Genomic DNA, 71596 nt, shown 5'->3' with positions numbered 1-71596 from the left:
CAAGGTATCGGGATACCGACGATCGAATCTCGGGCAAGTATCGTACCGATAGAGAAAGGGAATTGTATACGGGATTGATTAAGTCCTTGACATCGTGGTTCGTCCGATGAGATCATCGTGGAACATGTGGGAGCCAACATGGGTATCCAGATCCCGCTGTTGGTTATTGACCGGAGAACGTCTCGGTCATGTCTGCATGTCTCCCGAACCCGTAGGGTCTACACACTTAAGGTTCGATGACGCTAGGGTTGTAAAGGAAGTTTGTATGTGGTTACCAAATGTTGTTCGGAGTCCCGGATGAGATCCCGGACGTCACGAGGAGTTCCGGAATGGTCCGGAGGTAAAGATTTATATATGGGAAGTCCTGTTTTGGTCACCGGAAGAGTTTCGGGGTTTATCGGTAACGTACCGGGACCACCGGGAGGGTCCCGGGGGTCCACCAAGTGGGGCCACCAACCCCAGAAGGTTGCGTGGGCCAAGAGTGGTGAGGGACCAGCCCCTTAGTGGGCTGGTGCGCCTCCCACCAAGGACCAAGGCGCAGGGAGAGTGGGAGGGGGCAAACCCTAGGTCCAGATGGGCCTTAAGGCCCACCCTAGGGGCGCCTCCCCCTCTCCCCTCTCTTGGCTGCCACCCAAGACCCATCTAGGGCTGCCGCCCCTCTAGGGGTGGGAACCCTAGAGGGGGCGCAGCCTCCTCCCCTTCCCCTATATATATGAGGCCTAGGGGGCTGCCCATAACACACGCGATTCGATCTCTCATTGGTGCAGCCCTGCATCTCTCTCTCCCTCCTCTTCTGTGGTGCTTGGCGAAGCCCTGCAGGATTGCCACGCTCCTCCATCACCACCACACCGTTGTGCTGCTGCTGGATGGAGTCTTCCTCAACCTCTCCCTCTCTCCTTGCTGGATCAAGGCGTGGGAGACGTCACCGGGCTGTACGTGTGTTGAACGCGGAGGTGCCGTGCGTTCGGCACTTGGTCATCGGTGATTTGAATCACGACGAGTACGACTCCATCAACCCCGTTCACTTGAACGCTTCCGCATAGCGATCTACAAGGGTATGTAGATGCACTCTCCTTCCCCTCATTGCTGGTCTCTCCATAGATAGATCTTGGTGACACGTAGGAAAATTTTGAATTTCTGCTACGTTCCCCAACAGTGGCATCATGAGCTAGGTCTATTGCGTAGATTCTATGCACGAGTAGAACACAAAGTAGTTGTGGGCGTTGATCTTGTTCAATATGCTTGCCGTTACTAGTCTTATCTTGATTCGGCGGCATTGTGGGATGAAGCGGCCCGGACCGACCTTACACGTACTCTTACGTGAGACAGGTTCCACCGACTGACATGCACTAGTTGCATAAGGTGGCTAGCGGGTGTCTGTCTCTCCTACTTTAGTCGGATCGGATTCGATGAAAAGGGTCCTTATGAAGGGTAAATAGAAATTGGCATATCACGTTGTGGTCTTTGCGTAGGTAAGAAACGTTCTTGCTAGAAACCCATAGCAGCCACGTAAAACATGCAAACAACAATTAGAGGACGTCTAACTTGTTTTTGCAGGGTATGCTTTGTGATGTGATATGGCCAAAGGATGTGATGAATGATATATGTGATGTATGAGATTGATCATGTTCTTGTAATAGGAATCACGACTTGCATGTCGATGAGTATGACAACCGGCAGGAGCCATAGGAGTTGTCTTTATTTATTTATGACCTGCGTGTCAACATAAACGTCATGTAATTACTTTACTTTATTGCTAACCGTTAGCTATAGTAGTAGAAGTAATAGATGACGTGACAACTTCAAGAAGACACGATGATGGAGATCATGGTGTCATGCCGGTGACAAGATGATCATGGAGCCCCAAGATGGAGATCAAAGGAGCTATATGATATTGGCCATATCATGTCACTATTATTTGATTGCATGTGATGTTTATCATGTTTATACATCTTATTTGCTTAGAACGACGGTAGTAAATAAGATGATCCCTCATTAAAATTTCAAGAAGTGTTCTCCCCTAACTGTGCACTGTTGCTAAAGTTCGTCGTTTCGAAGCACCACGTGATGATCGGGTGTGATAGATCCTTACGTTCACATACAACGGGTGTAAGACAGTTTTACACATGCAAAACACTTAGGGTTAACTTGACGAGCCTAGCATGTGTATAGACATGGCCTCGGAACACAGAAGACTGAAAGGTCGAGCATGAGTCGTATAGAAGATACGATCAACATGAAGATGTTCACCGACGTTGACTAGTCCGTCTCACGTGATGATCGGACACGGCCTAGTTGACTCGGATCATGTAATCACTTAGATGACTAGAGGGATGTCTATCTGAGTGGGAGTTCATAAGATGAACTTAATTATCCTGAACATAGTCAAAAGATCTTTGCAAATTATGTCGTAGCTCACGCTTCAGTTCTACTGTTTAGATATGTTCCTAGAGAAAAATTAGTTGAAAGTTGATAGTAGCAATTATGCGGACTAGGTCCGTAAACTGAGGATTGTCCTCATTGCTTCTTAGAAGTCTTATGTCCTTAATGCACCGCTCAGTGTGCTGAACCTCGAACGTTGTCTGAGGATGTTGCGAACATCTGGCATACACACTTTGATAACTACGTGATAGTTCAGTTAAACGGTTTAGAATTGAGGCAACAAAGACGTTTTGAAACGTCGCGAAACATATGAGATGTTTCGAGGGCTGGAATTGGGATTTCAGGCTCGTGCCCACGTCAAGAGGTATAAGACCTCCGATGATTTTCTTAGCCTACAAACTAAGGAGAAAAGCTCAATTGTTGTGCTTGTGCTCAGATTGTCTGAGTACAACAATCGCTTGAATCGAGTGGGAGTTGATCTTCCAGATGAAATAGTGATGGTTCTCTGAAGTCATTACCACCAAGCTGCTAGAGCTTCATGATGAACTATAATATATCAGGGACATATATGATGATCCTTGAGATATTCGCGATGTTTGACACCACAAAAGTAGAAATCAAGAAGGAGCATCAATTGTTGATGGTTGGTGAAACCACTAGTTTCAAGAAGGGCAAGGGCAAAAAGGGATGCTTCATGAAACGGCAAATCAGCTGCTGCTCTAGTGAAGAAACCCAAGGTTGAACCCAAACCCGAGACTAAGTGCTTCTGTAATAAGAGGAACAGCCACTGGAGCAGAATTACCCTAGATACTTGGTAGATGAGAAGGCTGGCAAAGTCGGTAGAAGTATATTGGATATACATTGTGTTAATGTGTACTTTACTAGTACTCCTAGTAGCACCAGGGTATTAGATACCGGTTCGGTTGCTAAGTGTTAGTAACTCGAAATAAAAGCTACTGAATAAACGGAGACTAGCTAAAGGTGAGATGACGATATGTGTTGGAAGTATTTCCAAGGTTGATTAAATATCGTCCGCTCCCTCTACCATCAAGATTGGTGTTTGCGTTGAGCATAGACATGATTGGATTATGTCTATCGCAATGCGGTTATTCATTTAAGGAGAATAATGGTTACTCTGTTTATTTTGAATAATACCTTCAAATGGTCTTACACCTAAAATGAATGGTTTATTGAATCTCGATCGTAGTGATACACATGTTCATGCCAAAAGATAGTAATGATAGTACCACCTACTTGTGGCACTGCCACGTAAGTCATATCGGTATAAAACGCATGAAGAAGCTCCATGTTGATGGATCTTTGGGCTCACTCATTTTTGAAAAGTTTGGGACATGCGAACCATGTCTATTGGTGTATATGCATGAAGAAACTCCATGCAAATGGACCATTTGAACTCACTTGATTTTGAATCACTTGAGACATGCAAATCATACCACATGGGCAAGATGACTGAAAGCCTCGGTTTCAGTAAAATGGAACTAGAAAGCAACTTGTTGGAAGTAATACATTTTGATGTGTGCAGTCCAATGAGTGCTGAGGCGTGTAGTGGATATCATTATGTTCTTACTTCACAGATGATTTGAGTAGATGTTGAGTATATTTACTTGACAAATCACGAGTCTGAATTATTGAAAGGTTCAAGTAATTTCAGGGTGAAGTTGAAAGATCGTCGTGACAAGAGGATAAAATATCTATGATATGATCATAGAGATGAATATCTGAATTACGAGTTTGGCACAGAATTAAGACATTGTGGAAATTGTTTCACAATTAATACAGCCTGGAACACCATAGTGTGATGGTGTGTCCGAACATCATAACTGCACCCTATTGGATATGATGCATACCATGATGTCTCTTATCGAATTACCACGATAGTTTATGGGTTAGGCATTAGAGACAACCACATTCACTTTAAATAGGGCACCACGTAATTCCGATGAGATGACACCATATGAACTATGGTTTAGAGAAACCTAAGCTGTCATTTCTTAAAAGTTTGGGGCTGCGATGCTTATGTGAAAAAGTTTCAGGCTGATAAGCTCGAACCCAAAGCGGATAAATGCATCTTCATAGGACACCCAAAACAGTTGGGTATACCTCCTGTCTCAGATTCAAAAGCAATAAAGGATTGTTTCTAGAATCGGGTCCTTTCTCGAGGAAAAGTTTCTCTCGAAAGAATGGAGTGGGAGGATGGTGGAGACTTGATGAGGTTATTGAACCGTCTCTTCAACTAGTGTGTGACAGGGCACAGGGAGTTGTTCCTGTGGCACCTACACCAATTGAAGTGGAAGCTTATGATAGTGATCATGAAACTTCAGATCAAGTCACTACCAAACCTTGTAGGATGACAAGGATGCGTACTACTTCAGAGTGGTACGTAATCATGTCTTGGAAGTCATGTTGCTAGACAACAATGAACCTACGAGCTATGGAGAAGCGATGGTGGGCCCGGATTCCAAAATGGCTCGAGGCCATATAATCCGAGAGAGGATCCATATATGAAAACAAAGTGTAGACTTTGGCAGAACAGCTCGATGGTCGTAAGGCTGTTGAGTGCAGATGGATTTTAAAAAGGAAGACGGACAATGATGGTAGGTATTACCATTAAGAAAGCTCGACTTGTCGTTAAGATGTTTTCCGACAAGTTCAAGGAGTTGACTACGATGAGACTTTCTCACTCGTAGCGATGCTAAGAGTCTGTTGGAATTATATTAGCGATTACTGCATTATTTATGAAATATTGCAGATAGGATGTCAAACATTGTTTCCTTGACGATTTTCTTGAGGAAAGGTTGTATGTGATACAACCGGAAGGTTTTGTCAATCCTGAAAGATGCTAATAAGTATGCAAAGCTCCAGCAATCCTTCTGAGGACTGGAGTAAGCATCTCGGAGTTGGAATGTATGCTTTGATGAGATGATCAAAGATTTTGGGTGTATACAAAGTTTATGAGAAACTTGTATGTCCAAGGAAGTGAGTGGGAGCACTATAGAATTTCTGATAAGTATATGTTGACATATTGTTGATCAGAAATGACGTAGAATTTCTGGAAAGCATATAGGGTTATTTGGAAAGTGTTTTCAATGGAAAGCCTGGATTAAGCTACTTGAACATTGAGCATCAAGATCTATATGGATAGATCAAAATGCTTAATGGTACTTTCAAATGAGCACATACCTTGACATGATCTTGAAGGTGTTCAAGATGGACCAGTCAAAGAAGGAGTTCTTGCCTGAGTTGTAAGGTATGAAGTTAAGACTTAAAGCTCGACCACGGCAGAATAGAGAGAAAGGACGAAGGTCGTCCCCTATGCTTAAGACATAGGCTCTACAGTATGCTATGCTGTGTACCGCACCTGAAGTGTGCCTTGCCATGAGTCAGTCAAGGGATACAAGAGTGATCCAAGAATGGATCACAGTACAGCGGTCAAAGTTATCCTTAGTAACTAGTGGACTAAGGAATTTTCTCGGTTATGGAGGTGATAAAGAGTTCGACGTAAAGAGTTACGACGATGCAAGCTTAACACCTATCCGGATAGCTCTGAGTAGAGATACCGGATACGTATAATGGAGCAACAATTTAGAATAGCTCCAGGTAGAACAGTTATTTGGAATAGCTCCAAATAGAACGTGGTAGCTACATCTAGGAGATGACATAGAGATTTGTAAAGCACACACGGATCTGAAAGGTTCAGACCCGTTGACTAAAACCTCTCTCACAAGCAACATGATCAAACCCAGAACTCATTGAGTGTTAATCACATGGTAAAGGTGAACTAGATTATTGACTCTAGTAAACTCTTTGGGTGTTAGTCACATGGGGATGTGACCTTGAGTGTTAATCACATATCGATGTGAACTAGATTATTGACTCTAGTGCAAGTGGGAGACTGTTGGAAATATGCCCTAGAGGCAATAATCGTTTATTATCCATGCTAGAATTGTATTGATAGGAAACTCAGATACATGTGTGGATACATAGACAACACCATGTCCCTAGTAAGCCTCTAGTTGACTAGCTCGTTGATCAATAGATGGTTACGGTTTCCTGACCATGGACATTGGATGTCGTTGATAACGGGATCACATCATTAGGAGAATGATGTGATGGACAAGACCCAATCCTAAGCATAGCACTAGATCGTGTAGTTCGTATGCTAAAGCTTTTCTAATGTCAAGTATCATTTCCTTAGACCATGAGATTGTGCAACTCCCGGATACCGTAGGAGTGCTTTGGGTGTGCCAAACGTCACAACTTAACTGGGTGGCTATAAAGGTACACTACGGGTATCTCCAAAAGTGTCTGTTGGGTTGGCACGAATCGAGACTGGGATTTGTCACTCCGTGTGACGGAGAGGTATCTCTGGGCCCACTCGGTAGGACATCATCATAATGTGCACAATGTGATCAAGGAGTTGATCACGGGATGATGTGTTACGGAACGAGTAAAGAGACTTGCCGGTAACGAGATTGAACAAGGTATCGGGATACCGACGATCGAATCTCGGGCAAGTATCATACCGATAGAGAAAGGGAATTGTATACGGGATTGATTAAGTCCTTGACATCGTGGTTCGTCCGATGAGATCATCGTGGAACATGTGGGAGACAACATGGGTATCCAGATCCCGCTGTTGGTTATTGACCGGAGAACGTCTCGGTCATGTCTGCATGTCTCCCGAACCCGTAGGGTCTACACACTTAAGGTTCGATGACGCTAGGGTTGTAAAGGAAGTTTGTATGTGGTTACCAAATGTTGTTCGGAGTCCCGGATGAGATCCCGGACGTCACGAGGAGTTCCGGAATGGTCCGGAGGTAAAGATTTATATATGGGAAGTCCTGTTTTGGTCACCGGAAGAGTTTCGGGGTTTATCGGTAACGTACCGGGACCACCGGGAGGGTCCCGGGGGTCCACCAAGTGGGGCCACCAACCCCAGAAGGTTGTGTGGGCCAAGAGTGGTGAGGGACCAGCCCCTTAGTGGGCTGGTGCGCCTCCCACCAAGTCCCAAGGCGCAGGGAGAGTGGGAGGGGGCAAACCCTAGGTCCAGATGGGCCTTAAGGCCCACCCTAGGGGCGCCTCCCCCTCTCCCCTCTCTTGGCCGCCACCCAAGACCCATCTAGGGCTGCCGCCCCTCTAGGGGTGGGAACCCTAGAGGGGGCGCAGCCTCCTCCCCTTCCCCTATATATATGAGGCCTAGGGGGCTGCCCATAACACACGCGATTCGATCTCTCGTTGGTGCAGCCCTGCATCTCTCTCTCCCTCCTCTTTTGTGGTGCTTGGCGAAGCCCTGCAGGATTGCCACGCTCCTCCATCACCACCACACCGTTGTGCTGCTGCTGGATGGAGTCTTCCTCAACCTCTCCCTCTCTCCTTGCTGGACCAAGGCGTGGGAGACGTCACCGGGCTGTACGTGTGTTGAACGCGGAGGTGCCGTGCGTTCGGCACTTGGTCATCGGTGATTTGAATCACGACGAGTACGACTCCATCAACCCCGTTCACTTGAATGCTTCCGCATAGCGATCTACAAGGGTATGTAGATGCACTCTCCTTCCCCTCATTGCTGGTCTCTCCATAGATAGATCTTGGTGACACGTAGGAAAATTTTGAATTTCTGCTACGTTCCCCAACAGTGGCATCATGAGCTAGGTCTATTGCGTAGATTCTATGCACGAGTAGAACACAAAGTAGTTGTGGGCGTTGATCTTGTTCAATATGCTTGCCGTTACTAGTCTTATCTTGATTCGGCGGCATCGTGGGATGAAGCGGCCCGGACCGACCTTACACGTACTCTTACGTGAGACAGGTTCCACCGACTGACATGCACTAGTTGCATAAGGTGGCTAGCGGGTGTCTGTCTCTCCTACTTTAGTCGGATCGGATTCGATGAAAAGGGTCCTTATGAAGGGTAAATAGAAATTGGCATATCACGTTGTGGTCTTTGCGTAGGTAAGAAACGTTCTTGCTAGAAACCCATAGCAGCCACGTAAAACATGCAAACAACAATTAGAGGACGTCTAACTTGTTTTTGCAGGGTATGCTTTGTGATGTGATATGGCCAAATGATGTGATGAATGATATATGTGATGTATGAGATTGATCATGTTCTTGTAATAGGAATCACGACTTGCATGTCGATGAGTATGACAACCGGCAGGAGCCATAGGAGTTGTCTTTATTTATTTATGACCTGCGTGTCAACATAAACGTCATGTAATTACTTTACTTTATTGCTAACCGTTAGCTATAGTAGTAGAAGTAATAGATGACGTGACAACTTCAAGAAGACACGATGATGGAGATCATGATGATGGAGATCATGGTGTCATGCCGGTGACAAGATGATCATGGAGCCCCAAGATGGAGATCAAAGGAGCTATATGATATTGGCCATATCATGTCACTATTATTTGATTGCATGTGATGTTTATCATGTTTATACATCTTATTTGCTTAGAACGACGGTAGTAAATAAGATGATCCCTCATTAAAATTTCAAGAAGTGTTCTCCCCTAACTGTGCACCGTTGCTAAAGTTCGTCGTTTCGAAGCACCACGTGATGATCGGGTGTGATAGATCCTTACGTTCACATACAACGGGTGTAAGACAGTTTTACACATGCAAAACACTTAGGGTTAACTTGACGAGCCTAGCATGTGTATAGACATGGCCTCGGAACACAGAAGACTGAAAGGTCGAGCATGAGTCGTATAGAAGATACGATCAACATGAATATGTTCACCGACGTTGACTAGTCCGTCTCACGTGATGATCGGACACGGCCTAGTTGACTCGGATCATGTAATCACTTAGATGACTAGAGGGATGTCTATCTGAGTGGGAGTTCATAAGATGAACTTAATTATCCTGAACATAGTCAAAAGATCTTTGCAAATTATGTCGTAGCTCACGCTTCAGTTCTACTGTTTAGATATGTTCCTAGAGAAAAATTAGTTGAAAGTTGATAGTAGCAATTATGCGGACTAGGTCCGTAAACTGAGGATTGTCCTCATTGCTTCTTAGAAGTCTTATGTCCTTAATGCACCTCTCAGTGTGCTGAACCTCGAACGTTGTCTGAGGATGTTGCGAACATCTGACATACACACTTTGATAACTACGTGATAGTTCAGTTAAACGGTTTAGAATTGAGGCACCAAAGACGTTTTGAAACGTCGCGAAACATATGAGATGTTTCGAGGGCTGAAATTGGGATTTCAGGCTCGTGCCCACGTCAAGAGGTATAAGACCTCTGATGATTTTCTTAGCCTACAAACTAAGGAGAAAAGCTCAATTGTTGTGCTTGTGCTCAGATTATCTGAGTACAACAATCGCTTGAATCGAGTGGGAGTTGATCTTCCAGATGAAATAGTGATGGTTCTCTGAAGTCATTACCACCAAGCTGCTAGAGCTTCGTGATGAACTATAATATATCAGGGACATATATGATGATCCTTGAGATATTCGCGATGTTTGACACCACAAAAGTAGAAATCAAGAAGGAGCATCAATTGTTGATGGTTGGTGAAACCACTAGTTTCAAGAAGGGCAAGGGCAAAAAGGGATGCTTCATGAAACGACAAATCAGCTGCTGCTCTAGTGAAGAAACCCAAGGTTGAACCCAAACCCGAGACTAAGTGCTTCTGTAATAAGGGGAACAGCCACTGGAGCAGAATTACCCTAGATACTTGGTAGATGAGAAGGCTGGCAAAGTCGGTAGAAGTATATTGGATATACATTGTGTTAATGTGTACTTTACTAGTACTCCTAGTAGCACCAGGGTATTAGATACCGGTTCGGTTGCTAAGTGTTAGTAACTCGAAATAAAAGCTACTGAATAAACGGAGACTAGCTAAAGGTGAGATGACGATATGTGTTGGAAGTATTTCCAAGGTTGATCAAATATCGTCCGCTCCCTCTACCATCAAGATTGGTGTTTGCGTTGAGCATAGACATGATTGGATTATGTCTATCGCAATGCGGTTATTCATTTAAGGAGAATAATGGTTACTCTGTTTATTTTGAATAATACCTTCAAATGGTCTTACACCTAAAATGAATGGTTTATTGAATCTCGATCATAGTGATACACATGTTCATGCCAAAAGATAGTAATGATAGTACCACCTACTTGTGGCACTGCCACGTAAGTCATATCGGTATAAAACGCATGAAGAAGCTCCATGTTGATGGATCTTTGGGCTCACTCATTTTTGAAAAGTTTGGGACATGCGAACCATGTCTATTGGTGTATATGCATGAAGAAACTCCATGCAAATGGACCATTTGAACTCACTTGATTTTGAATCACTTGAGACATGCAAATCATACCACATGGGCAAGATGACTGAAAGCCTCGGTTTCAGTAAAATGGAACTAGAAAGCAACTTGTTGGAAGTAATACATTTTGATGTGTGCAGTCCAATGAGTGCTGAGGCGTGTAGTGGATATCATTATGTTCTTACTTCACAGATGATTTGAGTAGATGTTGAGTATATTTACTTGACAAATCACGAGTCTGAATTATTGAAAGGTTCAAGTAATTTCAGGGTGAAGTTGAAAGATCGTCGTGACAAGAGGATAAAATATCTATGATATGATCATAGAGATGAATATCTGAATTACGAGTTTGGCACAGAATTAAGACATTGTGGAAATTGTTTCACAATTAATACAGCCTGGAACACCATAGTGTGATGGTGTGTCCGAACATCATAACTGCACCCTATTGGATATGATGCATACCATGATGTCTCTTATCGAATTACCACGATAGTTTATGGGTTAGGCATTAGAGACAACCACATTCACTTTAAATAGGGCACCACGTAATTCCGATGAGATGACACCATATGAACTATGGTTTAGAGAAACCTAAGCTGTCATTTCTTAAAAGTTTGGGGCTGCGATGCTTATGTGAAAAAGTTTCAGGCTGATAAGCTCGAACCCAAAGCGGATAAATGCATCTTCATAGGACACCCAAAACAGTTGGGTATACCTCCTGTCTCAGATTCAAAAGCAATAAAGGATTGTTTCTAGAATCGGGTCCTTTCTCGAGGAAAAGTTTCTCTCGAAAGAATGGAGTGGGAGGATGGTGGAGACTTGATGAGGTTATTGAACCGTCTCTTCAACTAGTGTGTGACAGGGCACAGGGAGTTGTTCCTGTGGCACCTACACCAATTGAAGTGGAAGCTTATGATAGTGATCATGAAACTTCAGATCAAGTCACTACCAAACCTTGTAGGATGACAAGGATGCGTACTACTTCAGAGTGGTACGTAATCATGTCTTGGAAGTCATGTTGCTAGACAACAATGAACCTACGAGCTATGGAGAAGCGATGGTGGGCCCGGATTCCAAAATGGCTCGAGGCCATATAATCCGAGAGAGGATCCATATATGAAAACAAAGTGTAGACTTTGGCAGAACAGCTCGATGGTCGTAAGGCTGTTGAGTGCAGATGGATTTTAAAAAGGAAGACGGACAATGATGGTAGGTATTACCATTAAGAAAGCTCGACTTGTCGTTAAGATGTTTTCCGACAAGTTCAAGGAGTTGACTACGATGAGACTTTCTCACTCGTAGCGATGCTAAGAGTCTGTTGGAATTATATTAGCGATTACTGCATTATTTATGAAATATTGCAGATAGGATGTCAAACATTGTTTCCTTGACGATTTTCTTGAGGAAAGGTTGTATGTGATACAACCGGAAGGTTTTGTCAATCCTGAAAGATGCTAATAAGTATGCAAAGCTCCAGCAATCCTTCTGAGGACTGGAGTAAGCATCTCGGAGTTGGAATGTATGCTTTGATGAGATGATCAAAGATTTTGGGTGTATACAAAGTTTATGAGAAACTTGTATGTCCAAGGAAGTGAGTGGGAGCACTATAGAATTTCTGATAAGTATATGTTGACATATTGTTGATCAGAAATGACGTAGAATTTCTGGAAAGCATATAGGGTTATTTGGAAAGTGTTTTCAATGGAAAGCCTGGATTAAGCTACTTGAACATTGAGCATCAAGATCTATATGGATAGATCAAAATTCTTAATGGTACTTTCAAATGAGCACATACCTTGACATGATCTTGAAGGTGTTCAAGATGGACCAGTCAAAGAAGGAGTTCTTGCCTGAGTTGTAAGGTATGAAGTTAAGACTTAAAGCTCGACCACGGCAGAATAGAGAGAAAGGACGAAGGTCGTCCCCTATGCTTAAGACATAGGCTCTACAGTATGCTATGCTGTGTACCGCACCTGAAGTGTGCCTTGCCATGAGTCAGTCAAGGGATACAAGAGTGATCCAAGAATGGATCACAGTACAGCGGTCAAAGTTATCCTTAGTAACTAGTGGACTAAGGAATTTTCTCGGTTATGGAGGTGATAAAGAGTTCGACGTAAAGAGTTACGACGATGCAAGCTTAACACCTATCCGGATAGCTCTGAGTAGAGATACCGGATACGTATAATGGAGCAACAATTTAGAATAGCTCCAGGTAGAACAGTTATTTGGAATAGCTCCAAATAGAACGTGGTAGCTACATCTAGGAGATGACATAGAGATTTGTAAAGCACACACGGATCTGAAAGGTTCAGACCCGTTGACTAAAACCTCTCTCACAAGCAACATGATCAAACCCAGAACTCATTGAGTGTTAATCACATGGTAAAGGTGAACTAGATTATTGACTCTAGTAAACTCTTTGGGTGTTAGTCACATGGGGATGTGACCTTGAGTGTTAATCACATATCGATGTGAACTAGATTATTGACTCTAGTGCAAGTGGGAGACTGTTGGAAATATGCCCTAGAGGCAATAATCGTTTATTATCCATGCTAGAATTGTATTGATAGGAAACTCAGATACATGTGTGGATACATAGACAACACCATGTCCCTAGTAAGCCTCTAGTTGACTAGCTCGTTGATCAATAGATGGTTACGGTTTCCTGACCATGGACATTGGATGTCGTTGATAACGGGATCACATCATTAGGAGAATGATGTGATGGACAAGACCCAATCCTAAGCATAGCACTAGATCGTGTAGTTCGTATGCTAAAGCTTTTCTAATGTCAAGTATCATTTCCTTAGACCATGAGATTGTGCAACTCCCGGATACCGTAGGAGTGCTTTGGGTGTGCCAAACGTCACAACTTAACTGGGTGGCTATAAAGGTACACTACGGGTATCTCCGAAAGTGTCTGTTGGGTTGGCACGAATCGAGACTGGGATTTGTCACTCCGTGTGACGGAGAGGTATCTCTGGGCCCACTCGGTAGGACATCATCATAATGTGCACAATGTGATCAAGGAGTTGATCACGGGATGATGTGTTACGGAACGAGTAAAGAGACTTGCCGGTAACGAGATTGAACAAGGTATCGGGATACCGACGATCGAATCTCGGGCAAGTATCGTACCGATAGAGAAAGGGAATTGTATACGGGATTGATTAAGTCCTTGACATCGTGGTTCGTCCGATGAGATCATCGTGGAACATGTGGGAGCCAACATGGGTATCCAGATCCCGCTGTTGGTTATTGACCGTAGAACGTCTCGGTCATGTCTGCATGTCTCCCGAACCCGTAGGGTCTACACACTTAAGGTTCGATGACGCTAGGGTTGTAAAGGAAGTTTGTATGTGGTTACCAAATGTTGTTCGGAGTCCCGGATGAGATCCCGGACGTCACGAGGAGTTCCGGAATGGTCCGGAGGTAAAGATTTATATATGGGAAGTCCTGTTTTGGTCACCGGAAGAGTTTCGGGGTTTATCGGTAACGTACCGGGACCACCGGGAGGGTCCCGGGGGTCCACCAAGTGGGGCCACCAACCCCAGAAGGTTGCGTGGGCCAAGAGTGGTGAGGGACCAGCCCCTTAGTGGGCTGGTGCGCCTCCCACCAAGGCCCAAGGCGCAGGGAGAGTGGGAGGGGGCAAACCCTAGGTCCAGATGGGCCTTAAGGCCCACCCTAGGGGCGCCTCCCCCTCTCCCCTCTCTTGGCTGCCACCCAAGACCCATCTAGGGCTGCCGCCCCTCTAGGGGTGGGAACCCTAGAGGGGGCGCAGCCTCCTCCCCTTCCCCTATATATATGAGGCCTAGGGGGATGCCCATAACACACGCGATTCGATCTCTCGTTGGTGCAGCCCTGCATCTCTCTCTCCCTCCTCTTCTGTGGTGCTTGGCAAAGCCCTGCAGGATTGCCACGCTCCTCCATCACCACCACGCCGTTGTGCTGCTGCTGGATAGAGTCTTCCTCAACCTCTCCCTCTCTCCTTGCTGGATCAAGGCGTGGGAGACGTCACCGGGCTGTACGTGTGTTGAACGCGGAGGTGCCGTGCGTTCGGCACTTGGTCATCGGTGATTTGAATCACGACGAGTACGACTCCATCAACCCCATTCACTTGAACGCTTCCGCATAGCGATCTACAAGGGTATGTAGATGCACTCTCCTTCCCCTCGTTGCTGGTCTCTCCATAGATAGATCTTGGTGACACGTAGGAAAATTTTGAATTTCTGCTACGTTCCCCAACATTTATAACCTAAGTACTAGCACTAGTACTAATACCTGCATAGTGGGAACACATTCAGGTTTGGTACGTACTACTAGTAGGTGTGAGCAGGCTTTCGAATGTGATGGGAACAAGGTAAAGATTAATTGATGGTTTTGGTTTCGAGGCCCGAAACGGCTCCCGATGAGTTTAGCAGAACATAAATTTCAAGTACTACACTGCTCAAATGCGTAAATATTGAGTAGTATGTTACTGTCAAAAATTGGCACAAAATACGAAGGAGACCAATGGAAGTACTACTAGCAACCCCCGATTTAACTACTCGCATGCGCACAGTGGAGTAATAATGTCTTTCTTCCGCCCTCACGTCCACTCAATTTGCATGCGCTGTATTAATCGACCATCAATGAAGTGAACGACTTTACACGCGTCAAATTATCACATGGGGTGGATCTTGGTACAAAATTGCGTCCGCCCGTGTACCCACGTGTGCGTGCGAGGAATGAGTGCGTGCATGGCGTGCGTGCACATCTTCGCTTCGTGCATGTACCGCCAGTATGGCTTAGGGAGGACGAGTACATTCTTCTGGAACCAGCAGCACGCCACTGTGATCAATCCATGCAAGGAGGTCGCGACAACGCCTACACATGTGCCACGTGGCTTCATGAACTGTAAGAGAGACATTGTGTAGCGTGCCATTGGTATTCTAGTTTACGTGTTTTGCACAAACTCGAAATACTAGTAAGGTACACGTGCATTGCACGCATCAGATTTTGCAACCAAATTATGAATAAATACCACACTATAGCATGTAAGCTCTAAGTCATATATGCCTGATGTAGCCCTTCGTTTAATTCTTATAGTTCATCTCATTCAAAATCAATTAGTTTTTATAAAAAAGCTAAGAACGCGGGAATAGGAAAAACATGGGATTATAGTGGAATGTCGTCTTGAATCCTATAGGATTGTACAAGTGTTTGATTGTGCATAGAAAAAATGCAGAATTCTTTCAAAGAGGTTTGAGTGGATGGGATGTTTCCTATGAAATCTAGTGCAAATGAATCATATGGAAAAATTCCTATGGTTTACAATCCTACGAATCAAACAACCAAGATAGGAAAAATTCCTAATGATTAGAATCCTCCAAAATTCCTTTGAGAATCCTTTGAATCAAAGAAGCCCTTAATATATTTTATGATTCATGGAATTGTGCATTGTAAAGCATAAAGTAAAAACAAATAATGGCAATTCAACTAGAAAAAAAGTTTGGGCAGTTATGATACGGAAGAATCTAGAACAAAAGAGAACCACTGTTGTTTTGAGGTTTGTGCATTATGCTTAAGTTCAACCATGGAGTCTGCTAGATTGTACATGTGGCAAAATCCGGTGGGTGGGCTAGAAGATGGTGCGAGGGGACGAGTGGAGGGAGACTATGAAGGAATGCGTAAGTGGAGATTGATATTTAGAGAGAGGGGGCGAACACGTGCGCTGATGCGCGCAGTGGTGGAGCCATGAAAAATAAATGAGCTAGGGGGCCAAGCATTGCTAATCCTTTACCAGGAGGGTCAATTCATGAACTTAAACCATTTTTAGCAGCAATTGTCTAATGATCACATTCATATTAGCCTTGATATATAGTGGTGTTAGGGGTGGAGGGGGGCAGGCCCTTACTGCCCCTGTCTTCGCCATTGTGCACGCGTCTGAGAGATGAAGAGGAAGGCATGGATGATGAGAGGGGGACGTCAGATACATAATTAATGTGGGTGTATTAGCTATATATGTTAATCCTATATAGAGAGATATAGATTGATCGATGTGGACGTGGGAAAGAGGGTGAGACCTCACTGGATATATAGATTGATCGATTTGTGTGGAAAACTATGAAAGACCTAGCTATATACACACATACATAGAGGAACATCGATTGTTACGCATGCACGCATGAGAGATAAAGAATGCCCGATATGATGGAGAGGGGGATGTGTGTTGGTGTGTGCCTTCATGGGAGACCGACCTGAAGAAAAAGATTGCATGCGTGCGATGGATAATGCCGACTGGTAGTGTGTGTGCATGCATGCACGAGAGAAAGTTAGTGGTACAATTATAAAGAGAAGACTACTGTGTGGGTGTAAAAGAATAGCTGAATAGGTGAGGTCACAATCAATGTAAAGTTGAATTCAAATATTTGAATAAGAGATCCTGATGTTTGAAACCTATGCATGCATGAATATAACGGAGATCTGCGCGGTGTGGTTTGGAAACGAGCATGTTGTAATGTATACACATTGAACAAGGTCAGACTGGTTTGAATTTGAGATACCGATGGCACACATCATTTGGCCACGTCGCATCCGTGCATGGACACACTATTCTAATTGGAGATGATGGGCGGCTTTTGCATCACATATCTATATCTATACCCCTATATATATATATATATTTTATATTGTGTGCGGGTAACTTTAACTTTGAAAGATGGTCGTTGGATGAGGCGAATCCAATGGTCCAAAGATGGCAAATTTGAGCACTACTGGCCATTGGATATCATCTAGATTCCACCGGATTTCGCCACATGTATAATCTAGAAGACTCCATGGTTGAACTTAAGCATAATGCACAAACATCAAAACACAAGCACTTCTTATTTGTTCTAGAATCTTCTGTATCAGAATTGCCCAAATGTTTTTCTACATGATTTGCCATTATTTGTTTTTACTTTATGTCTTACGACGCACAATTCCATGAATCTTAAAATAGATTAGCTTTCTTATAAAAACTAGATGATTTTGAATGAAATGAACTATAAGAATTAAACGAACATCTACATCATGCATATATGACTCAAAGCTTGCATGCTATAATGTGGTATTTATTCATAATTTGGTTGCCAAATCTCATGCGTGGAATGCACGTGTACCTTACTCTAGTCTAAATGGTGTTTGTGTGTGTTGTGCGTGTTGAGGTGCAAATTGTCTTTTTTTGGGTACACGTTAAGCTTGTTCTTTCGAAATTTCAAGCCGCGCCTTATTATGCCGAAAATTCAAGCTAGCGTCTCTATCTATCGTGCTGCGAAACTCCTGCCTCTTCAACCCACGCCTTGTTAGCCCCAAATATTTAAGATGTATCTTTGTCTCGTTGTGCTCCGACAACTCCCTCCATCTCAACCCGCGCCTTACTATTCCGAAATTACAACGCGCGCGAAAACTCCCACCTCCTGTGAAATCCAGACATGCGAAATGCCCGTGGTACCCCTGAACCGAAAGAACCGCCTCAAATCGGTGGGGGTACTTTCGTAACTTACCCCACATTTCGGACAAGCGCGTCTCTAAGCCATGGTTCCCCACTGCCATCCCATCCGCCCACCCATTCGTACACCGAGGCCACGAAAACCCGCGACGAAACCCCACACCCTGCTCCGTCCGCCACCCAGCCGGAGCCTCTTCCCCGACGACGTCATCCACAGCAACACCTCGACGTCCCTCATCCACCGTACTGGATGAGGATTCGTCGTCGATCTCATCGTCCCGCCGGTTCAGCCACCCCGTCCTCCACCTCCAAGGAGTTGCCCCAATGTTCCCCTCGTCTTTCGCGCCACCTCCATTCCCACACCGTCGTCTTCACCTGCACCACCGGAAGAGCATCATCATCACCGTTTCCTCGGATGAAGCTGCGGCCTAATCGGCGCCACCAAAGAGGTTGTACACTAATCGCCACATTTTCTTCTTGATTCGATCTCACGGTGCTGCCGGCGCCCGGTCCCGAGCCGACACGGCGCGGCTCCATCCACGGCGGCGTCGCCGGCCACTTCCTCCACAGCGTTGCTCCCTCGACGGCGACGTCCACATCAGTAGGACCTGTTGTTGCTTTAGCTCTCGCTTGCACTGCTACTCTGCTCTTGCTCTTGGTTCCCTGCCTGGTCTGCTCTTGCTATTGCTCTTGCTTGCACTGTTGCTCTCGCTCTTGCTCTTGCTTGCGATGCTGCTCCGATTTAGCTACACTTCAGTCGACTGAATCGACTTTTGGGTCAGTCGATTTTCAGGTGGTGTGGGGGCTCGCCGGGGTGAAGGAAGAACCAGCCGCAGCGGGGAAGGGGGCTCACCGGAGAGATACTCCACTATCTATCTTAGGGTTCAGGATGGGGACGGTGGTCGCCGGCGGTGGCGGGGCATTGGCGGGGCGGTGGTGTGGGGATCATCGGAGAAAAAGCTCGGCACAGGGTGGCCTAGAGGGATGGCCGGGGCGGCGGCGGACCGGCGGTGGGGAGTGTTTTCGGGGCGGGCGGGGCGGCGCACCGCCGGCCGCGGGCGGCGGGGGGCTGCTGTTTGGCCGGCTCAGGGGGGTGGAGGTTGAAGATGAACCGCAGGCCCTTGATTTCGTATCCAACGGCTGCAAAATTGACTGACCAGAGATGAAAAAGTCAGTCGACCGACGTGTAGCCTCACCTTGCTAGTGCGTTCAGTTTCGACGGCAAAATTCAGTTTCGACAGCAAAATTCAGTTTCGACACTTAAGTTCAGTTTCGACAGTTAAGTTCAGTTTCGACAGTAAAGTTCAGTTTCGACAGTTAAGTTCAGAGATGAGCGGCTGATGTATTTTACATCTAGCACTTTGTGGTTATGTATTTTATGTCATGTATTGGAGATGCTATTAGAATTCCACTCAAGTTAACGTTGTTCATTGTCTCTCTTGTCCTGCTTCAGCCTCGGCGTCGTACAACTCACCGGAGCTGCTCCAACGATGAAACCCTCCATCACAGCGGAGCGGTACCTCAGGCTCCATCTCCAGATGCCTAAGATCTTCTTCCCCTCCTCCGACAGCCAAGTCAGCCGGAGCATCCTCACCGGCCAACCCAATCATGCTGAGATCGACATGGCTTCGCCAAAGAGGTTCTACGCTTGTTGCATCTCTTTTTTACTCTACATATTATATATATTGTCCACTAAGCACTCGTAGTAACGGGAAATACGATTATTTTATCCTACTATATGACAAGCAGTGAGGTACCAGGCAACTTAGCTATCCGTGATGGACTCTCTTGAACGCCATCATTATTTATCTCTGCGCATTTCAGCTGTGCATTTGTCGATGGGCCTGGGAGTTGAGCTAGTATGGCAGTGGCCTGGGTCCAAAGTGATAGAAGTAGCACAAAAACATTTTTTTAGTGTAGGATTTTCCTTGCTCAAGCCTGCCTACTAGAATTGCCAGTGCTTGAAAGGAAAAGTGAATGAAAAACATCGGAATTGGAAAGTTTCCTATGGTACTACTTTTCATGAATTTGGTGCGAAGGAATGGAGAAAAGGAAAACTGCAGGATTTGTTCCTTTAGTGTCTCCTTGAAAGAAAAACCGTAGGAATTCTAATTTCCACTTCTCCTCCTTTTCATATTCCTATTCATCAAGCACAAGACTAAGAGATAGTAGCATAATAGCATTATAATCGTACATTTTCTTGTGGTTTGACTTAACCTCACCATGCTTTTTTGCATCCCGTGATCTTCCAATTGTTGTGAATCAAACACCCAGATTGGCAAAAATTCTGTGTTTTTAAATTCTCTGTTTTGCACGTGCATTCCTATCCTATTCCTGTCTATTTCCTATCCCTGCATTGTTAGAATCCTCAAATTCAAACAAGCCCTTACTCAATTACTTCTGTTACAGATATGTGTCAAAGAAAACCTTGTGTGGTTTGTCCTGCTCCTGCGGCACTGTGTTCCACCCCAGCTCAGCTGCTCCAATGACGGAAGGGTTCACCACAGCAGGGATCCGCTCTCCAGACTGTCTTTCGCCGCCTCAGATCTTCTTCCCCGCCGCTGGCAGCCACGGCAACTGCATTACCATCATCAACTGAGCAGATGACCTTGAGGACTACACGGGTCCGCAAGAGAGGTCGCACTCTTCCGTGTCTGCTTACGTTATGCGTCGCTTAATATGATGACATGCTACATTATCGTCATGTTCACCTATTAGACTCCGAGTCAGTTCCAAACTAATGTTGAAACTTGAGTTTTTAAATGGTTGTGGGGTACATATTGGGGCAGCAATCAGTACTATCTGGTTAATCTCCGGTGTCTACTATGAATTTCATGTTGGGTGCAAACAAACATTAAAGGACCCATTATCTGTATTTTTTAACTAAAGCTATTATCTGCCTGCTATCATTGGTTTTGGGTCTATCCACAGTTTGCTACCATCACTCTGGATTTGTGCATGCACTCCTTACATAATCTCACTATGTTTTATTCCTATGCATGCCAGTTATTGTACACAATGGAACTGGATCATGTAGAGCAAAAGATACGAGCCTTGCGTGGCAATAAAATTTCATGCAGACGTCGTTCCATGGTGGGCGCAAAGGCAGCCCCCCTCCACCCATTTCGGATCGTAATCAAGAGGAAGATAACTGTTATGAGGGGGATTCAGAAGGAGAAGACCACTCCTATTTACCCCATGAGGTCTTCGCTCTAACTTGGCATGCTGATGTTGGTAATATCATGCATATGGTGCCTTGCATTGCTTATTGCATACATTAAAGATGTCATCTGCTTAGTTTAGACATGCTTTGTGTCAATGCCATCTGTTTAGTTTCTTTATCGTATATGTGAATCATGCAATGCCATCTTGTCTAGCCAGGCATCACATATGTGAATTTTGCAATGCCACCCTGGTTAGCTAGTCATCTTATATGTGAATTATATCATGTCATCATTTTTTATTACGTGTTAAATTTTTCAACAATTTTAGTACATTCAATTACTCTTCCTGTGCATTAGCCATTTGGCACGGTCATGGAAAAATATGGAGTGGAAACAAGGTATTCAGAGCAAACAATTCTATCTGACGAAGCGCATGTCTTGCTGGTTACAGATAGCTCCTCAGACGAGGATTCAGAGACAGATGACCAGTCATATCCCCCCCCCCCCCCGAGGTGCATGCCCTAACTTGGCAGGGTTATGTTGCTCATATTGTGTGTATGGTATCTTTCATTGCTATGTCATTTGCTTAGTTTAGACATGCTTTGTGTGAATGCCACCTGTTTAGTGTCTAATTACCATATATGTGAATTATGCAATGACATCTTGCTGCAAGACATTATATATGTGAATTATGCAATGTTATCTTGTTGCAAGGCATTATGTATGTGAATTATGCAATGCCATGCTGTTTAGGCAAGCGTCATATATGTGAATTATATCATGCCGTCCTTTTTTGTATTTCTCATTGCTTTTGTCGACAATGTTTGTATATTCAACTGATCTTCCTGTGCATCAGCCATTTGAATTGGTGATGGAGAAATCTGGAGTGAAAACAAGGTCTTCAGAGCAGACAATGCTACCTGCTGAAGCAGATATCTTGCTGTTTACAGATAGCTCTTCAGAGGAGGATTCAGAGGCAGATGACCAGTCCTATTATCCCCCTGAGGTGTATGCTCAAACTTGGCAGGGTTATATTACTCATATAATGCATATGTTGTATTGCAATGCTTAGTTTTACATCATATACACAATATTGAATGCCATCTCCTTAGTTGACACATCATATATGCGATTGCCCTTTGCTCACTTCCTTAGTATATAAATCATATATTTGAATTATGTCATGCTATGATGTTTACATAGACAGCATGTATCTGAATTATGGCATGCCAACCCATTTTCTAAAGACATAATATAGTTATATCATCTCATCTTGTTTACATAGTCATCATATTTAAATTATGTCATTCTATCCGTGAATTATATCATGCCATCATGTTTCCATCGACGGCATGTTTGTGATTTATGGCATGCCAACCACTTTAATAGACACATCGTATAGTTATATCATGTCATCATGTTTACATAGTCATCATATTTTGAAGTATGTCATTCTATCATGTTTAGTTAGCCATCATACATGTGAAATTGTGTCATGCTATCCTGTTTAATTAGCCATCATATATGTGAAATTATGTCCTGCTATTCTGTTTGCTTAGACAACATAAATGTGAATTATTTCATGCCCTGTTTTCTTCCCTACTATCCATTGCACCTGTCTATCTTACAATGTCTGTACATTCAATTACTTTTCTTGTTTATCAGCCATTTCAATTGGAGGGAGTGATGGCAGTATCTGTGGGAGTAAAAACACGGTCTTCAGAAAAGATCGTGCTACCTGTCGATGTAGGTAGAACCACGGTTGTACTTGCCCAAGAACCAGCCCCACCACACATAACCCACACTCATGCAGATTGTACCCCTACCCAGTTGGACAGAGAACCAGCTACACCCCTTCTAACCCCAAGCCCAGCAGATAGACACCCAGTTCCCGTTGTCACAGCACCGTCTCCACCACAGAGCACCCAAACACGAGCAGTTAGTAAGGCAACTGTAGTGCCCAAATCACGAGGACCACCACTCCGAACCCGAAGTCAATGCTTAAAGCAGAAGAAGAATTGTTCTCAGGTCAGGTTCCGTAGCTATGGTTCATACTACTTTGCTCTTGCATCACTGTATTTACTGATACCAACTAATTTCAAATTTGAAGGATGCAATTGAAACTCCAAAGGCGCAACAGGTATGTTTTAAACCTGTTTCTTCAACGTGTTTGGCTGTTTGCTGTTGTAACTTGCTCTATGTTGATTTCAGTTTCAATTGAATAAACAGTTATGTTCTCATGCCATGCACATTACAAGTGTTGTTATTGTTGTGTAGTTTCCCACACTTATATTCTGTCTATGCTGCTTTGTCTTAAATAGATATGATTCGAACTGTATCTATCTTGATTTGGCAACATAAACTAGAATGATATAGACCATACAGTGACCATACTACATAGATATATGTTTGTTTCATGTTGTTGTCCTGTCCACCTTACTACTGAACTGGTAAACCTGAGATGTGTTTGTTTGTTTCTCTTTTAGAACGCGGATAAAATATTGGAGAAGAGTACCCTGTTATGCAATGGTAAAGGAAGTAATGCAGATAAGGTTCAAGATAGTGAGACATCCCTGTTGGTCTCCAAGAAAACTGATAAAAACTATATTGAAGACACTGAGACAACCCCGAAGTCCTGTCTTGATGTAGTGTTCGAGTTACTGGCTACCACTGCTGGCACCAGCTCTTCGAACTCGTTGCTTGAATCAGTTCGGCTTCTTGAGTCTCAACTTCAAGTTGAAAGACATCGATCAGATGTTATGCGACAGGAAGCCGAAGGACTGAGGAAGTCCCTGCAGAATTCAGATGCATACTTTCTGGTGCAACAGCAAGCGCTGGAGGACTTAAGCGCCAAACAAGAGAAAGTTAATAAGATTGCTAAGCATCTTGCCAGCATTATGGGTACCCAGGATATTGTTTCTTGAGCTCTTCTGAAGTGGTTTCAGTTCTGGACTTGTTTTGCTGCGGCGTTTATATGCTGCTGTGTTCCCTATATTTGCACTGGTGGCGAACTTTGATGCCCAGTGGATGTAATATGTGTAATAGCCGTCATAGCCTAGTGTAAGTTGCTTGCTTATTTATTTCCTTGTTGTCTTGTTTATTTGTTTGCTTGTAGTCAGTGCAGTTCTTTTTCTGTGGTTTGCTAGTGGCTGCAATAACCTATTTTTTAAAACTAGGCCACAATAACCATGGGCTAATATTTACTGTAGTGACACTGGGCCTCCTACGGGTCGTAGAAACAGTGGGCCTTCTACGGGCCGTATAAACAGTGGGCCTTCTACGGGCCGTAGAAACAACGGGCCTTCTACGGGTCGTGTCATCAATGGGCCTTCTACGGACCGTATCATCAATGGGCCTTATACGGGCCGTATGATCGATTGGTCAAACATGGGCAGAACAGACCGCATTCTGGCCATAAACGGGCTAGAGTTGGAATCGTCCGTTCATGGGCCGACCATAACGGGCCATCGTTAATAGGCCATATTTGATGACGCTATGAAAACGGCCCAACATATTAACGGACCACAAACGGGCCGACTGTAACCACGGGCTGAATTTGGCCCACAAGCAGAAAATGACAGTAACGGGCCGTAAGTAAACGAATGCTGGAAATGAGCCCAAGAATAAATGGGCTCTGAAGAAGGCCGGAAGATAACATGGGCTGGAAACGGCCCAACGGTATAACGGGCCGTTAATGGGTATAAAGTGATACACTGTTCATCACGGGCCAGTTTCACCACGGGCCGTTAACGGGTGTAAAGTGATACATTGTTCATTATGGGCCAGTTTCACCACGGGCCGTTAATAGGCCAAGAGTTACATAGGGCCTCATATGGGCCGAAAGACGTCATGGGCCATACATGGGCCAGAAGTGAAAACGGGCTGGAATCATATTGGATGGCCCAGATGACGCTACTGGGCCTAATTCAGATAGGGCGTAACGGGCCTTGGGTTAGCGGGCTGTAAATGGGCTATATTCGAACAGGCCGTTAACAGGCTTTCCATGGGCCGGCCCGCCAGCTTTTGACCAAGTCAAACGGGCCAGCCTTTACACAGGAATGGGCCTCTGTTGGGCCGTGCCACGTGTCGACGTATCATAGGCGCCTATCTGACCCACTAACGAGCTGACACGTGTTTCGTCCGGCCAATAAGAATTTTACACGTGGAAATTTCCCATTGGTCGGGGCTGTTAACGGGTTATCGGATCCAAAACCCGACCCGATAGCTTAACAGCGTTCTGTTACGGTGGATGCCATGTGTCGGTCACCCTTGACGAAAGCACTTCTGTGACGGGCGATTTATCGTCATGGAAGTGGACACTTCCGTGATGATAATTTTGGTAATGTCATGGAACACTTCTACGACAGCACAGGTATGACTATCTTGATTCTGTCATAAATTTGTCATGGATGTACATGCATGACAAAAAAGCGACCTACTGTGACAAACACGTATCATCACAGAAGTGTATTTTTTTGTAGTGACCCTTTACTTGCATAGTCAAGAAAGATGTCTAAACTTCCCTATTTGTTTTTTCAGGGCTGGACAAAGAAGGCGGAGCGGATTCAATGTCCTGCTGCGCTGCCCGAAGAACCAGCTATCCCGCATCTGACAAAGATGCTGGTTTCGGCGCTCTATCAAGCGTCGGAGAAGAAGGCCAAGAAGAAGTCCAAAGGGACCAGGGGTGGTCTCCGCCATAAGGGCACTTTGGACGTGACGTCCGAAGACGCCGACACCCACTCCCCTCCCGCCACCGATGACGAGGAAGAGAAGGAAAGCGATTCTTCCCCTGAGGGGGCATGGAAGAAAAGGGCGGCCTCCACGCATCTGGAGGCAGAGGCGTCCAAGAAGGGGAAGGCCTCCGCCGCGGACAACCCCACGTGGGATATTGACAGCAGCTTTGAGTGGAGCCCCAGGATAAGCCCCTGGCCGAATCGTAAGTACTCAAAGACACACTCAAATATCCAGCTCCTTTACTTTATAGTTTTAACATGTTGAATCACGCACTTGCAGTCCGGCTCGTTCCGACCTCGAGCGATCCTCATCTTCGGGAAACTCGCTGGATCCGAAGGTGATGGACAGCGGGTCCCTTCCGGCGGCCTCTTCTCCCAAGATGGTGGAAGACGCTGAAGTGTTGTCCCGAAGGACATCTCCAGCTCAGGGGGAGGCACAGGAGGCCGTCACGGTGGCACCAGAGGATAACACCTCGGCCGCCGGACACATGGGGGAGCAGATCCCATGGAGACTGGCGATGGGGGCCATCTCCAATTCGTCCCCCAGCCGAATACGATCCCGGAGACCTATACAGCTCCGGAATCCGGCAGGCAACCTCCTTCGAAGGAAGGAGGTGCGCCAATTCCACCGGTGACCTCTGTCCATCCAGAGGCACCGGATACTCTAATGGAAGCGTTGCGAAGTGCTTCCATTGTTGAGGAACACTGTACCCTCATGGGTACGGTGATTGAGAGGATTCAGTCCGCAAAGAGCGGACTAACCGAAGCCTGCACAAGCCTTCTAAGAAGTTTTGAGGTAAGGGACGCAATTGTATAAAAAGAATGTCATAGTATAGACAGTAGCCCCTGAGACACTGTCCGGTGTTCGAAAAGAAAAGCCGAACAGAGGATCAAGTAATTTTCGCACGAGACTAACTAAATATGTTTTATGTGAATAAGCAGGCGTCGTTGCTAGTCGCAACCTCTCATGCTGCTGAGGTCTTCGGACTAAAGCAGAGTCTGGTGCTGGCCGAGGAAGAACTCGGCCATGTAAAAACACAGCTAGAAGACAATCAAGGTATGTAGTGACCTTGTATATATCCAGAAAGAATGAATGATTTATGCTGACCATAGTGCCATGATATATGTTAAAGGCGGTGACCGAGGTGGAGGCCCTCAAGGAGGCGCTGGCCGAACTAGAGGAGAGAGCGGCAAGGGAACAAGTCGCCCGTGAAAAGCATGAGGCCAGGGTCGGTGAGGTCCAGCAGGAGCTCCAGGACGTCGTGAAGAAATACGAGTCCTTGGAGCGCCACGTTGCGGATCAAGATTCTGAACTCGCCAAGGCCCGCCAAAGAGCACAAGATGCCCGGGCCGAAGCCCAAGGCGCCCTCTAGGAGATCCAAGAGGCCAGAAAAATAGCGGCTGGTAAGGCCTTCATTATGCAGAGCAAATATGTGAAGAAGAGGTATCTCTTACTAACCCGGATTTGGAGTTTTCCAGGAGCGTTTACGGATCTGCCGTGCAGTGTTGCCGATGCTGCAGAGTTCTTCCGAGCCGAAGAGGGGAGCTCGACGAAGAAGCTGTTCTGGTCGCAGTACCTTGCGCCAGAACATCCGGTGCCCTTTAGCGATCAGCTAAAACAGCTGGTCGAGCTGCATAGGGTGGCCGAACTAGCCATGAAGGATTTAATAATCCGGCTATGGCCTGCCAAAGTCATACCTAGCAGCTACTTCAGACTCGTGAAGCGGCTGGTCAATGCCTGCCCCCGGCTTGACGTCATCAAGCGGTCGGTCTACATCGAAGGTGTGCGGATGGCCTTTGCCCGTGTCAAAATACAGTGGGCGAAGATGGACGCCATCAAGCTCGCAACCGAGGGACCGCCCGCTGGCAAGGAGCACCGCACTCCGGAGCGGTATTTTGATGATGTCCTCAAGGGATCCCGCATTGTAGAGGGCCAGTGCTCAAAATACATTATCTTTGAATAAGTACCTTCATGTTATCCCGCCCTGTATGATAAAAATAAGACTAATGTGTAATATAGTGATTGCTGTTTATTTTGAAATTTTACCTCATGTGCGGCCGTTTTTATTAAATCTGAGAGTTGGCCAGTCGTCGGCTTCAGCCCCCACGTAGGTAGTATGGGAGTGTTCGGGATGGAATCTAAACACTCTTGATCCAAGAAATTGGTCCTTGAAGGAGGTGTTTAGCACAACGAACCAGGCAATCGGACTATGTGGCTTTATCACCCCCACTTAGCCATAGGAGTTTGACAATAGAAATGTAGGTGCAGCCCCTAGTATTCGTTAGTCCAAACTAGGGTGTTGTAGACACCTGATCAGGTGAAGGCCGACCAGTCGCATAATGCGGAAAAATCGCAAGAGATTTAACCTTCGAAGAGCTGACCGGCTCACGCCGCATCATGACAGTCAGTTTTCGGCTTTCTCTACTGAGGTGCTCATCCGGATAAACCATGACACAATCGCAATAGTTCTCCCTTTACTACCCTAGCCGGTAGAGCGGAATGTAAGGTAGTAAGCACAGGAGCCGGGCAACCCAACTATTGACCAAAGACATGATTCGGAGCCAATGCATATAATGCTAAATTCGGGGGCCAAACTATACTGTAAAAGTATTTGGACTTGTTGCCATAGTATGGGGCGCAATAAAGCCCCTGGCGAATTATGGCGTACCAAAGTGTACGGGTGCGAATAAGAATTGCGAAACAAAAATGAAGTAGTAAGCTAGTGCCGCATAAGTTGGGCCGCAAACTGTTTCCATTATAATTTTGATTAATACGTCAAAGCATATTTGTACAAATAGTGTGATAAGCAACAGTGGCTATTTAACATGCTGCTACCTCTTGAGCACTGCATTGGTTTTCCCTTGAAGGGGAAAGGGTGATGCAGCAAAGTAGCGTAAGTATTTACCTCAGTTTTTGAGAACCAAGGTATCAATCCAGTAGGAGACTACACGCAAGTCCCTCATACCTACACAAACAAATAAGAACCTCGCAACCAACGCGATAAAGGGGTTGTCAATCCCTTCGCGGTCACTTACGAGAGTGAGATCTGATAGAGATAATAATAATAAGATAAATATTTTTGGTATTTTTATGATATAGATTGAAAGTAAAGATTGCGAAACAAAATAGATTGGAAACTTATATGATAAAAGATAGACCCGTGGGCCATAGGTTTCACTAGTGGCTTCTCTCAAGATAGCATAAGTATTACGGTGGGTGAACAAATTATTGTCGAGCAATTTGATAGAAAAGTGCATAATTATGAGAATATCTAGGCATGATCATGTATATAGGCATCACATCCGAGACAAGTAGACCGAAATGATTCTACATCTACTACTATTACTCCACACATTGACCGCTATCCAGCATGCATCTAGAGTATTAAGTTCATAAGAACGGAGTAACGCATTAAGCAAGATGACATGATGTAGAGGGATAAACTCAAGCAATATGATATAAACCCCATCTTTTTATCCTCGATGGCAACAATACAATACGTGCCTTGTTGCCCCTGCTGTCATTGGGAAAGGACACCACAAGTTTGAACCCAAAGCTAAGCACTTCTCCCATTGCAAGAAAGATCAATCTAGTAGGCCAAACCAAACTGATAATTTGAAGAGACTTGCAAAGATAATTAAATCATACATATAATAATTCAAAGAAGAACTAAATATTGTTCATAGATAATCTTGATCATAAACCCACAATTCATCGGATCTTGACAAACAGACCGCAAAAAGAGTTACATCGAATAGATCTCCAAGAAGATTGAGGAGAACTTTGTATTGAGAGCCAAAGAGAGAGAAGAAGCCATCTAGCTAATAACTATGGACCCGAAGGTCTGAGGTAAACTACTCACACATCATCGGAGAGGCTATGGTGTTGATGTAGAAGCCCTCCGTAATTTATTCCCCCTCCGGCGGAGCTCCGAAAAAGGCCCCAAGATGGGATCTCTTGGGTACAGAAGGTTGCGGAGGTGGAAATAGGGTTTCGTGGTGCTCCTGGATGTTTTCGGGGTATATGGATATATATAGGAGGAAGAAGTAGGTCTGTGGAACTACGAGGGGCCCACGAGGGTGGGGGGCGCGCCCAGGGGGGCAGGCGCGCCTCCCTGCCTCGTGGCTCCCTCGTTTCTTTCTTGACTCCACTCCAAGTCCCCTGGATCACGTTTGTTCCAAAAAATAACTCTCCCAAAGGTTTCATTCCGTTTGGATTCCGTTTGATATTCCTTTTCTGCGAAACACTAAAATAGGCAAAAAAACAGCAATTTGCACTGGGCCTTGGGTTAGTAGGTTAGTCCCAAAAATAATATAAAAGTGTATAAATAAGCCCATTAACATCCAAAACATATAATATAATAGCATGGAACAATAAAAAATTATAGATACATTGGAGACGTATCACATGCCATGACCAAGGGGGAGCTGTGTACTGTTCCTGAAAACAGGTAGAATGATCGTTAAGAAGAACATCTAGAGATTCCCCCATGCGTCTGTGCTACTTGCCACCTTGGTATGTCCATCCTTCGAAAGGACCGATTATCAGGCTGTCGAGAGGGACCTGCGAAAAGAAACCTGAAAAAGAAAAGTAAAAGTATGTGTGTCCCGGGAAGGTCGAGCCGTATTGTGGACCACAGTATGGTTATGCCTCTATCTCTGCCCATGGTATTTTTAGTGCGTAGTTATGTACGCGCGGTACGTATGCCGCCACTTGGTCGGGGCTGAGACGGAGGTCGAATTGTTAGTCTAACTCCTGACGAGCCGGACTGTCATGCAGTGGAGTAGTCCGGACTCGTTTGACACTGTCCGGGAGCTTGGCCGCTGAATTAAAGTTCTGCCTTAAAATGCCGCTCTGTACTTCCGCTGCTAAGGCCGCGGTGTGTTCCTCGGTATGGAGGGAGCGCTCAGTGTTTCCATTGACTGTTATGACACCGCGTGGTCCGGGCATCTTGAGCTTGAGATAAGCATAGTGTGGCACCGCATTGAATCGAGCAAACACGATTCGTTTGAGCAGTGCGTGATAGCCGTTGCGGAAGGGGATGATATCGAAGATTAACTCTTCGCTTCGGAAGTTGTCCGGAGATCCGAAGACGACCTCCAATGTGATTGAGCCCGAGCAATGGGCCTCTACACCTGGTATAACTCCTTTAAAGGTAGTTTTAGTGGGCTTGATCCTTGATGGATCAATGCCCATTTTGCGCACTGTATCCTGATAGAGCAGGTTGAGGCTGCTGCCACCGTCCATGAGGACTCGTGTGAGGTGGAATCCATCAATTATTGGGTCGAGAACCAGTGCGGCAGAACCGCCATGCCGAGTACTGGTCAGATGGTCCCTGCGATCAAAGGTGATCGGGCATGACGACCATGGGTTGAATTTTGGGGCGACTGGCTCTATCGCATAGACGTCCCTGAGCGCATGCTTGCGCTCGATATGGGTAGCATATATCATGTTCACAGTTTTGACCTGAGGGGGAAACTTCTTATGTCCCCTTGTGTTCGGTGGACGGGGCTCCTCATCGTCATTCTCGCTTTGCGACCCCTTCTCCTTGTCTTCGGCATTTAACTTACCGGCCTGTTTGAAGACCCAACAACTCCGGTGGGTATGATTGGCTGGTTTATCAGGGGTGCTATGGATCTGACATGGACGATCGAGTATGCGGTCCAGGCTGGAAGGGCCCTGATTATTCCTTTTATATGGCTTTTTCCGCTGACCGGACTTGGAGCCACTGAATCCGGTGTTGACCGCCGTGTCATCAGTATTGTCACCATTGTTTCGATGCTTGTGCCTGTTGCATCGGGGCTTGCCGTTGCTATTTCTGGCTTCCAAGGTGTCAGGTTCGCTTGCATTGTTATTGCTACGGGCTAGCCAGCTATCTTCGCCCGCGCAAAAGCGGGTCATGAGTGTCTTAAGGTCCGCCATGGAATTCAGCTTTTCTTGGCCGAGGTGTCGGGCGAGCCATTCGTCGCGGATGCTATGTTTGAAGGCTGCTAGGGCTTCGGCATCCGGACAGTCGATGATTTGGTTCTTTTTAGTTAAGAACCTAGTCCAGAATTTCCTTGCTGACTCTCCGGGCTATTGGACTATGTGACTTAAGTCATTGACATCCGGAGGTCTGACGTATGTGCCTTGGAAGTTGTCGTGAAAGGCGCCTTCCAGGTCTTCCCAGCTGCCAATAGAGTTTTTAGGCAGGCTGTTCAGCCAGTGCCGGGCTGGCCCTTTGATTTTTAGGGGGAGGTATTTGATGGCATGAAGATTATCGTCGCGGGCCATATGAATATGGAGAATAAAGTCTTCAATCCATACCGCGGGATATGTGGTTCCATCATATGATTCGATATTCACGAGTTTGAACCCTTCTGGGAATTCATGTTCCATTACTTCATCCGTGAAACAGAGGGGGTGTGCGGCGCCTCTATATCGGGCCAGATCGTGACGTAGTTCGGATGGAGTCCGTCTGCGGCTTTCGGCCCGGCCGTGATTGTGCTTGCCATGTTCGGCTTGATAGCCGTCGTCGCGCGTCGGGACACGCCCCCGCGATCCGTAGATCGATCTGGCCAGACCTGCTTTATTTTTCAGGTCCTGCCGCAGGTCATACGTGTATCCCTGAGCTGTTTTGTCTCTGCCTTTACGGCGAGGTAGGACGGGCCGTTGTTCGGCTTGAGTTGCCGTTTTGTCCCGGCCACGTGGTGGTCGATCAGCCGCATTACGCGTTGATGGTACAGGCTCAAGTGCGTCGTCATCGAATTGAGGTAGCAGTTTACGCTTCGGGTAGCTTTTGGTTGGGCGCTCGAAGCCGTATTCCTTTGCTGCCAGGACATTAGTCCATCTATCGTTGAGCAGATCTTGATCAGCTTGAAGCTGTGATACGTCACCAACGTATCTATAATTTTTGATTGCTCCATGCTATTATATTATCTATTTTGGATGTTATTGGGCTTATTTTTACACTTTTATATTATTTTTGGGACTAACCTATTAACCGGAGGCCCAGCCCAAATTCTTGTACTTTTGCCTATTTCAGTGTTTCGCAGAAAAGAAATATCAAACGGAATCCAAACGGAATGAAACCTTAGGGAGAGTTATTTTTGGAACAAACGTGATCCAGGGGACTTGGAGTGGATGTCAAGAAAGAAACGAGGGAGCCACGAGGCAGGGAGGCACGCCTGCCCCCCTGGGCGCGCCCCCACCCTCGTGGGCCCCTCGTAGCTCCACCGACCTACTTCTTCCTCCTATATATATCCATATACCCCGAAAACATCCAGGACTACCACGAAACCCAATTTCCACCGCTGCAACCTTCTGTACCCAAGAGATCTCATCTTTGGGCCTTTTCCGGAGCTCCGCCGGAGGGGGCATTGATCACGGAGAGCCTCTACATCAACTCCATGGCCTCTCCGATGATGTGCGAGTAGTTTACTTCAGGCCTTCAGGTCCATAGCTAGTAGATAGATGGCTTCTTTTCTCTCTTTGGATCTCAATACAAAGTTCTCCTCTATTCTCTTGGAGATCTATTCGATGTAATCTTCCTTTGCGGTGTGTTTGTCGAGATCCGATGAATTGTGGGTTTATGATCAAGTTTATCTATGAACAATATTTGAATCTTCTCTAAATTCTTTTATGTATAATTGGTTTATCTTTGCAAGTCTCTTCAAATTATCAGTTTAGTTTGGCCTACTAGATTGATCTTTCTTGCAATGGGAGAAGTGCTTAGCTTTGGGTTCAATCTTGCGGTGCTTGATCCCAGTGACAGAAAGGGAAACGACACGCATTGTATTGTTGCCATCGAGGATAAAAAGATGGGGTTTATATCATATTGCATGAGTTTATCCCTCTACATCATGTCATCTTGCCTAAGGCGTTACTCTGTTCTTATGAACTTAATACTCTAGATGCATGCTGGATAGCGGTCGATGTCTGGAGTAATAGTAGTAGATGCAGAATCATTTCGGTCTACTTGTCTCGGACGTGATGCCTATATACATGATCATACCTAGAGATTCTCATAATTATTCGCTTTTCTATCAATTGCTCGACAGTAATTTGTTCACCCACCGTAATACTTATGCTATCTTGAGAGAAGCCACTAGTGAAACCTATGGCCCCCGGGTCTATTATCCATCATATTAATCTCCCGTCAACAAGCTATTTCTGGCGCCGTTTATTTTGCTTTATTTACTTTCAATCTATATCATAAAAATACCAAAAATATTTATCTTATTATTATCATCTCTATCAGATCTCACTCTTGCAAGTGGTCGTGAAGGGATTGACAACCCCTTTATCGCGTTGGTTGCGAGGTTCTTATTTGTTTGTGTAGGTACAAGGTGACTCGTCGTGGTCTCCTACTGGATTGATACCTTGGTTCTCAAAAACTGAGGGAAATACTTACGCTGCTTTACTGCTCCACCCTTTCCTCTTCAAGGGAAAACCAACGCAGTGCTCAAGAGGTAGCAAGCTGTTGTTGCTTCTTTTTCAGGCTCCTTGCAGTGGCTATTAGCCGTTGCTTAAAGCGCTCTTGCTCGAGAGGTTCCTCAGGCACGATAAAGTCTTTGTCGCCAAGGCTCACCTCATCCTCGAAGGGTGGAAGGTAATTACTGTCCTCCGAGTCTTCGTTTGGAGCCTATTCGTCAGGGCTAACTTTCCCATCCTCCCGATCGTCTTGTTCAGAGTTTTGCTCGACGGGGTTTTCTTGGTCTTCGGCATCATCCGGAGTGTTGTTGTCTCTTGTGCCAGTATTGCCGTCTTTGCTACGGCGTGATTTAGAGCAGCGTCGTCGGCGCTTTGGTTGTATCTCGGGAGGTTTATCCCCTACTGTATTTTCCCATTATCGCTGTCACCCTCCTTGGGTGTATCCACTATGTACACATCGTACGAAGAGGTGGTCGTCCAGCGTCCGGTAAACAGCGGGTTTTCGGCTTGCTCCTCTCCGGCATCGTCGTCCATACCGTCGATGTCTTCGGAGCCGTAATCAAGCATGTCAGTTAAGTCCTCTACTGTGGCGATGAAGTGGGTGGTGGGTGGGACGTAAAATTCCCTGCTCTCAGCCCCTAGTCCGGGCTGGGCATAGTTCGGACGTTGCTCCTCCGTAATCACGAGAGATGCATCAAGTCGAGAGCCTCGCTTAAAGGCAAGGTTTGTTGAGGGAGGAAAGAATCCGTGGAGTATGGCGGGAAGGGAATTCCTCGGCCGAGCTCACACGATGCAGACTCCAAGGGTTCGGAGCCAGCGTCCGAGGAAGAGTCCGGCTTGGTGATGTATGCCTGCGACACTGCTTCCTTCGGCTCTCCCGTACTGGGCTTAGTGGCCACAGATAGTCCGGCGGGTTTAGAAATCCCGTTTTCGGTACTGGCGAGGGGCTCCGGATCTAAGGCCGGAGCGGAGGTTGTGGTCGTGAATCCTTGGAAGATCAAGTCTCCTCGGATGTCGGTGACATAATCCAGGTTTCCAAAACTAATCTGGTGACCTGGGGCGTAGCTGTCGATCTGCTCCAGATGGCCAAGCGAGTTGGCCCGCAGTGCAAAGCCGCCGAATACGAAGATCTGGCCGGGGAGAAAAACCTCCCCTAGGGAAGTATCGTTGCATCTTTATGTCAATATTAAACTTTTGTCTTGAATCTTTCAGATCTGAACATTCATGCCACAATAAAGAAAATTACATTGAGAATTATGCTAGGTAGCATTCCACATCAAAAAATTTGTTTTTATCATTTACCTACTCGAGGACGAGCAGGAATTAAGCTTGGGGATGCTTGATACGTCTCCAACGTATCTATAATTTTTTATTGTTCCATGCTATTACATTATATGTTTTGGATGTTTAATGGGCTTTAATATACCTTTATTATTATTTTTGGAACTAACCTACTAACCAAAGGCCCAATGCAAATTGGTGTTTTTTTGCCCATTCCAGTGTTTTGCAGAAAAGGAATATCAAACAGAATGAAACCTTCGGGAGAGTTATTTTTGGAACAAACGTGATCCAGGAGACTTGGAGTCTACGTCAAGAAAGAAGCGAGGAGGCCACGAGGCAGGAAGGCCCGCCCCCACCCTCATGGGGCCCTCGCAGCTCCACCGACGTACTTCTTCCTCCTATATATACCCATATACCCCGAAAACATCAAGGAGCACCACGAAACCCTATTTCCACCGCCGCAACCTTCTGTACCCGTGAGATCCCTTCTTAGGGCCTTTTCCGACGCTCCGCCGGAGGGGGAATCGATCACGGAGGGCTTCTACATCAACACCATAGCCTCTCCGATGATGTGTGAGTAGTTTACCACAGACCTTCGGGTCCATAGTTATTAGTTAGATGGCTTCTTTTCTCTCTTTGGATCTCAATACAAAGTTCTCCTCGATCTTCTTGGAGATCTATTCGATGTAATTCTTTTTGCGGTGTGTTTGTCGAGATCCGATGAATTGTGGGTTTATGATCAAGATTATATATGAACAATATTTGATTCTTCTCTGAAATCTTTTATGTATGATTTTTTATCTTTGCAAGTCTCTTCGAATTATCAGTTTGGTTTGGCCTACTAGATTGATCTTTCTTGCAATGGGAGAAGTGCTTAGCTTTGGGTTCAATCTTGCGGTGTCCTTTCCCAGTGACAGCAGGGGCAGCAAGGCACGTATTGTATTGTTGCCATCGAGGATAAAAAGATGGGGTTTATATCATATTGCTTGAGCTTATCCCTCTACATCATGTCATCTTACCTAATGCATTACTCTGTTCTTATGAACTTAATACTCTAGATGCATGCTGGATAGCGGTCAATGTGTGGAGTAATAGTAGTAGATGCAGAATCGTTTCGGACTACTTGTCACGGACGTGATGCCTATATACATGATCATGCCTAGATATTCTCATAATTATGCACTTTTCTATCAATTGCTCGACAGTAATTTGTTCACCCACCGTAATACTTATGCTATCTTGAGAGAAGCCACTAGTGAAACCTACGGCCCCGGGGTCTATCTTTTATCATATAAGTTTCCAATCTATTTTACTTTGCAACCTTTACTTTCAATCTATATCATAAAAATACCAAAAATATTTATCTTATTATTGATACGTCCATTTTGCATCATGCTTTTATATCGATATTTATTGCATTATGAGCTGTTATTACACATTATGTCACAATACTTATGCCTATTCTCTCTTATTTTACAAGGTTTACATAAAGAGGGAGAATGACGGCAGCTGGGATTCTGGGCTGGAAAAGGAGCAAATATTAGAGACCTATTCTGCACAACTCCAAAAGTCCTGAAACTTCACGGAAGTCATTTTCAGAATATATATATATATATATATATAAAATACTGAGCGCAAGAAGTTCCGGAGGGGGGGCACACCCTGCCCACGAGGGTGGGGGCGCGCCCTACCCCCTGGGCGCGCCTCCCCTGCCTCGTGGTCCCCCTGGTGGCCCTCCGATGCCCATCTTCTGCTATATGGGGTCTTTCGATGAGGAAAAAATCATAAGCAAGCTTTCGGGATGAGACTCCGCCGCCACGAGGCGGAACCTTGGCAGAATCAATCTAGGGCTCCGGCGGAGCTGTTCTGCCGGGGAAACTTCCCTCCGGGAGGGGGAAATCATCGCCATCATCATCACCAACGATCCTCTCATCGGGAGGGGGTCAATCTCCATCAACATCTTCACCAACACCATCTCCTCTCAAACCCTAGTTCATCTCTTGTATCCAATTCTTGTCTCCAAGTTTGGGATTGGTACCTGTGGGTTGCTAGTAGTGTTAATTACTCCTTGTAGTTGATGCTAGTTGGTTTATTTAGTGGAAGATCATATGTTCAAATCTTATATGCATATTAATACCCCTCTGATTATGAACATGAATATGCTTTGTGAGTAGTTACGTTTGTTCCTGGGGACATGGGAGAAGTCTTGCTATTAGTAGTCATGTGAATTTGGTGTTCGTTCGATATTTTGATGAGACGTATGTTGTCTCTCCTCTAGTGGCGTTATGTGAACGTCCACTACATGACACTTCACCATTATTTGGGCCTAGAGGAAGGCATTGGGAAGTAATAAGTAGATGATGGGTTGCTAGAGTGACAGAAGCTTAAACCCTAGTTTATGCGTTGCTTCGTAAGGGGCTGATTTGGATCCATATGTTTCATGCTATGGTTAGGTTTACCTTAATACTTTTGTTGTAGTTGCGAATGCTTGCAATAGAGGTTAATCATAAGTGGGATGCTTGTCCAAGTAAGGACAGCACCCAAGCACCGGTCCACCCACATATCAGATTATCAAAGTACCGAACGCGAATCATATGATCGTGATGAAACCTAGCTTGACGATAATTCCCATGTGTCCTCGGGAGCGCTTTTCTCTATATAAGAATTTGTCCAGGCTTGTCCTTTGCTACAAAAGGGATTGGGCCATCTTGCTGCACTTTATTTACTTTTGTTACTTGTTGCTCGTTACCAATTATCTTATCACAAAACTATCTGTTACCTACAATTTCAGTGCTTGCAGAGAATACCTTGCTAAAAACCGCTTATCATTTTCTTCTACTCCTCGTTGGGTTCGACACTCTTACTTATCGAAAGGACTATGATAGATCCCCTATACTTGTGGGTCATCAATTATCTCTATCAGATCTCACTCTCATAAGTGACCGTGAAGGGATTGACAACCCCTTTATCACGTTGGTTGCGATGTTCTTATTTGTTTGTGCAGGTGCGAGGTAACTTGGGTGTAGTCTCCTACTGGATTGATACCTTGGTTCTGAAAAACCGAGGGAAATACTTACGCTACTTTGCTACATCACCCTTTCCTCTTCAAGGGAAAACCAACTCAGTGCTCAAGAGGTAGCAGTATTTCAAAAAATTTACCTACGATCACGCAAGATCTATCTAGGAGATACATAGCAACAAGCGGGGAGAGTGTGTCCACGTACCCTCGTAGACCGAAAGCGGAAGCGTTTAGTAACACGGTTGATGTATTCGAACGTCTTCGCGATCCAACCGATGCAAGCACCGAACGTACGGCACCTCCGCGTTCAGCACACGTTCAACTCGATGATGTCCCTCGAACTCTTGATCCAATTGAGGCCGGGGGAGAGTTCCGTCGGCACGACGGCGTGGCGACGATGATGATGAAGTTACCGGCGCAGGGCTTCACCTAAGCACTACGATGATATGACCGAGGTGTGTAACTATGGAGGGGGGGCACTGCACACGGCTAAGAGAAGACTTGATGTGCCTTTGGGGTGCCCCCCTCCCACGTATATAAAGGGGGGAGGAGAGGTGGCCGTCCCAAGGGGGGCGCCATGGGGGGAGTCCTACTTGGACTCCCGGTCCAAGTAGGATTCGCCCCCCCCCTTCCTATTCCCACTAGGAGAAGGAGGGAAGGAGGAGGAGAAGAGAAGGAAAGGGGGGGCCAACCCTAGTCCAATTCGGATTGGGCTTGGGGGGGGCGTCGCCTATGCTCTCAATGACAACCATGGAGCTCCTGCCCGGCCTCGTTTTCTACCTTTCCTCTCTCCACATGTCGGCTCAACTCCAATCTCCCCTGCTAAACGACGACATGGTTGTTGCGCGCCGGCAGGCCACCGGTGTTGACGACGGCGACCAGCGTGCTGCAACCACAGTCGCTCTTTCACTGCTTCCGACAATGGTTTTTGTTTCCTGGACCCGACGAGGGTGCAGATGGTTGGAACCAACTACAATGTATGTTGGAACCACGGTGGAAGATATTGCATCCGGCGACGAATTTTGGAATTTTGCTGCCACCGGAGCTGCAATCGGCGATCCGATCATCGTCTGTTTCTTGTAACCATACCCCGTAGAAGCTACATTCGCGCAGAGCTGCAACCCTTCACACAGGAGCTGCAACCGGGGACGCAATCGTCGCGAATGCTATAACCGCACACTACAGAAGCTTCATCCATGTTCGCCAAGCCGAAACCAGCGGCGCCATCATCGGCGAATGCTACAAACGTACACTGCAAAAGCCACATCCACGTTCGCCGGAGCTGCAACCGTTTCGGCGATGTTACAACCATGTATGTCGGTGCTGCAAGCGACTCGACGCCGGCGAGGCTGCAAGCATGAGCATGCGAGAGTTGCAACCGACGCCCTTGCTGCAACCAGCGACGAGCACCCGCGCTAGGGGACGACGACGAGCGAGACTGCAACCGGTGGCGGGGGTGGATGCATCATCCAGCGCCGATGGGGACTTCGGCCTTCCATGCTACATCCATGGCTGGCGGCGATCTAGTCGTGTGTTGCAGCAAGGGAGGCGAGAGATGCATGCGTAGTTGGGGATTTTGTTTTCCCTGTGCGTTGACCGAGAGGGTCGGCGTGAGAGATGGTTCAGTTTGGGCCAGTCGATCGGCGCCTAATAGTGGCCATTTTTGTTTGAACTTGAATCCTCGGACTTTCAATGGTTTCAGTGGTGCTACATTTTTTTTATTGAGAAGATTCAATGGTGTTGCATGGATGGCTCACTCGGCACTTGACGAGCCAGCGGCTGTTCTTGCTGGCGTTTGGGCTCTGGGCTCTGAATGCCCGTGGGCCCCACGACGCGTCCCGGCCCAGGCGTCCATCCGTTGCTTGCTTCCCGTCGACTCTTTCTCGGGGCGAGGGGAGGGCAACGGTACACTCCAAAACAGAAGATCGCTTCGCCAGCTGCTGCCGCCGCCCGCCGCGGCTCTCCCGAACGTTCGAATCCAACGGCTACTTTGACCACCCACCCGCCGCCTACTTAAGCCCCGCCCCTCCGCCTCACCCATCCTCCCCACAACCCCGCACGGCACCTCCCAGCTCCCCTCTCCTCGCCTCCTCAACCCGTCGATCCATCCCGAGCTCGTCCCGTCTCTTCCGATGGCGTCCAGCGCGCTCCTCCTCTGCTCCCTCGTCGCCCTCGCCCTCGCGGCCGGCTCCGACGCCAGGGACCACGTCGTCGGCGGCGGCAAGGACGGCGCGTGGAGGGTGCCGCCCCCGGCGCAGCCCGACGCGCTCAACGACTGGGCCGGGAAGGCCCGCTTCCACGTCGGTGACAACCTCGGTAACAAACCGCTCCGACTTGTATACATATCCTTTCAGTTTGTGTGTAATTATCGCCTTCCTCGATCGATCTGTTCCTTGATTTCTTACGCTTTCTTTGGATCCCCGCGCGCGAGCGCAGTGTTCAAGTTCGACGCGGCGACGGACTCGGTGCTGGAGGTGACGCGGGCGGACTACGACCGGTGCAACACGGCCAGCCCCATCGCCACCTACAAGGCCAGCGGCGCGGTCGTGCCGCTGCCGCCCAAGGGCGCCCGCTTCCGCTACTTCATCAGCGGCGCCCCCGGGAACTGCCAGAAGGGCGAGCGCGTCATCGTCCTCGTCATGTCGGAGAAGCACGGCAGCCGGGTCCCGCCTGCCGCGCCGGCCCCCGCGCACTCCCCCTCCTCCTCTGCGGGGCTCGTGGAGGCGCCCGCCCACGCGCCCGCGCCCGCGCCGGCCACTGGCGCCGCATGGAGGACGGCGTCCGGCAGCGGCTCCGTGGTCCTCGGCGCTCTCCTCGGAGCGCTGCTCGTCGTTGGGTTCTGAGTTCCTGTCGTTGCTTAGGATCGATCTTAGGGAGGATTATTTGATTAGGCTCAAGTTATTATGGGCATTGTTAAGATTAGTGGACAGATGTGCTTCTTCTGTCTGTAGAAGAAGAGAAGATGATTTCTTTCTGGCGCAAAATCATCGATCATAAATGGCAATATCTTCGATCTGATAAAGCAATCTTTGAGATTTCAAGATTTCTTAACTTGGGCGTGCTGTTTTATTTTCGTGATAAATAAGGTGATCGCGAGTATGGATCCAGCAAGTTATTTGGCTGCACCTGTACTGTACAAGTCTGTAACTGATCAATTGATACAAGTAAACGACGCAGACACGCTGGCGCTACCACAGAGCACCAGCAGCAGCAGTGATGGAGAAGAGGGTCGCCGGTGTGGTACAAATTTGAGTACTCCACCATTCCATCCAGTTGGCAATTTTATCACCCAAAGATTTATTTGCAGAAACATCCCAAATGTAATTGCAGAAACAACCGAATTTAATCAGAGTTCAGAGATATCCTGCTCCAATTTCAAGAATTTTTACCACACACTTTTTGTACTTTTAATACAAAAGTTGTTCTGGTAGCTTTTGGGTGGACTTTTAATTGTCTGATGATGCAGTTATATTCACACTGGGAGTACATATATCATGTTTCCTTCCTTCCGATTGTAGCAGCATCATGCTAAAAAGGGACTTTTCGGTTTCAATTTACGAGCACCCTGTAAGTATACCTAACTCACAATGAAGCTGACAATTTCACCACCAAATGGCATTGCACCCAAACAAGGGTTTTTCAAATATGCTTTTGCTTTTCCTATCCTCTTGCTTATCTACGCAGAAAGTTTGTTTGCAGAGAAGGCACAACCCGTTATTAAAAGAGATACCACAAGTAGTTCAATATGAGTGCATCTAAAATGTTTTGCATTGATTGGTAGCAAGCAAAACCTCCTCAAAAATTGCAGTCAATAAGCATCTAACAGCAAGAGTGAAACACATCAGGTGCACCAGATTGAAATACATGAATGTCTGATCACGGATCAGAATTGCCTTTTTCGTTCCTTACAGTTACAGCACCGGATCAATCAGTGCGCATACATCAGCTCTCCTGCCGGAGTACTCCGCTTCACGGTCAAGACGGTTCAGGGCGTCGAAGGATCGTCGGGCAGCTTTGTCTTCCTCTTCCTTCCAAGAATGGACGCCTTCTGCAGCCTCGCACCCCCGACGCGCCACTTCCTGAAGGCGGACATCGATTCCCTAGCAGATTCAAACACTTAACACGGCAGAAAAAGAAAAAAGTTAACCCAAGTTAGAGTAGTTGATATGGTAGGGGGAAACAAAGGGGGGAATGAGTAAGTGCAGAGGAGATGTGTCTGTACCTTGAGCCTCTTCTTTTGTAAGGCGTGTTGCAAACTTGGGCACTGTCATCGTCGAAGAGCTGTGTGCCTTGCTTAGTACCTCCTTGTACCTACTGGTGAACGCGTAGCGCAAGAACTGGCCGATGCTCTTGTCACCCACCCTGTCAATTCAAACATAATAAATCAGTGAGCGGTATAATTTAGACTGACCATTATAGATAGTAACTCAAATAAAAGATTGTGCAGCAGTCGTGATTCAACCTCAAATTTTTATTAGTCATTCGGTTATCTGAAATGTTCCAATACATCAACTATGTGTGCCAATATTCTGGTTAAGCGTCTAGACACCTAAGGTGCATTCGCCCCTGTTCGGACATTCCTACTCATTACTGGATCCATTCCTGTACACATGCACCATGTCTCATCCCAATGATTAAGAGACTCGACTAGTTTACGAGTCAACACTTGGTTCTCAGCCAGACATCTTCAACTCGACTTATCAGGCTAACAGCATTAAATATTGATGGAACCATGTCCTGAATTCTGAATTACTACTCCTAGTCAATGTCGGATGTGGTCTGTTCTGAAATCTGAAATCTGATATGCAGAAATGTTCTCCAGTCCTACTCCTAGTTCACTGCTGACTGTGGGTGCAGGCTGCTAGAGGGCTGAATTCTAAATCTGATACACAGAAATGGTCTCCAGTCCTACTCCTAGTTCACTGCTGAGTGTGAGTGCAGGCTGCTAGAGGGCAAAAGATCAAATGCAAACGAAAGGTGGGGAATAATCCATTACGATGCAAGAACGAATTATCATAGTACCAGCAAAAGTGGGGTTAAAGATTGAATCCCCCCTCTATTACACCACTTATTACCTTTCGGGGTTTTGTGCTAGTCACACAGTCTAGTCCATACTAATAAATGGCTTTGAAAATAGACAAAAGGGGGAAATGGTGTAAAGTTCCTCAAAATAGTTAAATGATATGCATTAAGGAGCAAAAATGCTATAGTGAAATGTATTAGAAATGGAGGGAGTCATATATATGGCGCCCAGACATCACTACATAATAACTTCATGGGATCCCTAACTTCAGTATATAGACTACAAAGGCAACACATAACAATATTTCACAGAACTGACAAAATTGTGACTACAGCAGTGACTGCAGGGGTCTTCGAACTGATTATGTACAGTAACCAGGTTGGGCCAATTTGACAAGGATATTCAGACCTCTAAACCGACCACAAAAGAATGTGTCACATAATGCATGCCATGGAATGACACATTGGCACTGTAACTGACATAGATCATATCTAATCTGAGAATACTTACACCTTTTCAACCAAATCCCATGAACCATCATAAGGAACTCAAATCCCAATTAGGATCACTCAAGAGTATAACCAATTCATTATCAAGTGGTACCTCTACAAGTTCACACGGTTGCTCACAATATTTGCTACAGGTGGCTGATAAACATTTCCCTATTTCTGATGTAGTGGGCACTAAAATTAAAGGCAAAAACCATTGAGATCTAAGTCTGAATTGTTCAGATTATGATGATTGCAGCCAGCTCTTGTCCTCATTAAGTGCAGAGTCCAGAGTATGCCTTTGAAAAGGGACAGACCTCAAATAATCATAACTTATTTATTCAGGAAGACTTAGTTATGGTGTATTCTATTCATATCACCATATGTCAACACAGAATCAACATGTGTCACAAGCACAAATTGACCTGGTGGCATCAGAGGTCATTTGTTAGGTGTATGATTAAATTTCCTAGAATGATACTAGTTTGGTCTTGGCAACAATGGTAGAATCAGCAGGGAATATATTTGATCATTTCAAGGCGGCCATATAATACCTTCTTAAAATGAAAGAAGAGGACCAACAGCAATCAATTGGATTTTAAGAAGGTGCGGTTCATTTGAATCTTGTTAGAATCAAAACTGACTCTTTATCTATAATCTATAACAATATAAAAAGACCCAAAGGGGCAGATCCAACAAATCCTGGCCGCCAAATCAGGTCAATCCAATGACTCAGGCTGCTCCAATGGTGAGCACTCAACACGTTTAGTGTGCAGTTAATATCATGCCAAATATTAATGTCAATGCTAATCACATAATTAATAGGCAAATAATATCCTACCTAATATTTACGTGTAATTAATATATTACCTAATATCAACGTGCATTGCACGTACACATTTACTAGTTAAAAAACTAAAGCAAGAAGGCATGTCTCCTTATGACTTATTAAATCATTTGTTGGAGTGGACAGAGGGGAGCTTTCTAAAATGCAAAATGCCGAAATTAGGACAGTAGAACACCAGTTTGAACATAGTTTGGCTAAACTGAGATGGGAGATACACTGCGAGTGTGGTTAAAAGCATGTTTTAGTCTGGGCCCTCAGAAAAGAAAACCATATGATTGCATTTCTGTTCGCAAGAAATCAACTTGCCTATACACAATTCATAGTATCAACTGCATCTTCTCCCCAAGATTACAGCTACTTGAACTTACAGAAGTTCCTCCTATTTTAACTTCATATATGACTGATGACTGAAACTATCTTGCTCGTGGAGATGGAAGCATTCCAAGTTTTACAAAAACAGAATACATGCAGAAAGGATAATGTATTATGGTGATGTATGCCTACACAATTGCCCGGTTATTGTAACTGAGATTATAACATGTCTAAGGCTCATCAAAGTTCTGCAAAGCAATGGAGTGGGTAATGTATTTCTACCAAAGATGATATAGAAGCATCTTCATAAGAAGTTACAAATTTAAGATTGCATAGAGAAAGGTAATGAGATGGAAGAAAAAGGAAATAAAATAGTACGTGTAACTGAGGTCGTTCAGAACTTACAGAGGAACAATCTTGCATCCTAGCTCATAAAAGTAAGGGCACCGAACCCTCAAATCAACACAGGCTGCATCAGCTTGGATCTCCTTCCGAGTTCTGCAAGCAAAGTATGTGTAAATATGTTGAAATGAGAACGACAACTACATATACTACTGCATACAGTATATTTTGATGTCCCTCTTAAGAATTTCTAAAGATGCAAAACAGAATACAAAGAAACCTACTTCTGGGTGAAGCAAGGAGGTACATTTATCGACACCGCTTGTTCCAGAGACAGCATCCCATGAGCAAGCCAAAATGGAAGGTCTACCTTAGCACCCTTTTCAACCTGAACATAAAGAATAAGATCATTTCTCTTTTTGTTGGAACCAGGTAAAATACGCCATTTCATTTTCCATGGTAGCAAGAAAAGGTGCTAAAAAACAAAGCATCTAACTCCCAGTTAGTGTTCACCAAGAAACATGGCACGTAGGGAAATAAAGAAAACACCTAGTCCATATCGGTTTTGCAAACTAAAATGAGCAAGAATGTATGATGCGTCTATCTCAGGCAAATATCATTTAACTAGTGTGTGTATTTCATAAGTAATTTGCTCAAGAACAAACAGATCAGAGAAAGAATTGGCAGCAGTTGCCCATCAACAGCAGTTAAACATATATGCACAAATGCCATTGGATAGATGCTTACACTGTTTCTCTCGGCACCAGGATCTAGCATACCAACGCCATTTGCAGTTACTTGGAAAACAACCGAAATAAGCTGCAGTCACAGTAGAGTATTCATGTCATTTGTACAATCATAAATGGGGCAGAGGATAACACGAGCATGGTTACCTCCTCCTCCATGAGGATGTCATCAACGTTGTAGTAACAAGGCATTTCGCCAAGTGGGACAGGTCGCTGTTGCTTACTCTCAACCCCTGCATGAACAATTTGCACTATGCCGGTCAGAGGAAGTCCAACTCACTCACCAAATTTGGTCTCATATATGGGGTAAATACTCTAATGCCCCGTCTGGATGATATCGAGGGCCATGGAATTGAATTGGTCCCAATACCAAATCTCCCGGGCATTGATATTGAAAATGAACCTGAATTATGTTGTTTGGATGTTCAAGAATTGACACTTGGAACTCACATGAAAGACTCAATTCTGAATGTTGTTTGGATTTTTCTTGTCCAGATTGGAATTGCTCATTTTTAATAGGATGAACATTGTACTATGATGTAATGTTTAAAACTAACTTGTATGCAAGTATGCAACATGTGAATATAGTTGTGAAGGATTACATATCAAGAACACAACAGCAGCAGCACATATACAAAAACAACAGCACTTGTACAATCGCAGCCGCCACGGGGGGCAACCGGGTAAGGGGAGCAGGACAAGCGGCTCCCATGGGGTCCCGGCCGTGGTGGGTGAGGGGGCGAGGCAGCGGCCGGCATGGGCTTCTGGCCGTGGTGGACAAGCCGCATCCGAGATGGAGGCCGCCGTCCCGAGGAACAGATGGGGCAACGCGTAACGCCGCAGAGAGGGAGAAAGGCGGGGGACGGGCGGAGAGATGAGAGGAGGAGGAGGAGGCTGACCTGCGCCGCCGTCGAGGCCTGCTTCCCGCCGCCGCTACCCGTCTCCTCCCGCGCTTTTCGCTTCTGATTTTCGGGAGCGCGGGCGAAGGGGATCGCCAAATATGTGGAGGATCTTCTAAAAAAAGAAAATGTGGAGGCTGGCACTGCGAATTCGGCCCAAAAGGCCCAAAGGCATCACCAAACATCCGGGCTTCGGGTACCCACCCACCCGTATTCTTCCCCAAGCGAGTGGCGCACCTCTGGAATTGTTTTCTGTTTTCTCCTCCCCACAATGTCCATCTCCGGGAACGGCCACCTCCCCGCCGCCGCCTCCACCGGCCCACCGGACCACTCCTCCGCCTCCTCAGACTCTGAGGTTGAGGTCGAGGTCGAGGGAGACGCCGACTACCTCCCCATCTCCGGCGCCGCGTCGGACAGCGACAGCGACGCCGACCCCGACCCCGATCTCGCATCTCGGCATCGCCTCGACGCGGTCGACAACGGCGTCTCCGAGCTGGATCTCGCCTCCGACGACGAAGAAAGCGACGAGGAAGAAGGCGCGGGCGCGACGGAGGCCGCGGCGGCCTTGGACGACGAGCGCCGGCGGCGCGCCCAGCTGCCCGCGGGCGCCGCGGCCCGGATCGTGGACGCGATGCGCGGCGTGGCGTTCCCCGGCGCGCCGCCGCCGTGGGCCGGCGCCGTCCCCGACGAGCAGTGGCTCGAGCGCCTCCGCTCCCTCCGCGGCGGCCGCGACTAGACAGAGCAGATGAGTTCTCGACCCACAAATCACTGTGAGTTGTGAGAGCTTGTGATCTGCCTTTGTACGGATGAACATTCCTCTGTCGCCATAGATCCAGTAGGATTGCCTCTCGCTGCTTCGGAAATTCAATTCGTGTGCAGATCATCGCCGATGAGGTCTCAGTGATCGACACTGGATGCTGTTCTTGTGTATGGATTTTATGGCGGTTTCGTCTTATTTTTCAGAGCGTGCTTGTCTTCTTGATTGTGGAGAAAGCCGAATGCTGTTGCTGCTGCTCTCCGTGGGCATAAATGCGATCAAAAGGCTTGTGAAATTTTCAGTTGTATGAATCAGCAAACGCTTTATTTGTTTGTGCCCTTGTTTGCTAGAGTATGGAACAGACTCTGAACATCTCATAGCCATGTACTCCAGAGGAGTAGTACAAAAAGTGATCATGTAATTGGTATCCACGGCAACAAGTGCAGAGAAAGTGATCATCTCATTGGTATTCATGGAAACAAGTACAGATTCAAGCACAGATCCGCATCATCGCAAAACAGCACTCTTTCGAACACAATCAATGATAGGCAGATCGCCACGCCTACACGACAGGCAACGCCCGATGTAAACGCCGAGCTAGAAATTAAACTTAGCTCTATGCTATCCCAGGACCAAGCTCGTGCTTCTTTTTTGCTGACCGGCGAATGGACTAGCTCTACTGCTAATTGATCAAGACAGGCAAGTAAATAGAAGGGAAACCAACCTATAGGACAAATGATTATATTGTTTGCTGCAACACAACATCACCAAGCAAAACAAAACCCTAAGACCTGCATAAAATTCAGACAATCATGGCATGTATATTATTCGCAAATAAAAAAAATCATGCCATGTATAAACAGAGAAAAGAATGTGCAAACGGGGACATATATTACATAGGAAGGTGAGGCCAAAAGATTGGGTTCTTCTTTTCATGCTTAGGGTCTCTTTGATTCGCAGGATTCTGAAAATACAGGAATAGGAAAAGGATAGGGTTGAAATAGCATATCCACTTAAATCCTATAGGATTACAAAAGGAGCGTTTTACGCCATAGAAAAAACAAAGGAACTGTAGAAAAATGTTGGAGTGGATGTTAGATTTCCTATAAAATGTAGTACAAAATATTTCATAGGAAAAATTCAAACTGTAGAAAGATATTGGAGTGGATGTTAGATTTCCTACAAAATGTAGTACAAAATATTCCATAGGAAAATTTTCTATGGTATCCAGTCTATGAGTCAAAGGGCCAACGTAGGAAAATTTTCGAAGGATTTTAATCCTCCAAAATTCTATATCCTATAGAATTCCAAAAAAAATAATTTTTGAAGAATTCCTTTGAATCGAAGGAGCCCTCAGATCAGGTTCACATTATAATTACTAAAAGAAGATAAATTTTGTTTTCTAATAATAAAAGAAACTGCAGTCAGACAACATGGATTCAATGAATCAGCCAATACACACAGTGAGTTCATCCTTTCGATCTATCAAATTATGCATGGTCTTGTTCCAATTTAATTTAACTGAAAAACGCATAGCTAATCGTGCATGATCTTCCTTCTGCCAACCCTAAACCCGAAGCACTAGCATCTTTCAGCAGTTGGCAGAGGGCGTCATCCTTGGTTGCCGTTGCTTTATCCATCACCACCTCGGAAGCACTCTCACCGGGTTAGGTTTCTCTCGGGTTCACACTGCCGTTAGGTAGATTAGCTAGATCGACGGCAAGGCCGAAAGCGATCTCCTCCGGACACGGCTTGTGACCGTCGTTTTCTCCCCAGCATGGCCGATCTGTTGCTTGATCGTTGTCACACGGGATGCAGTGCGCTGCTACATGCAAAGAAACTTAGCTAGGCCGGCCGTTGAGTGCTCAGACTGATCACACGCCTAGCCGGTAGTAGGCCGGTGCAGTGTGGTATACTGTATCGTGTAGTATCGTGTAAAGCATGCGTACGTAACCTCGGCTGCCTGAGTTGGACCCTCCGACGGACGGACGGACGTCTCAGGTTGTTGCTGATGAGAAGCGTCTCTAGGAGGGGCACCCGATGACGGCTTCTAGATTTGGTGGCTAAATTTCGTGTTTTGACTTTTTTCTGAAAGCTATTTAAGATTTGATCCTAATTTTAAAAAAAATCGAGATCTGACTCTTTTGCTACCGTCAGGGATCATGGCGGTAGGGTATAACAGCCTACCGCCAAGGTCCCTGGCGGTAGGGTTGCATGCCCTACCGCCAAAAACCTCCTAAGTATTAAACACAGAGCGTGTTTGTGTCTACCGCCAAACACCTTGGCGGTAGGGTTGTGCAGGCTATCGCCAGTCCGGTTGACGGTAGCGATGTTTCCTACCGCCAAAGTCCCTGGCGGTAGGCTGTTAGACCCTATCGCCATGGAGTCTGACGGTAGCAAAAGGGTCAGATCTCGAAAAAAATTTAAACTAGGGTCAAATCTTGAATAGATTTTAAAAAAGGTCAAAACACGAAAATTTGCCTCTCTAAGAGGGGCACCTGATGATGGACTTGGTTGTGCTTCTAGATTTGGTTGATGCGCGTCGTCGAACAAGCCGGTCGAGCTTGGTGGCAGCGGGCGACTGGAAAGTCGAGCGTCGACAAACTTTGTTAGGCCCGGCATTGTATAATCTGCGATGAGATGGTAGGTTTGTAGAGACATGCTAAAGGTTGGTTGCCAAACCGTAATACAGACAAAAGATTGTCTTGCGGACGGCATTATCATAATAAACCCACCCAAATGCCCAAACGTAAGCTGATACGTCCAAGGTGAGCCGCGGGGGAAATATGCACAAGGTGTTTGCTAGTTTGTGCAGGTTCAGGCCTCTTCATCTGAGGATATAAAGAGCACTTGAGCCTACTTACGATGAACAAATCTGTCGTGAATGGTGGAATGTGCGTGCTGTTGGGTGATGAAGGGGTAGTGGGATCCAGAATTCCCCTTCTCATGGTGATGCACTCGCACATGACTTGATCCAAGATCTCCCCGTTGCAAAGTCAGACATGGAACATGCGTGCTACTCTGCTTGCTAGTGATACCCAGGTCAACTAGAAACTCTACTTTGTGTTATTATGCCCCCCGTACATCATCTCCTGTTCTTCTACATGGCCTAGATCCATGCAGTTTGATACTTTCTACGTCCCAAAATAACTATCTTAACTTTGTACTAAAACTGAGACACTTACTTTGAGACAGAAGAAGTATTACTTACTCCCTCTGTAAATAAAGAAATATAAGATCGTTTAAATCAGGGAGTACTAGTTTGCTCCTCTGAAAACATCCACCCTGGCTTTACTGTCTTTTCAGTCGCAAGAACCAGGTCATTACTTCCTCTGTCAAGTTTTCAGAAAATGTCTTATATTATGAGACAAAGGGGTAGAACTTTATTGCAAAGAGACGCGAAGAGGATTTGACATGGCGATCCGCCAACGTGCGTCTCTGTTAGCTAGCTAGAATTTGTCCTCCTAGCTTTGATAAAGCAGAGAGGATTTGACATGGGGATGCATTGACCGTGCTTGTCAAAATGTCAATGCCCAACTGCCATGTTTATTTTTCTGGAGAATCTTGAGCGATGCTGGTGGCGTACGAACACCATCTTTATTTTGACGCACGTATATGGTTCATGAGCTGGCAGAGCCTAATCATGGGGAGCTCGTTGAACATTTCCTCGTCGAATCGGCAGATCACAAGGTGCTAACAACTCAGATTTCCCGTGTCTTGGCACACAAATCTCCTCGCTTTTTTTCTCCGTCGCAGTCACTCCGCACGGGCAGAAGGATCAAGAGCCAGAGAAAGTACGCCTGTGATTAGGCTCTTCTGGCTCCTGTGATCATGTATTTATATTTATTTTTGAAAGGAAAAAACAGTAGGAAAAGTCTCATTTGTTTCAATCCAATCGCCATCTATTTTCCCGCACAAATGGACAGCAAGAGCCGTGGACAGAGAAAACAAAAAACACATGCATGGTTCCCTCAAAAAAAGAACACACACACATGCATGGTTTTTCTTTGCTCCCGTGTTGTTTCAGTGTTCTTGTACTATGTCGTTGATTGTTTTTCTAACCACTCGTTTCAAGTGGTTCAGTGTTCACACTCTCCCTCAAATTACTCGTAAACGTCGGACCAAGCTGTTCGCATCCATTTTACCATCCAACACGATACTCATCTGTTCGTGTACGCGTTTGATTGTCCAAAATCTCGCAAACCAAGGGAGCTTTGCGGGTGTTCGGGGAGCCGCCACATACGCGTCTGATACATTGGTCTCACCCAAAAACATTGCCCGTGCGCATGTCCTCTCTCGCGTGAACGCTCCTCTGCTTTTTGCACTGCATTTATGCCGGTCCAGAGCAGCACATTCATGCCGGTTAGAGCGGATGTGACCCATCACTGGACAACATTGAATCGGTGTGGCGTCCAAGAAACCAACCCCGCCACCCGCGCCACGTCCCAAACTCCGCACATGTTCAATATCGGAGGGACGTGATGTCATGGGACAGGATGAGACGACTATTGCTTGGGTGATGCGGTCACCTTCTTTGTAGGACTTTCTCCGTCTCCGCCTTTTTCTTCTCCCTCACCTTCATTCATCGGCCTTGCCGTCCCACGGCCACGACCAATCGCATAGGAGGATCCGGGTCTGGAGGGACCATGAACCTCTCCAAGGGCTTTGGAGGATCCATTCGGATGTTCGGACAGGTCCGGACATTTTTTATGCTCCGTGTTGAATGGCTAAAAGTGTCGAGACCTGCAGGTCCGAACATTTGCAAGAGATTTGGCGGTCCGCGCTGGAGTTACTCTTTTATTCTCCAGGATACCATGGCGTCGTCACCACAAGCGCCCTATTGTCGTTAGGCTTCTTCTGTCCTCCATATCTATACCTCGAGGTTATGGCACCGTCATGCTCGTCCCCGTTGGTGTGTGAAAGGCCGGACTGCTTCAAATCTTGCACATGGCGTGATGAGAAAGAAGCTGAAACTTGATTCCCACACTGACTGTTGATTTGAGCGAGCTCCAAACGGGACCTCCACAACCTCCAAATATGGAGTCTATGAGCTCTGTTTTGAAGCGAGCTCCATAAACTATGCCGACTCGAAGGCATATGATCACTCTGTTAGAGTGTCATTTTGGATCAAAATCACCACATTGATAGTTTGTATGGCGACTGGACCACTACGGCTTCATGGTAAAGTTGCTCGTACCTCCAACAACTCATTTGCTTTTTCAACAACATTGAGTTGTACTTTCAGCATTTCCCCGCAAAAGAAACACATTCTCAGCAGCATTTTATCTGTAGGAGCCTGGACTGCTGCCACGCAACCACCCAAAACCCCTCTCCCTTGTCCGCACGCTTTCGTCAGAGCGTTAGCTCCGCGTTCATTCCGGCCAAGAGCAGACGCGACATGTCACTAGAGTCGACATTGAAGTGGCTCGCTTGCCGAGAGCGTCGCTTGTTGCACGCCTTCTCTTTGCATTAAACGACATCCATCTACCCGCATATCTTCATTGAACTAGCGCGCGTGACGAGGAACCTACTCTGGCGTCCCGAGTGCCACATATCAGTGCCTGTGCTAGACGGATGCGGTGCTCGGTTTTGGAGCCAGCGTTGGAGATGCCCTTACTTATTAGTACTCACTTACATAATACTAGCTCGTTATCCCACCAAAACACGCTGTAAATACAATTAAGCCCGGCCGCATTGTTGCGATTGTGTTCATAGGCCTGCATGGTTTTCCGTGGATCACTCACTCACCACTTCACCGGCCAGCCGTGGTGGTCGTCGGCCGCAGCTTTTGTTCCCGGGAGCGTCTGAGAGCGAGCAAAGCACCACATATCCCTCAGGAAACCATATGGTGCCGTCACCACGTACGTACGTAGTGCACGCACAGAGAGAGCGAGACCTCGCTGGGGGCCAGGAATGTTTTGGCGGAGGCAAAGCCAATGATCCGGTGCTGGAGACCGCGGCGACAATCGTGGCCACCAAAGCCGCTGCTCAGCTCGCCCCCATGTTCGCCCTCATCATGGCCTGCTCTCTATCCATCGGTTCTATCCTGGCAGGCAGCGCATGCGATGCGCCACCCCACCGTCCTCGAACCCGTAGGTGCGCGCGCTCCCCGCCCACTCAGACTCACCCAACCGACCGGCAACCAGCTCGCTCGCTCAAGTCGCCGCCGGGGCACGCAACGAAAATGAAACGAGAGCGTCGCGGTCGCACGCCACGGCGCGAGGTGCCGCTCGACGATACGCGGCGTGACGGCGCGCGCGGGGACACGCAATGCATGGCCACGAGCGGTTCACGCGGCCACGTCGCACCGTCGGGTCTCCGCCTTGACCAGCTTTACTTACCACGGCGTGAAAGTGAAACCTCAGCTGCTACTACGACTCGTTACCGCTGCGTGGTGCTGGTCAGCAGCGCCGGGAGTCGGGTCGCGCTCTCGTATTTCCTGGAGATCGGCGCGGCTAGCCTGGCTGTGTCGTTAACCGATCTTTTACGGCCGGGATATTCATGTCTGCTCCTTTTCCCCGGCCCGGACTCGCCGCAGCCCCCGTCCACACGCGCGGTGGGACGGTAAAGCCTGGCTGGTGAGCACGAAGCTTTAGGCTACGCTTAGCGAAGCGAGCCAGCCAGTGAGTAGTACTGGAGCGCGTAGCATTAGGTCGCCTTGGTTGGACTGTTGCGTGAGCTATATCACCCCTCGCCTCGCTCCCACCCCTTCCCCAAAATCGTCAACCCAGTTTGGTGGGTCGCAGCGCGGCCGTGTCGGGTGGACGGACTGCTCTGCCCAAGGGAAGATGCGGGGGGTCGGCGGCGGCGGGGGCCTGGGGGCCCCGGGCCGGGCGCGGTGGGGCGGGTCGGGCGCCACCACGCCGCGCTCGCTCAGCACCGGCTCCTCGCCGCGCGGCTCCGACCGCAGCTCCGACGACGGCGAGGAGCTCGTCGAGGTCACGCTCGACCTGCAGGAGGACGACACCATTGTGCTGCGCAGCGTCGAGCCGGCCGCCGCCGCAAACGCCAGCGCCAACGCCTCGTCGGGGGCGTCGCCGTCGGTGATGGGGTGGGGCGCGGAGCCGACGCCGCCGCCGGGGGCCGGGGCGGGGCCGTCGCGGTCGCGGTCGCCGGCGATCCGGCGGACCTCGTCGCACCGGCTGCTGCAGTTCTCGCAGGAGCTCAAGGCCGGGGTGTCCCGCGCCAAGCAAATCTCGCAGGACCTCACCAAGCGCTTCACGCGCACCCAGAGCCGCGCCGCCCTCGCCGAGCCCCCGGCGCACCCGCCGTCGGGCATCGAGTCCGCCCTCGCCGCCCGCGCCGAGCGCCGCCAGCGCGCGCAGCTCGACCGCACCAAGTCCACCGCGCAGCGCGCCATCAAGGGCCTCCGCTTCATCAGCGGCAACGCCAAGGCCAGCAACAACGCCTGGATCGAGGTCCAGCGCAACTTCGACCGCCTCGCCCTCGACGGCCGCCTCTCCCGCGCCGACTTCCCGCAATGCATAGGTCAGCTTGGTTGCCCACCTCCAATCTCACTCCACCCAACAACCGAACAATCGCTCCCCTAATCCCTAGCCGCATTTGGTTGCAGGGATGATGGAGTCCAAGGAGTTCGCCATGGAGCTCTTCGACACGCTGTGCCGGCGGCGGCAGATGCAGTCGGACCACATCAACAGGGAGGAGCTGCGCGAGATCTGGTCGCAGATCACCGACAACAGCTTTGACTCGCGCCTCCAGATCTTCTTCGACATGTAACAACCCCCACAATCCCCAACCAACAGCTAAATCATTCTGCGCACCATTTTTGCTCCGTTAACGTGGTACGGTTCAATCCAATCGCAGGGTGGACAAGGACGCCGACGGCCACATCACGGAGGCGGAGGTGAAAGAGGTACCACCACTACTACTTACCACTGCTGCTGTTCTTCATACGTAGTATTTCCTTCCCTTTTCACCCCGGTCGCGCTCGGCATTTCTGCCGCTGCGACAGTACAAATTCTTCCATTTTGGTAGTGGTAGAATATTCGGACCAGTATATTTTCATGATTGGGCCGTCCATTCTCGCCATGTCCTTGTCTGCTGGTTGTCTGCAAGCTTGCGCTCCAGGATTCACGCATGAGAACCGTATGTGTGGATTGGGAAACATTGCCGACTAATCAAGGCCCCCCACCCCCAGCGAGACCGGCGGGGGAAGAAACCATCATCCCTGGCAGTGGCCGGCGCCCACGCACCAATCTCTTTCCACATGAGCTTTTTTCGTTCTAGAAACACGGGACGGGAGGAAGAGGTTACGTAAATTTACCACGGATGGCGATGGAAGTCAGTCGTGAAGGGAAGGCCAGATCGAACGCAACAGTAGTTGGTGGGGGGGCGTTCCCGTCAGGCTGGCCAGCTATTGTAATCCGTTCAACAGGGGGGACTTTTTAATTACAGATTTGATCTAATCTATTGTCTCCGTTGTTGTGATGGTGACATTGTGTAAAGGGCCCAGCCAGGTTGTGTTGTTTGTTCATCGTGCCTTTTTCCAAGCTGTGAAAAGGATGGTTCCTGAATCCTGATGATTAAAGGTGGCAATTTGCTTTGTGTTTCCAGATCATCATGCTAAGCGCGTCCGCGAATAAGCTGGCGAGGCTTAAGGAGCAAGCAGAGGAATACGCCGCGCTGATCATGGAGGAGCTAGACCCCGAAGGCCTCGGCTACATTGAGGTATAAAACTATAGATTCCTTCTGGCTTCCCGTCGCTATCCTCTGGTTTCCTTGAAATTTTGCTTCTCAAGACAACAACACTATTACTATATTGCTACTGAAAAACAAAGTTCCGTCTATTCCATCACTATCCTCTGGTTTCCTCCAAATCTTGGGTGTACTACTGAAAAACAAAGGTCCGTTTATTTTTCTTCCTGTGAGTCAAATGCTGCCAGCCTGCCACTGATCTCCTCCAGCAAATATCCTAGATACTACCATTCTATTTTTGTTTCTACTTCTGTCCTCCACATATCTGTTTTAACATACCCAAAGGTTGAACCAATAATCATCTTACTTGTTGGCCAGTCTGGGATACAAGTTCCCGTCGTGTGTCTCTCAATGGTCAATGCTTTGCTATCGGTTCACTTTCTGGAGCTCTAGCTACATTCCAAACATATGCAAAATTGCAGTTATTCGTAATAAAGGAAACCATGGGCTTGGAGCCCTTAGGTCTTCAGAAAAGAGACATCATTAATAACTGTACTTGCAAGTCATATATGTTGGTTCGCTGAAGAAGGAGCTTCCTCTTTAAGCAACATCAACCTAGTAGATGCAGTAAAAATGTTGTGGTGATTGACACGTTTATGCTGAAAATTGACACAACCAAAATAGAATATTAACAAAGAATTCTGAGCATGCTTCCCTTGACGACCACCTGTGCTTCAAGCTGGTGAGCACCTGTATAGCAGAATATCAAGTGTAGTTCAGTCTGAATCTTCTCATAATTTGCCTTCTTCAAATGAGATTTTCCACATTGCACATCTGACTGTATGTTGCTGAATTCTAGCAAGAAAGATGTAGTTTATCTTTGCCATCCACACTGAAATCTTACAGATTTTTTTTAATCCTATCAAGAATAGAGGCTGTTGCTTGCAGGAGCCTTTGCTGCCTCATTTTCTCCTCTCAAGCAAGTTATATTTGGGTAGAACTTTTCATAGTCAAATTATATCCACCGTCCCGCCTGATGTTGCAATTGTGAGACAGCGACGGCACATTACCCTAATCAAATACAGGGCTCAGTGCCCAGTATCATATGTTGTAGAATTGTTGTTCTGGTATCGCCAGGGTTACAACTACTTTTGACCTTTCATTAGGCGCCAAGTCTTATTTGTCTTATTTAGTGGACAAAGTAATTATATCCACATCAAATACTGCAGCAGCCTCACTTCTGTGCTATACCCTATATGCAATGCTTTAGTTCCATTTTTATTTCTTATGTGTGTACGAGTCTTTGCTAGGCTGTGTTTGTTTGGGAGACTGTCGAAGTGTAGCACTTGTACAGGTGGATATTCAATACGATGCCCCTCTTTCTTAGGATGGAGTTATTGCATGCATGTTCCCCAAGATTTAGCAGGTATGGTGCACTCATATGGGAGCCATGTGTGCCACCAGATACAATCATAATCTTGTGGGGCCTTCTACAGTTTGGTGGGCTGTTTGACTTTCGGTTCTCAGACTGATGTGCACCGTTAACCTGCCGTGTATTTCGTGATCAGTATAACTATGGATTTTATTTTCCGACTGTTGATTGGGTCATATGCTGTTTTAGTTAGACAACAAAATGGCCTTTCATTGTTAACTCCACTACAGTTAATTAACCGATAAAATTATGGTAGTTGGATAAAAGTGTGTTCTGTGCTTTTAAAATTGAAATGTTCACACATTGAAGTGATATATCATAAGATCATTTGGTTATACTTTAAATTTTTATAATTTTTATAATTGTTTGGTTTGTGGATAGGCCAAATTGATGGGACATATTACCAGCAAATATTGTAGAAAAATGTGCCAGTGTTTCTTGAGGCCATATTCTACTTAATGTTGGGACACGTTAAAAACACTGTTTGTGATTGTCGTTGCAGCTTTGGCAGTTGGAGACGTTGCTATTGCAGAAGGATACATACGTGAACTATAGCCAGGCGTTGAGCTACACAAGCCAGGCACTGAGCCAGAACCTTGCTGGCCTAAGGCATAAGAGCCCAATCCGAAAAATGAGCAGCAAATTAAGCTATTATCTGGAGGACAATTGGAAACGCCTCTGGGTACTTGCACTGTGGATTGGGATAATGGTTGGATTGTTCATTTGGAAATTTATCCAGTACCGCAACCGGTACGTATTTAGTGTGATGGGCTACTGTGTAACAATTGCAAAGGGGGCTGCTGAGACCCTTAAGCTGAACATGGCACTCATCCTCCTACCTGTATGCCGCAACACCATTACTTGGCTGCGTAATACAAGAGCTGCACGGGCATTACCGTTCGATGACAACATCAACTTCCATAAGGTTAGACATTAGACCCTCATTGCTTTTGTTATTGTTTGTTGATTTCTGCGAAATTAATCCATGTCCAACCGTCCAATAAATTTCCTGCAGAATTCCTGTGTTCTGAACAGGCCCAGGATATATTTTTGTATGTGTTGGAAAAGATATCTCTCCACACTTTCGTTATCTGTACCTAGTTTCTGTAGACCGCAGTGATTGATCTGAATACATGTGATGCAACAAAATTTGGTTAAATACATGGTCCTTCGCATGGTTGATGGTTCCTACATGTGGGTCTGACATCACATGTGCCCAACACTATGGAGGGGACATAATAGAGCTTAGTTAATAGACGACTCCCCCATACTTTCTGTCTGAAAGCTTTCTCTGACGTCCCGATAATTGGCGCAGTTAGAAAATGGGTTGTGAACTTGAAGTAACAATCATATTTTGCCTGGTTGCTGTTTAAAATCTTTTTATTGGCTCCTGTTATCTTATGTTTTGTTTTTAAATTAAGCTATGTGATAGTCATTGTTTTCCATCAGCAGTATTTGACTTACACAAGCTAGTCATGCAAGCTCAGATCCTGAAGGCATGCTTTTATATGAGTGTTAAAGAAACAACCTTTGGTCACATATACTCCCTCCGTTCCAAAATAATTGTTGTGGTTTTAGTTCAAAATTGAAGCAATACCATGACACTTATTTTGGAACGGAAGGAGTAGTATATAAGCTCTGTACCCACCTAAATTAAGAGGATGAGAGAAGCTGAAACCTGGTACCATACAGAAGTCGGATGGGCCATGATTAGAATGCAGCTGTCAGCTGACAGTAATAGTTGGTCTGTAAAGCCGGCTCATCCGAAGCTCTTCTCATCAGCTAACTAATACAAGGACAAGCTGTGGTCCAGCTCATTTTCATTTGAACGCACAAAATGAAAATAATTTAATAAACAGAAACAATCCAGGTATATAATGTGATCATTAGTTGTGCCTAATGTGTCTGTTATCAACTTACAATTCGCACTCTAGGCTAATTTTACACATAATGTTATAATGGTTACAGCTAACACTGAACATTTTGTGTTGCCATGGCAGACTATTGCGGCGGCAATTGTGGTTGGTGTTATCCTTCATGCAGGAAACCATCTTGCATGTGATTTTCCACGGCTTATAGATTCCTCAGATGAGACGTATGGTCCACTGCGCAAGTACTTCGGGGAGACCAAGCCAACATATTTGGCGTTAGTCAGAGGAGTGGAGGGTGTAACAGGAGTTATTATGGTTGTCTGCATGCTCATTGCTTTTACTCTAGCAACCAGGTGGTTCCGTCGTAGCCTGGTGAAGCTTCCCAAGCCATTTGACAAGCTAACTGGCTTCAATGCCTTCTGGTACTCTCATCATCTGTTCATCATTGTATACATATCACTTGTTATTCATGGAGAGCGTCTATACCTTATCCTGGATTGGTACAAAAGAACGGTTAGTTTATATCTTTCCTTCTCCTTTACTCTCTTTACCTGAATAATTTTGTAAGCGCCTAATCTCTTTTGCAGACATGGATGTATCTTGCAGTCCCTGTTGGGTTATATGTAGGGGAGAGGACTCTGAGGTTCTTCAGGTCTGGCAGTTACTCTGTCCGGATATTGAAGGTCAACCCACATAAAATTTGAAATTTGAGTTCTATTTCCATGTCTGGTACGCTGACACATACACTTGCTTTGCAGGTGGCCATATATCCTGGTAATGTTTTGACATTGCAAATGTCTAAGCCACCGACATTCCGTTACAAGAGTGGGCAGTATATGTTTGTTCAATGTCCAGATGTTTCACCATTTGAATGGTACATGCCTCTTAATTGTAAATAAACTACAATTGGAGCAAAAAAAACCCGCTTTTACACTATTTAGTATGTTTATGTACAGTTTATTTGTAGAATAAGTATGCATTGCACTTCATTCAATCTCAAATACTCTTACCCTTTTCAGGCATCCCTTCTCGATAACTTCAGCACCCGGGGATGAGTTTCTCAGTATCCATGTCCGACAACTTGGTGACTGGACACGAGAGCTCAAGCGTGTATTCTCCGCAGCCTGTGAGCCACCTATGAATGGGAAAAGTGGCCTCCTTAGAGCAGACGAGAACACCAAAAAAACGTATGGCTATCCTTCTTATTCAGAGGCAATAATATGTTTGTGCAATCGGGATCTTGATAATTATTTTCAAAATGCAGTTTCCCAAAACTTTTGATTGATGGACCGTATGGTTCTCCTGCGCAAGACTATAGCAAGTATGATGTTTTACTACTTGTTGGGTTAGGAATTGGTGCAACTCCTTTCATCAGCATATTGAAAGATCTGATTAACAACATCATCAAAATGGAGGAAGAGGATGTAAGCGAATTTTCCATGTACCCTACTACAATTAGAACTACTATTGATTCTTGACAGACTAGACTGCAATCTATATCATATTCCTTATGCCCTAACCGCATGAAGAACTACAATATTCAGTGATTTATTTATCCTTCTATTTGTGCTACATTTTGCCAAAACTATGAAAAACTAGTCTAATTAATTAACTCATCAACCTATATTTGCAGGAAGCCTCAACTGATCTTTACCCACCAATTGGACCCAGTAAGGCATCTGTTGACCTTGACACCCTTATGAGGATTACGTCAAAACCAAAGAGGGTTTTTAAGACAACAAATGCTTACTTTTATTGGGTTACACGCGAACAAGGCTCTTTTGATTGGTTTAAAGGAATCATGAATGAGATTGCTGAACTAGATCAAAGGGTAACTATCAGCTACACTTTTTTCAAGTGACACACTGTTTGCTCGCAATTTAGTTCTTACAACTGTCTTTCTTCAATACTAGAATATCATTGAGATGCACAACTATCTCACAAGTGTTTATGAGGAAGGGGATGCCCGGTCAGCACTCATCACAATGCTGCAAGCTCTCAACCATGCCAAAAACGGCGTCGATGTAGTGTCTGGAACTCGAGTAAGTTGCAAGTTATGACATACCAATTGGCCTCATGCCAGTCTTAGTATTAGCAGTATTAATGTTTGAATTTTGCTATATTATTAGAGTGAGATGTGGAAAAGAAACATGTTAGCATGCCTGTTGAGTTAATTTTATGTGCTCGCTATTTACTGATATACTGATTTCGCAGGTGCGGACACATTTTGCAAGACCAAATTTTAAGAGGGTGCTGTCTAAGGTAGCCTCCAAACATCCTTATGCCAAGATAGGTAAGATACTAATTAAAGCTTGCCTTTTCATGCTTTTAGCTGCGAAATACTCCTACCCATCACCACGTTTTAGTTATACTTCAGGCAAGATGCAATACAACAACATAAATAGCACAGTTCTGGCTGTCCAAGTAATTTGGGTATGAACTTATATAATCCGATCATTGCAAAGAAGGTAACTGCTACTGTTGCTTGCAGGAGTGTTCTATTGCGGAGCTCCAGTTCTGGCGCAGGAACTAAGCAACCTTTGCCATGAGTTCAATGGCAAATGCACGACAAAATTCGAATTCCACAAGGAACATTTCTGAAACCAGGTAAACCGCGCAATAGGAAATTAGCACAGGATTGTGTTGTATGTATGTCGTCTTTGCTTGTTGCGCGCCTGACTTTGGAGAGCAAGGGAAAGAATCACCTAGTGCTTTCTCGGTGCACCGGTCGCCATTAGGCAATGCACACTGCTTTGCTTAAGATACTCGAGAAAGGAAGCTGGGGATCAGCTGGTAGTACATACATTACACATCAATCATGGATTCAGAAGTATATATTACGGTCGCGCCGGCCAGGGCAGCCCCTCTGTAAAATCTCCTATATGCGGATGCGGAGTCGACACAAAGACGCTGATCTCCTGAATATGGTTTATGGTTTTGACTACATGCTGGGTGATGTGATGTAGGACAATAGGGAAGGCCACCAGAGGCACAAGGCTAAGTAACTGTGTATATTTGCTTGTAGCTGAGTTGTCAGGCCACAAGTTTGTTTGTTCTCACATTGTAATTATACACAGACGGAAACACAGGCAGGGAGAGTACAGTACAGTTTGATTCTTTTCTTCTCTTTGTATGTAAAGTTTAGGCTGGTAGTGATTGGGTCCGGATTGAGGACATGAATGGACTACATTCGAGCTTGTGTTGTTTCTTGTGCCACCATAGGATAACATGCATTCTTTTTCATGGGGCTGTGTGATGTTGAGACCGTTGCTCGTTTTTGTTTGGACTTCTGTGTGTGTATATGTTGCTGTTGATGTGTGGAATATGATCATAATTGAGAAGGGGTCAAGTTCTTCCTCCGCCACGACAATGGCATCGCCGTCGTCGCCGTCAGAATTCATCGACGATGATAATCTAAGTTCTGGTTTTTTCATTTCACGTGATATGATTCGACAAAACTGTAACACGACGATAATCTATGTTCTAAACAGGCTCTAAAGATCTCTAAGAAACTCAGCAAACGCCGTCCGGGATGCTCCACCTTCCTGCAGCGCCTCGAGCGCCTTCTCCTTGGCCGCCATGGCTCGCTCCCGCAGCGCCTCCCCGCCCTTGGACTCCATCACCCACCGCACCTTGGCCTCCACCTCCGCCGCCGCCACCACCTCCCCGTCGTACCCGGCCATCTCCACGCCGGCGCCCATCTCCTCCACCACGAACACCTTGTTCTGCCTCTGCTCCGCGTACAGCGGCCAGCAGATGAGCGGCTGGCCCGCCACGATCGCCTCCAGCGTCGAGTTCCACCCGCAGTGCGTCACGAAGGCGCCCGTCGCGCGGTGGCGCAGCACGTCCGCCTGCGGCGCCCACGACTTGACGACCAGGCCGCGGCCGCCGGTCCGCTCCAGGAACCCCTCCGGCAGCAGCGCGGCGAGGTCCGGCTCGGCGAGCGCGTCCGCGAGCAGGTCCGGCCCGCCGTCCGCGCTGCGCGGGCTCTGCACCACCCACAGGAATCTCTGCCCGGACCGCTCCATCCCGTCGGCGATCTCCTCCAGCTGCGTCTTGGGGAAGGTGCCCATGCTCCCGAAGCAGAGGAACACGACGCTCTTCTCCGGCTGCGCGTCCAGCCACGCCAGGCACTCGTGCTTCTTCTCTTCACCGCCACCGCCACCGCCGCCGGCTGAGATCATGGGCCCGACGCAGTACACCGGCGGCGTGGCGCGGCCGGGGACGCACGCGCCGTCCCGGAGCGCGCGCAGCGCCCTGCCCTCCAGCCACTCGAACGTGTTGATGACGATGCCCCGGGACTCCGGGATCCGCTGGAACGCGTGCAGGAAGCTCTTGTACACCTCGTTGTGGCGGTCGAGCGCGAGCCCGGGGAGGTCGGTGGGCTTGAAGGGGCGGTTCCCGGGGAAGGAGAGCGGCGCGTCGCCGATCTCGCCGAGGCTGGCGTCGCCGATCTGGGCCTGCATGCGCGGGAGGTAGAGGTTGACCGCGAGGCTGCTGGCGCTGCCGGTGTAGAAGACGTAGACCGGCACGCCGAGGTCGGCGGCGACGTCGACGGCGTCCGCGCAGAAGCAGAACATGTCGAGGACGAGGGCGCGCACGGAGGGCAGCACCGAGCAGAGGTAGTCACGGAGCGGCGCGTTCATGCGGCGCAGGAGGACGAAGGGGTTGGGCGCCTCGGCGGCGTCCGGGGCCACCGCGTCGGCGTCGGCGTCCGGCGGCGTGGGCAGCACGTGGAAGCGGACGGACGGGTTGGCCGCCGCGGCGCGCGCGACGGCGGCCGAGGTGTCCGTGGCCTTGCCCGGCGGGACGTTGACGATGACGGTGACGGCGAGGCCGCCGCGCAGGAAGGGCCTGGCCAGCTCCACCATGGGCACCAGGTGGCCCACGCCGAGCCCGGGGTTGAGCACCACCGTGTCCCCCATGGCCGGACGCCGCCGTGCAGATTCCATGTATGCCAGATGACACGATCGGTATTCGCGGTGAGATACTAACAGTAAACCCTCTTTAAATCTTCACCATCCAAGATTGTGTTTTTGAACCGAGAATAGGTTCGCCGATTGTACTAAACTAACTAACAGAGTCTTGCGGCGGGCGGCACGCGGTCTGAAACTTGTATTCCGGTGGCTGCAAATTTCCAAGAGACGAGACGGGATATTTTGGAGTGAGCAGAGTAAAACCACAACTTTTTTTTTAGTTGGACCCCACAACATTTAGGGTTAGGGCTTTCAAAATTCAAATATCGATCCTAAAAACAAAGGCTTTCAAATACCGTCACATTGAGTGATGGTTACAGATCATCACCAAGGTGGGCGTAAATTTTATCAAAAAACACTAGTGGGACGGACGGTCGGTTCATTTTAAACGCGATCCTGAGTGGTTGGACCCGCTTGTAAGCGTTGATGTGGCACTAAAAGTCAATACAAGTGGTGTTGATTTGCAACGAGCTGGGCCTTGCCGTACGCTAAGTGTGTGAATGGCCGTTGGGCTGGCCCGATGTGGTCTGTAATAGATCCGTTATATAGCTAGCGTGTGGAGGGAGGAAAGACAACTGGCAATTGTAAACATTATTCTCTGGAATACAATCCTTTCTCTGTGCTCCTTCTTCCTCCCCACGCAATTCTCGTCTGCCTTTCGTTACCACATCCTGGCGTGACGCAAGGAGTTGCTGCGATTCTGTAGCATCTGGTATTCAGAGCCTTGTATCGATCCGCTTCCCCTGTTCTTCCCCAAAATTTTCATCCAGATCTCGCGATCAATCCATCGATCAGCTCCTAATTCCAGGCAAGGGTGCGGATCCCCTCGGGTGATTCCGCGCAAAACACCTCGGTGTACCTGCGTTTGGTTGAGTAATTCGATCGGATCCCACGGCGCGATCCAACAAACCGACGATCTCCGCTCGCATGGCAGCAACAGAGCTCTCCCTGGCGGATCTGCATCAGCTGGTGCAGGCCACGATCCAGCAGAGCAAGGCGGTCTCCGATGCCGGGAAGGCCACGGCGGAACGCGAGCTCCAGGACTCGCTTGACAAGTACGTCGCCTCGTCCGCCAAAGCCTTCGATGCGCTGGCGCAGACGACCACCGCTTCGCTGGGGCGCACGGAGGCGACTCTCGGCCGTGTTCTCATCGCCAACACCTCGCTGGATACAACGATGGCCGAGATGAAGCAGGCACTGGACGGTGTCGTGCGCCGTGTGGATCAACTCGAGCACGCACCTCCATCAGGACCAGAGCAGCCACAGCCGCAGCAGCGCCTCCCTCCACTTCGTGCGGAAGGGCAGAGCAGTCTCCAGGTACCTCCGACTGCAGAGCACAGAGGGCTTCGTCAGAATTGACAGTCAGCAATACGAGGTGAGCAAAATCAGTCCATGTTCCATACTGCTGAAGTTTTCTCTGATGAGGATTCAAACCAGTTCATACTCACCGCGCACATCACAGTCAATACAAACCACGGATTCCTCACTCTGATTTTCCCAAGTTTGATGGGGAGGACCCCAAATGGTGGAAGCAGCAGTGTGAAAAGTATTTTCGCATGTATAAGGTCCAACAGGAACCATGGGTCGACTTTGCCACAATGCACTTCGTAGGCAATGCAGCTCTCTGGCTTCAGACATACGAAGCCATGCACACGATCGACAGTTGGGCAGCGTTATGTGTAGCAGTGTTTGCAAAGTTTAACAGAAACAAATACACGAGGGCCATTGATGTGTTCTTCGCCTTGAAGCAGACAGAAACTGTGGATGAATATGCCCATGTGTTTGAGGAACAGATGCACAAGCTGCTGGTGTACAATCACGCCTACGATGAAACATTTTTCATCCATCGCTTTGTACAAGGGCTAAAACCATCCATTCGAGCACGTGTCAAGTTACAGCAACCAACTTCAGTCGATATAGCTTACTCATTAGCACAAACACAAGAGGCACTACTTGCAGAGGACACCTCAAAGTACAGCAAGAAATGGGAACCACGGTTCAGTTCCAAGCCATATATACATCAGGGTTTAATGGGGTCGTCACCAGCTGACAATAGACCTCAAGAGCAATGAAGGGTATCAGATAAAGTGGACAATCTCAGGGCGCAGCGCAGAGCAAGAGGAGAATGCTTCAAGTGTGGAGAAAAATATGGACCAGGTCACAAATGTCCCAGTAAAGTGCAGCTACATGTAATGGAAGAGCTATGGGATGCCCTGCAGTCACAAGATTCCGCTGTTAGTGACTCTGACAGTGAACATCAACCAACTGAACCAACTGACAAGGAGAGTGATGATTGTATGAAACTATCTGTGCAAGCAGCTACTGGAACATCTTCTAAGGAAAGTATCAAATTGCAGGGCATGGTGGGGAAACGCCAACTGCTGATCCTGGTAGATTCTGGGAGTTCCACTAATTTTATTAGAGCAGATTTGACCAAGGAACTAAAATGTTCAACAGAAGATATTCCTGCAGCAACTGTTACTGTTGCCAATGGGGGCACTCTGCCCTGCACTACCCAAGTGCCCAATTTACAGTGGTTCTGTCAGGGTCAAACGTTCAACACTCAGCTTAAGGTTTTACCACTAGGCACTTATGACATCATACTAGGAATGCAGTGGCTTGAAACTCTGAGCCCCATGTGGGTGAATTGGAGGAAAAAAAATCACGAGGTTCAAATATCAAGGAACAAGAATTACACTTCAAGGTGTTAAAGATCAACTCAATGTGTGTAAGGCCATCTCTGGGAAACACTTGCAAGGACTGCTGAACACTGGAGCAGTTGAGCAAGTTATTCATCTCTGCCACATGGCAGAAAGACCTATGTCAGAAACTGACATACCACCGACAGTGCAACCTCTGATCAACCAACACAAACAGCTGTTCAATACCCCTACTACCCTGCCTCCTCATAGAGAATTTGACCACCAGATACTTCTCATACCTGGAACAAAAGCTGTGAATGTAAAACCTTACAGATACAATTGTTGGGGAACGTTGCAGAAAACAAAAATTTTCCTACTCGTTTCACCAAGATCCATCTAGGAGTTCATCTAGCAACGAGTGATTAGATGCATCTACGTACCTTGTAGATCGCGAGCGGAAGCATTTAAAGAACGGGGATGATGTAGTCGAACACGACGTGATCCAAGTCACCGATGATCTTAGCACCGAACGGACGGTGCCTCCGCGTTCAACACACGTACGGAACGGATGACGTCTCCTCCTTTCTTGATCCAGCAAGGGGGGAAGAGAGGTTGATGAAGATCCAGCAGCACGATGGCGTGGTGGTGGATGCAGGGCGTCACAGTAGCAGGGCTTCGCCTATACTACGAGAGAGAGACGTAACAGGGAGAGATGGAAGCACCAAAGGCTGAGGTATGAAGTCCTCCCTCTCCTCAACTATATATAGGAGGGCCAAGGGGGGTGCGCCAGCCTAGGAGATCCAATCTCCTAGGTGCGGCGGCCAGGGGAGGTTTCCCTCCCCCCCAAGGCACTCAGGGGTGCCTTCCACTAGTGGGACTCCTCCACATGGAAACCCTAGGCGCATGGGCCTATAGGGGTTGGTGCCCTTGGCCCATATAGGCCAAGGCGCACCCCCTACAGCCCATGTGGCCCCCCGGGACAGGTGGCCCCACCCGGTGGGCCCCCGGGACCCCTCCGGTGGTCCCGGTACAATACCGATAACCCCGAAACTTGTCCCGATGGCCGAAACAGCACTTCCTATATATAATTCTTTACCTCCGGACCATTCCGGAACTCCTCGTGACGTCCGGGATCTCATCCGGGACTCCGAACAACATTCGGGTTACTGCATATACATATCTTCACAACCCTAGCGTCACCGATCCTTAAGTGTGTAGACCCTACGGGTTCGGGAGACAAGCAGACATGACCGAGACGACTCTCCAGTCAATAACCAACAGCGGGATCTGGATACCCATGTTGGCTCCCACATGCTCCACGATGATCTCATCGGATGAACCACGATGTCGAGGATTAATCAACCCCGTATACAATTCCCTTTGTCAATCGGTATGTTACTTGCCCGAGACTCGATCGTCGGTATCCCAATACCTTGTTCAATCTCGTTACCGGCAAGTCACTTTACTCGTACCGCAATGCATGATCCCGTGATCAACCACTTGGTCACCTTGAGCTCATAATGATGATGTATTACCGAGTGGGCCCAGTGATACCTCTCCGTTATATGGAGTGACAAATCCCAGTCTCGATCCGTGTCAACCCAACAGACACTTTCGGAGATACCTGTAGTGCACCTTTATAGTCACCCAGTTACGTTGTGACGTTTGATACACCCAAAGCACTCCTACGGTATCCGGGAGTTACACGATCTCATGGTCAAAGGAAAAGATACTTGACATTGGAAAAGCTCTAGCAAACGGACTACACGATCTTTGTGCTATGCTTAGGATTGGGTCTTGTCCATCACATCATTCTCCTAATGATGTGATCCCGTTATTAATGACATCCAATGTCCATAGCCAGGAAATCATGACTATCTGTTGATCAACGAGCTAGTCAACTAGAGGCTTACTAGGGACATATTATGGTCTATGTATTCACACGTGTATTACGATTTCCGGATAATACAGTTATAGCATGAATAAAGACAATTATCATGAACAAAGAAATATAATAATAATGCTTTTATTATTGCCTCTAGGGCATATTTCCAACAGTCTCCCACTTGCACTAGAGTCAATAATCTAGTTACATTGTGATGAATCGAACACCCATGGAATTCTGGTGTTGATCATGTTTTGCCCTAGGGAGAGGTTTAGTCAACGGATCTGCTATATTCAGGTCCGTATGTACTTTACAAATCTCTATGTCTCCATTTTGAACATTTTCACGAATGGAGTTGAAGCGACGCTTTATGTGCCTTGTCTTCTTGTGAAACCTGGGCTCCTTGGCAAGTGCAATAGCTCCAGTGTTGTCACAAAAGAGTTTGATTGGCCCCGACGCATTGGGTATGACTCCTAGGTCGGTGATGAACTCCTTCACCCATATTGCTTCATGTGCTGCCTCCGAGGCTGCCATGTACTCCGCTTCACATGTAGATCCCGCCACGACGCTCTGCTTGCAGCTGCACCAGCTCACTGCTCCACCATTCAACATATACACGTATCCGGTTTGTGACTTAGAGTCATCCAGATCTGTGTCGAAGCTAGCGTCGACGTAACCCTTTACGACGAGCTCTTCGTCACCTCCATAAACGAGAAACATTTCCTTAGTCCTTTTTAGGTACTTCAGGATATTCTTGACCGCTGACCAGTGTTCCTTGCCGGGATCACTTTGGTACCTTCCTACCAAACTTACGGCAAGGTTTAAATCAGGTCTGGTACACAGCATGGCATACATAATAGAACCTATGGCTGAGGCATAGGGGATGACACTCATCTCTTCTATATCTTCTGCCGTGGTCGGGCATTGAGCCGAGCTCAATCTCACACCTTGCAAAACAGGCAAGAACCCTTTCTTGGACTGATCCATTTTGAACTTCTTCAAAATCTTATCAAGGTATGTGCTTTGTGAAAGACCTATGAGGCGTCTTGATCTATCTCTATAGATCTTGATGCCTAATATATAAGCAGCTTCTCCAAGGTCCTTCATTGAAAAACTCTTATTCAAGTAGGCCTTGATGCTGTCCAAGAGTTCTATATCATTTCCCATCAAAAGTATGTCATCTACATATAGTATGAGAAATGCTACAGAGCTCCCACTCACTTTCTTGTAAACGCAGGCTTCTCCATAAGTCTGCGTAAACCCAAACGCTTTGATCATCTCATCAAAGCGAATGTTCCAACTCCGAGATGCTTGCACCAGCCCATAAATCGAGCGTTGGAGCTTGCACACCTTGTCAGCATTCTTAGGATCGACAAAACCTTCCGGCTGCATCATATACAATTCTTCCTTAAGGAAACCATTAAGGAATGCCGTTTTGACGTCCATTTGCCATATTTCATAATCGTAGAATGCGGCAATTGCTAACATGATTCGGACGGACTTTAGCTTCGCTACCGGTGAGAAAGTCTCATCGTAGTCAACCCCTTGAACTTGTCGATAACCCTTAGCAACAAGTCGAGCTTTATAGATGGTCACATTACCATCCGCGTCTGTCTTCTTCTTAAAGATCCATTTATTTTCTATGGCTCGCCGTTCAACGGGCAAGTCAGTCAAAGTCCATACTTCGTTTTCATACATGGATCCTATCTCGGATTTCATGGCTTCCAGCCATTTGTCGGAATCCGGACCCGCCATCGCTTCTTCATAGTTCGAAGGTTCACCGTTGTCTAACAACATGATTTCCAAGACAGGATTGCCGTACCACTCTGGTGCGGAACGTGTCCTTGTGGACCTTCGAATTTCAGTAGGAGCTTGATCAGAAGTATCTTGATCATTATCATTAACTTCCTCTCTAGTCGGTGCAGGCACCTCAGGAACATTTTCTTGAGTTGCGCCA

At 46.9% G+C, this 71596-nt stretch overlaps 5 protein-coding genes across 5 annotated transcripts; 3 read left to right on the top strand and 2 right to left on the bottom strand.

Annotated features, from left to right (window-relative positions):
- The first annotated feature begins 40788 nt into the window (after positions 1-40788).
- On the top strand, positions 40789-41815 carry LOC125537543 (early nodulin-like protein 15). The gene is made up of 2 exons (XM_048700861.2): positions 40789-41080; positions 41201-41815. The coding sequence occupies exons 1-2, from the start codon at positions 40897-40899 to the stop codon at positions 41605-41607; spliced, it is 591 nt and encodes a 196-aa protein (XP_048556818.1). The 5' UTR covers positions 40789-40896; the 3' UTR covers positions 41608-41815.
- A 663-nt stretch (positions 41816-42478) lies between these two features.
- On the bottom strand, positions 42479-47562 carry LOC125525713 (DNA replication complex GINS protein PSF3). The gene is made up of 7 exons (XM_048690723.2): positions 47422-47562; positions 46670-46755; positions 46524-46595; positions 46061-46164; positions 45840-45932; positions 42987-43126; positions 42479-42880 (listed from the first exon to the last, which is right to left on the bottom strand). Exons 2-7 carry the CDS (start codon positions 46712-46714, stop codon positions 42750-42752), a joined length of 585 nt encoding a protein of 194 aa, XP_048546680.2. The 5' UTR covers positions 46715-46755; positions 47422-47562; the 3' UTR covers positions 42479-42749.
- A 130-nt stretch (positions 47563-47692) lies between these two features.
- Positions 47693-48510, top strand: LOC125525724 (uncharacterized). Its single transcript, XM_048690731.2, has one exon. It carries the CDS (start codon positions 47693-47695, stop codon positions 48155-48157), a length of 465 nt encoding a protein of 154 aa, XP_048546688.1. The 3' UTR covers positions 48158-48510.
- Positions 48511-54756: 6246 nt separating this feature from the next.
- LOC125525699 (respiratory burst oxidase homolog protein A) lies at positions 54757-63379 on the top strand. The gene is made up of 14 exons (XM_048690702.2): positions 54757-55666; positions 55752-55911; positions 56003-56051; positions 56753-56866; positions 58768-59190; positions 60266-60649; positions 60724-60819; positions 60895-61010; positions 61156-61323; positions 61401-61560; positions 61770-61967; positions 62050-62178; positions 62351-62429; positions 62628-63379. The coding sequence occupies exons 1-14, from the start codon at positions 54967-54969 to the stop codon at positions 62735-62737; spliced, it is 2886 nt and encodes a 961-aa protein (XP_048546659.1). The 5' UTR covers positions 54757-54966; the 3' UTR covers positions 62738-63379.
- A 138-nt stretch (positions 63380-63517) lies between these two features.
- LOC125525707 (anthocyanidin 5,3-O-glucosyltransferase) lies at positions 63518-65715 on the bottom strand. The gene has a single exon (XM_048690713.2). It carries the CDS (start codon positions 65086-65088, stop codon positions 63631-63633), a length of 1458 nt encoding a protein of 485 aa, XP_048546670.2. The 5' UTR covers positions 65089-65715; the 3' UTR covers positions 63518-63630.
- Between the last annotated feature and the right edge of the window lie 5881 nt (positions 65716-71596).

The sequence above is a fragment of the Triticum urartu genome, chromosome 1A, assembly GCF_056163025.1.
Source record: "Triticum urartu cultivar PI428250 chromosome 1A, HENAU_Tu73, whole genome shotgun sequence".
Classification (NCBI taxonomy): domain Eukaryota; kingdom Viridiplantae; phylum Streptophyta; class Magnoliopsida; order Poales; family Poaceae; genus Triticum; species Triticum urartu.
Note: the sequence above shows the minus strand (reverse complement) of the source record. Positions and strands in the feature narration are given on the sequence as shown.

Coding starts and splice junctions, on each gene's coding strand:
- LOC125537543 (XM_048700861.2), top strand. CDS start 40,897: ATGGCGTCCAGCGCGCTCCTCCTCTGCTCCCTCGTCGCCCTCGCCCTC. Junction 41,081..41,200: donor CCACGTCGGTGACAACCTCG/GTAACAAACCGC, acceptor GCGCGAGCGCAG/TGTTCAAGTTCGACGCGGCG.
- LOC125525713 (XM_048690723.2), bottom strand. CDS start 46,714: ATGCCTTGTTACTACAACGTTGATGACATCCTCATGGAGGAGGAG. Junction 46,165..46,523: donor CTGGTGCCGAGAGAAACAGT/GTAAGCATCTAT, acceptor CTTTATGTTCAG/GTTGAAAAGGGTGCTAAGGT. Junction 42,881..42,986: donor TACAAAAGAAGAGGCTCAAG/GTACAGACACAT, acceptor TGCCGTGTTAAG/TGTTTGAATCTGCTAGGGAA.
- LOC125525724 (XM_048690731.2), top strand. CDS start 47,693: ATGTCCATCTCCGGGAACGGCCACCTCCCCGCCGCCGCCTCCACCGGC.
- LOC125525699 (XM_048690702.2), top strand. CDS start 54,967: ATGCGGGGGGTCGGCGGCGGCGGGGGCCTGGGGGCCCCGGGCCGGGCG. Junction 56,867..58,767: donor AAGGCCTCGGCTACATTGAG/GTATAAAACTAT, acceptor TTGTCGTTGCAG/CTTTGGCAGTTGGAGACGTT. Junction 59,191..60,265: donor ACAACATCAACTTCCATAAG/GTTAGACATTAG, acceptor TTGCCATGGCAG/ACTATTGCGGCGGCAATTGT.
- LOC125525707 (XM_048690713.2), bottom strand. CDS start 65,088: ATGGAATCTGCACGGCGGCGTCCGGCCATGGGGGACACGGTGGTGCTC.